The following is a 71,531-nucleotide window of genomic DNA, read 5'->3' as shown; positions in this document are numbered from 1 at the left end:
CTCAACCTGAAGGTGGAAGCAGTGGAAAAACGAATGAGTCACCATCTCAACCTGAAGCTGGAAGGAGTGAAAAAACTGATTTATTATCATCTCAACCTGAAGGTGGGAAAGGTGGAAAAACTGATGGATCCCCATATCAACCTGAAGGTGGAAGCAGTGGAAAAACGGATGAACTACCATCTCAATCTGAAGGTGGAAGTAGTGGAAAAACGAATGAATCACCATCTCAACCTGAAGCTGGAAGGAGTGAAAAAACTGATTTATTATCATCTCAACCTGAAGGTGGGAAAGGTGCAAAAACTGATGGATCACCATCTCAACCTGGAGGTGGAAGCAGTGGAAAAACTGATTTATTATCATCTCAACCGGAAGGTCGAAAAAGTGCAAAAATGGATGTATCACCATCTCAAGCTGAAGGTGAAAGCAGGGGAAAAACTGATTTATTATCATCTAAACCTGAAGGTGGAAAAAGTGCAAAAACTGATGGATCACCATCTCAACCTGAAGATGGAAGCAGTGGAAAAACGGATAGATCACCATCTCAACCTGAAGGTGAAGGCAGGGGAAAAACTGATTTATTATCATCTAAACCTGAAGGTGGACCAAGTGCAAGAACTGATGGATCAGCATCTCAACCTGAAGATGGAAGCAGTGGAAAAACGGATGGATCACCATCTCAACCTGAAGGTGAAGGCAGGGGAAAAACTGATTTATTATCATCTAAACCTGAAGGTGGAAAAAGTGCAAAAACTGATGGATCAGCATCTCAACCTGAAGATGGAAGCAGTGGAAAAACGGATGGATCACCATCTCAACCTGAAGGTGAAGGCAGGGGAAAAACTGATTTATTATCATCTAAACCTGAAGGAGGACAAAGTGCAAGAACTGATGGATCAGCATCTCAACCTGAAGATGGAAGCAGTGGAAAAACGGATGGATCACCATCTCAACCTAAAGGTGGAAGCAGTGGAAAAACGGATGGATCACCATTCCAACCTGAAGGTGGAAGTAGTGGAAAAACGGATGGATCACCATCTCAACCTGAAGGTGGAAGCAATGAAAAAACGGGTGGATTGCCATCTCAACCTGGAGATGGAACCAATGTAAGGGAGCTATTATAAATATGTGCTTGTTTTGGAATTTTCTAGATATCTTGCTAGACATTTTTGATAAGACATTGTACTATTGGTTGAACATTTTTAAGAGTCTGTCTGTGTTTTTGGATTGTTACACTTGAAAGTGGCAGTTGAAGTGTACATGTACAATTTTTGTCATATGGTTTTGTTTGTAATATATCTTTTATTCAAATGCAGGATGACATTGAGGATATCCTGGATGTTTCTCCTTTCCAGAGCTATAGAAAGGACAGGTATTGTTACCCTCGTATTTACTCCAGAAAGTGGCTCGGCGCTTGTTTGGGGACGGCGCTACATGTTTTAAAAACTCATTAAGAAGTTTTTTTCTCGATAAAACAGAAACTCTTAGTCTTATCTAAAAAGGTGTCAACAACGAGCAAAACTCCGTTTAAAAACAATATTACACTTACGTCCATCGAGGGCGGCAATTAGTCGAGGACGGAACTTTTGTGGGTAAAGATGATAGTTGGCTGAGCCGAGAGAAATGAGAAGAAGGAAGAGAGGGATGGAGATGAAAATGTTTAGATAATATTGGCTGCAGCTCCATTATGACAAGTGCCCTTTTACTTGGGACACTTTCGGTTCGAGCAAAACTTCCGGATCTTTCGAAATCTGGACAAATAGAACGAAATTTCTAGTGAAAGTTTCCAGAAAGTCGAAAGTTGTTGAACCTCCGATATACGAACCATTCAGTAATTTAACCGAAAATTCTGAGAGGAAAATCTAAGGGAACAGAATTTTCGAAAATTGGGGTATACTTTGCGGGGTTTTCCTCTTTTCTGGAAATTCTAGAAACATTGTTCCATTTCCGGAATTCAAAGCGGACTTTTTGGCAGAATAGAAAGTGACTTCCGTGATCCTTTAAGCAAGTGAGACCAGGTCATTGCCTTCATCTTTCTTGATGAAGGACCCGAGAACTAGCAGTACAATCTCGATCATTCCTTCCCCTTCCCCTTCCCCTTCCTCAACAACCAGCATTTTTCAACCATAAGTTTAAGCCTTTCTAAGAAATAGGAAAATCGGTCAAAATCCTATTGCTTGATAAACTGTACCAAACACGCCGCGCTGTCAAAGAAGTAAGAGTTGGAAGGGAAGTACAGCTTAATAAAGCATTCTAATTCTAAAAATGAAAATGCTGTCGATAACGTGTGCATGAGTGGTCATCACACACTTAGTCATAACAGCGCTCTAAAGTTGTTGTAATTATAGTATAACAAACATCAACAGTACCACATGAAGGCACAGGCTACTCGATACGGTACTTGTACCGGTATCTCTTGTTTTAATGCCATATACGAAGGTTTCATCTACAAACTTTAATTTTAGAACCATCTTACCTGTATACAGTAAATGCTATCATTTAGAAGTACTACTAAATATTTTCCATGTTAAAGGTCACAGACCAGGATTAAATCCGGCATAATAAACACGCATGCTATATTGATCGATAACCTTCATTTGAACGATACCAAACCAAGAACTCAACTGCAGAGTCAAAATGTAGTGTTACCGTTTACATCGCAATAAACAGTGCCACGTGAAAGTATTCTCAATGCATTTCAGTGGAATGGTCAGGAAGTAGAATTTCAACAACATACGGTTTAAGTTAGTACCACCTTCTGCATGTACAGCATAACGTCCATAACTATTGACCTTGCCACATGAACTTCTAATAACTTGGTACACTGTTGGATTTCATCATCCTGAACCTTTTGATAATGTAATGAGTTTGTTGTTTCACTGATAATTTTTTTCTTTTAGTCGCGTCCAGAGTCCAGAGTCCAGACGCGTCCAGAGACTTAGCAGCCATTTTCCTGACTTCCATTGTTATGGTGTTCGCTGCTTATGTGGTGTACCACAACAGACAAAAGGTACCTAACGCAGTGTCATTACTCTTCTTCCTCATTTTGATATATAAAGCTATTAACGCTAGTTACAAATTAAAGCTATCTAATGTACGATCAGGAGCCATAATCGGGGGCGGAGACCGTAAGTCTTGGGATCCGCGCGCACCTATGATATGGGACAATTTTTCTATTTTTAGAAAAAATTGCGCCATCCTGACGTCATATATCCGCGCGGATCCACGTACATGTCGGGGGCTCTCGCGTGGATGTTGTCACGTTGCGTGATCAAATGTTGAGAGTTTAGAGACCTTGAGAGATTCTCTTGCGTATTTTTTCACCGACATGGCAGGGAATAAGGCAGGGAATACGAACCAGGGCGCTTATATTTCTTTTTATGCTCTGAGCTAACGGAAAGGTGGGTTTTTCAGGGTCGAAAACAAGACTTCCATCTCGCGCTAGGAATGAATAATAAGATCTGCTCGCGCTAGTTACGTTGTAAGCTTACGCGTATGTTTTTGCGTTTGTTCTGACTTAAGAATATAGCAAGGAAACTCTCTACTCTGGTATCGAGTTAATTTGTGAGTTTCTCCTCTCTGTTTTGATGGTTTCTTATTGTTTCTGCTTGTTTGGTGAGTTTGCAAAAGTTTTTGAAAGGAAAGTCTGACACGTACAATTAGCTCATTTGCATAGTGCAGCTCGTGCACTTTCAAGTCCGAGTCGGTGTTTTCAATTGTCAACAAATCTTGACAAAGATTTCTTTCGTTATCTTTTGTGCTGAGATGCTGCAACAAATTTCACGAACGCAAAAAAGGCTACTAACAGCATGTGTGTTTCTTCAACATAACCATAGTGAAGTTTACACTGCGAAAATGAAAATAGACAAGGAGTTTTGATAACTCGATCAACAAAATCGAAATCGTTATTCGAAGTTGATTAAAGAAAGCGTCATCGTAACTTTGCTGATTATTTCTGCTTTATTCACATATTTTCAGCTTAGCTTTTAATATGTTCTCAACCATTTACCAATCTTAAACAATAACTCTGTAGAGTTATTGTTTGAGTTCGATGTAGGCTTTCACACGAAAGTGCGGGGGGAGTGCAATTTGTCATGTTAACTGACTGTACAAAACACGCATCGGCGGGCGCTCTCATTCATCGACAACAGAGAATTTACTGGATTTTTACAGGAATAAAACTGAGCAGTATCTACGGACGTAAAGTTATTGGGCCTTGATGAAACATCAAGCGTTGCTTACAATTCAGACGAAACTCAAACTGACCAAACTAGCAATTATTTTGTTTTACTTTTCAGTCGCGATAGACTGGCAAATTCCTCGCAAGCGTGTGGCAAGAGGAGCTAAGAAACTATGAAGTCCTGAAGCTCTGTTATATCTAAATATATCCGGCTAGTTTTTTGCTGTGTAATGGAAAAGCTGTTAATCTTCAACATATGTGAAATTGAAAGTGAAGTAATGTACAGCTCATGTGAAAGAAGCATCGGTCGGAACACAACTTGGTCAGCGATACATATAAGCTTAAAGCGGGACATACCTAAATTCGACACTGTCTTACTTCACTCAGACTGGAGCAGCTTACGACGAAAATACTTAGGCAAAGTTCCAACAGACGTAAACGCGTTGAGTTGTGGGCCAAAAACATGAAAAATTTCGGGAATTTCGGACGCCATTTCCCCCGCGCGACATCCGAATTATTGGCCCATATCATGGGGACAGCCCCAATACTAGAAATGGCGCGAGCTTACGGTCTCCGTCCCCGATTATGGCTCCTGGTACGGTCTTATTCTTATCCTTTTAGAGCCTTCATTAGTTAAGGGACTTTCTCTTCCCTTGTTTGTTGCTTTGGACGTTTTCTCTTGTCAAGAGCTAGCCGCTTTTCTTGGCACCAAATTACGATGCTGAAAGCAGCTAAACTGAGATTTTGATTCTACGCAATCTGGAATAAAATAACCACTTACGTACTCGTTCTTCTGGCTCTTCAAGAGGAGAAGTCCGTGACGAGCCAAGGAGATTTCCGCGTAGTTGGCGCATGGCTGGGAATAAAAGGTGTCTAGTTTTCCTCACAGTTATATCTTGGTTCTTCCCGTAGATCATTGCAATAGTTATAGAAGGCAGAAGTGATGGCGATGGCAAAAGACGCGGCTACAGGGAACTGGACACGAACGTGGAAGAAGCCATGCCGTTACTTAAAAGTTCAAACTGAACATGTTTCCTAGAATAAAGTGTTTCTCATTTGCGAAGCTGTTTTGGAAAAAAAATGATGCTAGCTTGTACATGTATATAGGTGATCGTGCCTTAGGGTAAGGCCAACATGATGCCGCTCAGGAGGCTGGTGTCGGGAGGGTAGAATATAGCAATACTCCAGTAATGCACGCCCTGCAGTTTGTTTGTTTGTTTGCTTTTTTTTTTTTTTAACCTGGTAATGAAAGTTACTAAAAGTTACTAAGTTGTATTTTGGAAGTGTTTGAAATAAATGAGAAAAACTGTCTACGTTTCTCTGAAAGCTTGGATATTACATTCTTCCCACAACAAAAATGAACTTAGTGCTGACAAAATTTTGCCACATGCTATGACTACCAAAGTTGACAAAAGGGACAAATATGATGCCCAGCGAATATGTTGGTTGCCTTCCACAAATTGTTTTCTCGCTTGTTCTGCCGTGACCGTGCACTGAACACGGTAGAAAGAGGAAGGCGTGTCTGAGCAGCAGCTAACCAATATAAACGGCACTGTTGCGTAATTCAATCTTGTGGCGTGAAGTTTGCCTGGCTTCATAATTATTTTCCCTCGAAAGGATGAAGGGCAAGAGAAGTAATTAACCGTAGGAATTTTATTCGTAAAGAGATCCTTGTCAAGCTATTCAGAGATCACCACCGGTTTCGGAGGTTTCAGGAGGGCGGGGGGGGGGGGGAGGGTTCTCGAAATAGACAACTCGAAATAGCCAATCCTGAGAGACGAGTTTTCTCGCTGAAGAACTGGGTTCCATCTGCTACATTAGCGAGAGACAAGGCCCATTAACTCTCACACCCTTCACATTTTTCCCTCGTATGATTCCGTCGTGTGAAGCTCTCAAAGAACATGGCCTTAACCCTTACACTTTTGCCGAATAAGATTTACTGGATCAAGGAAGGAATCCTGGTATCATAGACTATTGATTGACTTAAGGTGCCTTTCACTTGAGTGTCAGGAGTCTCTTTTCAATGTTACGCTACGCGATTGGCTCAAAACTCGCCCAACTGTGTTATCCAATCAGAAGAAAAACCAGAATCAATCGTGACCGGCTTGCACACGTTTTCCCGCGCTTTGCGTCAGCTACGCATACTTACTTTGAATTTGGATTGTTTCAATGGATTGTCTGAGGTGCGTCCTCTGTGAAAATTTGTCAGAGTTCTTACTTTCTAACTGAAAACTGAAAACCGTTCTATATGTCCACTTCATGTTCCACTCTCCTGGCCTTGTAAAATACAGATGCGACTCATTACTATTTATGAGGTCATAAGTAATGCTAATAGGACTGAGTGAAGTCCAATAGACCTACGCATTCCAATTCAGCGCGTTCGAACAATAGCACCAGAGCGAGGTTGGGGTGGAAATTTTTATACATTTACTGTATTTTTGTCCACCCTGACCTCGACTCGGCGCCAATGTTTGCTGGAATACGAGAAAGATCTATTCGGTCGGTTATCATAAGAGTGATAACAAAATCGGGCAATGGTTTCCTTTCCGTTAAAACCGGGTCTCTCTAAAACGAGCACCGGATGGCGGATGACGGATTGCGGATAGAAAAATGAGGATGACAAAATGCGGATGGAAAAATGAGGATGACAAAATCCGTACGAGGGGAAATTAACGTAACTACAAAGTTCTCTTGGCGTTAGTCTATTTTAAATATTCTAGGTAGGTTGTTTCCTGTGATGGCTAGCGGTGAAAATGTTTGTGAGATTAATTAATGCTGTTTTCGCTGCGCTCAAAAGTCTAAAATGCCAACGAGAAGAATAATTTGACCGAATTTATACCAGAGACGTTTTTATCCGAAGAGACGACTTATCCATCTGAGACGACTTACCTGACGAATTAGTTATTATTATTATTTTTTTTTCATTTGCCACACAAACAAAAACAGAATTAGAGTACAATGATCAATAAATAACAAAAATTAATATACAAGATTACAATGAAGATACAAAACTACAATTTATATATTAAAGGATAGAAAACAAAATGGCGAGGGAACCTAATAAAAACCACGGGGCTTGTAAGCTTAGATTCCCTCTCAAGAAACACCAGATGACTAATTTAGATAAAGTAATTAATGACAAGCCTCATTTAATGACAGAGTTGATAGTTATTGATAATATGTGCTTTTAGTTTTTTCCTTAAAAGATGCCAGTGATGAATAGTCAGAAATTTCAGGTGAAAGCGAATTAAAAAAATTTAGGACCTCGATAGAATACGGAGAATTGCCGGATATTTGCTCTACATAATGGTAGACGAAAGGAGTTTCCATGCCTTGTATTGTAACATATATTTGGTTGTTTATTGTGAATATGTCCTCAAATTTTCTAGGGAGAATAGCTTTCTTAAACGAAAACATAAACTGACCTAGTTATAATTGGCCGTTCTCACACTAGAGCCGGATAATCCGTCTAGACGGATTATCCGTCTATTTATATCCGTCCGATTATCCGTGTACATAGACGGATAATCGGACGGATAAAAATAGACGAATTATCCGTCTAAAATGAGCACCGTTCCGTTTTCACACTAAGACGAATTATCCGTAATGGACGGATAACCCGTCGTAGACGGATTATCCGTCTCTAGTGTGAAAACGGTCATTATCAGTCTGTGACGAATTATCCGTCTTTAGAAGAATTATCCGTCTAAGAGAAATTATCCGTCTGAGTTGAATCATCCGTCTGAAACGTCCATGCTCTTCCTTGAAGACGTTTTGTGCAGAGCCTTGTGCAAACGCTCCATGTGCCCTGCAAATTTTTCAACCAGGGTACAGTGGGGCGCCATCCGTTACCGTAGTGTTGTTCCATTTAATATGACCTGTTTTCTGCAGAGGAAATTTTCATCAGATGGGAGTAGACAGAGAAAGTCGCTCGATATAGTGAAAGAAAAACGGCGTCTGATGATAAAAGTACAGAATTAGTCTGTCATTATTCCATCATGGGTTTTCCGTTTTTTTTTTTGTTTTTTTTTTTTGGATCCGGCCGCGGAAAAATGTTTTTAGCTGTTTAGTGATGGAATAAAAAAAATATTGGACTTCTCCCGGCCCAAATAAGATGGCCTGGTTTATTTACAACTAGTACTGTCAGAAAGCATCGAAAGTAAATTTCCCCTCATGAGGATTTCATCATCCGCATATAGTTATTCGCATTTTTCCATCCGCATTTTTCTATTTAGCTTGCAGCAAGAAATTTCAGTGAATTCTGTTTTAATCTCGTTTTGATCAGATCTGTAGCTGCTTTAATTAAATAGTTATAGTTAAGGACGTTTTTTTGGCAAGGATTCAAAATAGTGGAAGCCTTAGTTTAAGACGAGCCAATCAAATCATGTGTCTCCAGAGCCACCTTTTTGCTCGTGCCAAGGCACTGGGGCTTGCGGGCCAAGAGGGACGAGAATGATGATCTGAGAAGGATCTGGGAGCAAGAATGATGTCACATGTCTGCCTCGTGGGTCACACGATATGTGTGACCGATTTTCGATTTCCGGGTTGTGTGGATAATGCAAAATACGATCCAGAATTTACCTCGATTATTCCCTTTCTCAAGCAAAACTTGTACAGTTATTCAGTCAGATCTTTGAGGAGCAATCCCATTTGGACTTCGTCGGAGATGAACCCGCAAATAAGCTTGGCAATGGTCCTTATTTTGTGTCTAAGCAACGCGGCTGGGAAAAGGAACGTTACGTTAGGTATGTTGACGTTAGGGGACTTAAAATGTGAGTAGAAGTACTAGATCCATTCCGAGTAAGAATTTTCCATTCTAGTTTACAGTCTTCAAATTATTATATCCTACTGAGCTACTTTCTCTACCAAAGCGAGGGCTCTGGAAACAGTGAGGGCTCTGGAAACGTCACTGGTTTGAAATTCGAAACTGATCGTGCTCGTAGTACCATCTAAAGGTCCCTCCTAAGATCTGATGTCTGTACATTTCGGGTTTTGTTGTTATGTGTGCATTTTAACGAGTACATGCAATGTGATGTGTGGCTTTAAAACACTTAACCAAGTGCGTTGCTACGCTTTTACTGGTAAAAGCATGCAAATGTATCCTTGTTGATTCAGATATTTTATACCGAGACAAGTGAATTTATGACCGTTCATATGCAATGCACGTGTCACGCAACCTGCCCTGATGAGTACTGCTCCTTGAACTTTTTAATGCACCTTATATGCGTCATATAATTTAAAACTAGTAGTAATCAGAGATTATGAGAGTGCGTTCGACGCTCTCACTTTAATACATAGTTTTATATCGTAAATAAATGATTTCACTAGCTGACTTTCAACCTTTGTCTATTGCTAAAATCAACATTTTTCAGCAGCAACCGAGGTTTTACAGTCAGATATGCTTAGTGTCAAAGTCCATGCTAGTGAAGAGGTGACGATTTGTTGATACGTTGTGTACGCTGCCAGTTTCTGTAGTCTCTCAAGTTTCATAGAATATTTAAATTACGTACATTATTCTAAGCTAGCATTTGCAGTAGCGTGCTCGTTTCGCGACTAATTCGAGTATTTCCCCTGATAAATAAAGTAGTCTTATGGATCTTGCCTTCAGAGTACTTTTCCACCGATTCCAAACAATAAAATTTCGACCGGATAAAGACTGAGCTATCTGTCGCGACTGGAACTAATCAACAAATGTAATCAAAATGTAGCTGTTCCCACGGTTATCATCCCAAAGCCAAGTCGTGTCAATAAACAAGGACAATTCCCTCAGATTGCGATAAATGCTGCCGTCGAAGCGTTTAAGTTCGCCAGAATCTAACGCTGAGAGCACATAATAGCGAGGCGTACGGCGACTGAATGGAAAGAAGTCAAAAAACAGATCCATTGGAAAGACGAACTCACATGGCCTGCTCACATACTCATATGTTCGCCACATGTCTTATCACAAGGCTTAGCATTAAACGGTACCAGTTTACTGGCCGTGACATGCCCCTGCAAAAATCAAGCGGGGTGGCCGTTTTGGTGTCCTTACAGGAATGTGGTTTTTTTCGGCCTAGAACCGTGCACAGGGGAGACGAACGCTGAAAAGCCACAGGTCAAAATTAGGTTTGCGTTCCACTTCGTCGAACGCAACTATTAAACTTTTTAGAACACTAGACTCACTGCCACAATTTTAGCGCTACACAAGTTTAGTCGTTCACGTTGATTTATTTTTTTAACGCCCTGTCGCTTGACGGAATTCATCCTCGGTCGTTCATTTATTGTCGCTTGACGGAATTCATCCTCGGTTGTTTATAACAACCGAGGATGAATTCCGTCAAGCGACAGGGCGTTAAAAAAATAAATCAACGTGAACGACTAAACTTGTGTAGCGCTAAAATTGTGGCAGTGAATCTAGTGTCCTAAAAAGTTCAAAAGTTTCAAATTATATGACGCCTATAAGGTGCATTCAAACTCCTTCGCAGCGAAACAACTACAAAGTAGAACGTTTATCCGTCAAATCCTCAAAGCATGCAAACCAAAAGGCGTTCTACGTCCTCATTCGGCGAGACATACAGTAATTAAAAATATTTTGACAACATTCGTATATTTGTCATACTCAATGTCAGCTTCATAACGGTACATATGTATTCAATATTTATATCCCTGCTTAGCCTTATATTCGTTCTTAATTAAAGAAACGAAGCAAATCATCAGCGTTTTATCAGTAAATCGCAATTTTTTCATTGTATAAAATTGACGTAGTCAAGCAACCCTTGGACACAAATTCAAACGGCTTCGAAAAGCTGCCTGCACAAATTGTGACTTTATTGAAGTTTTATGTAAATGATATTTGTGGAAGATTATATTCCTACCACGCCGGAATAGTTAAGATCTCACACTGATGGCATTGGACAAAATTCTACCCAATAACAAGCATAGTTTTAACCCGTTTCCCCAGTGGAATGAGGAATGAAAAGGAAACATTATCTTTGCTTGAAAAAAAACTTACCTCACTTGACGAACAAATGGTGTAAGAACGGACGACAATGCCAGGTTGTCAAAATCAAAATAACTTTGGAACGTTCAAAGTTCTTTTGCCAATTGAGAATCGTCAATTAGTATACCCCAGAGTATAAGAAATCGTATGAACACTAGGAGTGCACTTTGCGATTTCTAGCTACGAAGTTTCGGGAGTTCTTAAAATTGCACGAGCCTTTAGACGTGTGAAAATTTTGCTACATCCATCTCAGCGCTACTCTGGAGCACAAAAACTGACACTTCTCACGGATGTTACTAAAACTGTTAACGGGGAACGGGGAACCGGGAACGGGAGTCTGGGAACAAGTGAAAGAATTCAACATGGCGGTCAAAGGAAAAGAAAAGGGAAGAGAAATGTGAGGAAGTGTTACGATTGTAAACGCAGGTTTCTACCGGCTGTGTCCCAGAGTCCAATATGGTACTGGGTTAAACAAAGCATAAAATAGCGCCTGGACAGGAAATCGAATCGGTATTATCACATCCTTTCCCAATAGGTGTTATATCCCGTGCGACTTACACGAAGTCGTGGTTATATGATATATATTTAGTGTGACTCACATGAAGTGTGTGATAATAAAAACCATGTGCTTTTGGAGTGTTACATTGGCGACGAGGAGAAAAATAAGAGAGAATTATGACGGAACAAACAGCAGCAACAAGTGGAGCAGCACAAGCGATTCAAGTCGTCACAGAGACTAGAAACCTTCGAACACAGCCATTTATCATCCCCGACGAAGCGAACAGCGTCGGCAAAGCATGGGAAGAATGGCTGGAGGGAATTGAGCGAGAATTCCGATACTTCAGAATTACGAAGGCCGTCGATAAGAAGGATGCTATAATAATTTACGGCGGAAAAGAGATAGCTCGATTAGAAAAGAGCCTACCGGATCCAGAGGTGGAAGATGTGTACCTGAAGTTGCGTACTAAGCTGAATGATCACTTCACTCCAAAGAAGAATAAGCATCATGCGAGGTATTTATTTTTGAAAATGAGGCCACACATGGGTGAAACCACAAGTGCATACGCGGCAACGCTGCGAGAGAAAGCGAAGGAATGTGAGTTTGGAGCTACATTCGACGAGAGAATTTTGGAGCACATAATTCAAACCATTGATAACAAGAAGATGATTGAGAAAGCCATTAGCAAGACGTGGGATCTGACACGATTTCTGACCGAAGCAAGCCAGACGGAGGATATTGCGAGGCAAATGAAAGATATGGGAAGTGAGAATGTTTCCCGTGAGAATGTTTCTCGTGTGCATTCCGATTTGCAATACCCCAAACAACAAAGCAATGGATCCAACGAAACACAGCGGCCTGGGAAAAAGCACAAATGTCAATATTGTGGATTGTTTGGAGTCCATGAGAAAGGGAAAGATTGCCCTGCCTATGGTAAGAAATGCCATAAATGCCACAAATTGAACCATTTCTCCTCTGTATGCAAATCTGAGATTACTCGTAGCCACAAGTTCAGAAGACAGAAGCAAAGTAAAAGGAAAAGCAGTGGGAGAATTAAGAAGACAACTGAAGATGCCGAATCCACGAGCTCGGATGATGATTTTTTCGGCCAGGCAGTGCAACACTTAAAGCAGGCCAAGAAGATAAGAGTGATTAGCAAAAATGGTGATGATTATCGAACTGTTATGGTGAGATTAAATGACGTGGATGTCTTGATGGAAGCTGACAGTGGGGCGGATGTTAATATTATGGACGAACACCAGTTTAAGGCATTCAGCCACAGAACACATGACAAGCCAATCCTTGCAAACAGTAATGTCAAGTTGCGTACTCTCCAGCACAAACTAGAGGTCAAAGGAGAATTTCAAACGGTGATTCGTAATGAGACGTGTGGGAAACCGACCAAATTTGTTGTAGTGTCAGGAAGGATCCAATCACCTCCACTGATTAGCAAGGAAACACTAATAACATTAGGAATGTTGAAGATTCAACCAGATGGCAGCTTCGCTGAGCCCAATGATCTGGCCATATCTGTGGAGAGACATAATGCTAACACTGTTAAACAGGCAGAAGGTGAACAGGATATGAAAGATTTAATCACTAAGTATAGCCACTTATTTCAAGGTATTGGCAAGATAGAGGACAAGAAGAATGGTGGCGAGATCCTAAGCCGATTCCATATGAAACCCGGAGCAGTGCCGGTAGCACAGAAACCTAGGCAGGTACCATACTATCTTCAAGAGCCGCTGAAAAAGTGGTTGGACTTAGGCATTCAAGAAGATATCTTCGAGAAAGTACCTGACGATGAACCAGTTACCTGGTGCTCCCCTTTGGTGGTGCAACCAAAAGCGAGGTTTGCAGGTTTGCGATTGGACCAGCTGGAGCCACACATGATCAGAGCGAGTGTTGACCTACGAGTTCCGAACCAGTACATGGAAAGGAGCCGGATCTCACAAGCACCAATAGTGGAAGATTTCATTCACAAGTTCCATGATTGCACTATCTGGACAAAATTGGATCTCCGACAGGGGTACCACCAGCTAGTCTACACCCAGAATCGAGATCAGTCGCTACCTTCAGCACCCCCTGGGGTAATTTCAGACCTAAAAGGCTTGTATTTGGTGCAAAGGCATCACAAGATCTATTTGATGAGGCAATGTACAGAATTTTTGGCGACATTCCCCAATGTCTTAACCAGAGGGATGACATCTTGATTGGAGCGAGCAATTGGAAGGAACACGATGAAACACTGGAGTCAGTATTTCAGAAAGCTGAAGATTATGGAATCACCTTCAACGAGCCTAAGTGTGAATTTGGCCAGAAACAAATCACCTTCTATGGTTACCAATTTGGCCAGGGTGATTTAAGACCTACACCGGAGAAGGTACGGGCCATCCATGAGTGCAAACCCCCTCAATCGAAGGCAGAGGTAAGAAGTTTCCTTGGTATGACTGGTTATCTATCCAAATTTATACCTCGGTATGCTTCGCTCACGAAACCACTGAGAGAGCTTACTCACAAGGAGGCTAAGTTTCACTGGGGAAGAGAGGAAGATGATGCATTTGAAGAATTGAAAGCCAACATCTCCAGCAAGGATACAATGGCATTCTTCAACCCCAAGCTACCAATCATGGTGAGAGTCGAAGCTAGTTACATTGAAGGTTTATCAGCTGGCCTTTTTCAGCAATCTGCCAGGGGCTGGCAACCAGTGCATTTCATAAGTCGTACTCTGACTGATGTGGAAAAGAGGTATAGCCAGACAGAGAAGGATGCTTTATGTGTTAAATGGGCCAAGGATCGATTTTCTATCTACCTTCTTGGTGCACCCAGGTTTACGATTATTACTGCACACAAACCACTCCTGCCATTGTTTAATAAGCCAACGGCGAAGCTTCCCCCCCGGATCGAGAAATGGGTGATGGACATGCAGGATGTGGACTTTGAAATGAAATACGAGCCTGGTAAAGATGAGGCTGACCCTCTAGATTTCTTGTCAAGGCACCCATTACCAGTTGTTGGAAACAATGACACTGAGAAGATTTTGAAGGCAAGCATTGAAACGGAGCATGCAGTGGTGCTAGACAGAGTTAGAGAAGAAACACATCGTGATAGAGCTTTGCAAAAACTGAGCCAAACTATCAGGAAAGGTAATTGGGAGACCAGCAAGAAGGATGCTGACCTGGCACCATTCTACCCGATTAAGGACGAAATTTACGAAGCACAAGGTCTGATATTCAGAATGGAAATAATTGTTTTACCAATGGTGTTACAGCAGAAAGTCATCAGATCAGCCCACAAGCTGGGACATCTGGGAACCACCAAGACGAAACAGATGCTTAGGGCTAAGTATTGGTTCCCCGGCATGAATGCGATGATTGACCAAATAATAGGTCATTGTTTTGACTGTCAAGTTACTACCAAAGATCGCAGACAAGAACCTATCAAACCATCGGTGATCCCGAAGGAACCTTGGGAAGAGATTTCAATCGATTTCGGAGGACCTTACCCAGACGGTCATTACAACTTGGTAGCAATTGATCAAAGAACCCGATACCCGGAAGTAGAGGTGGTGTCCTCAACAGCAGTGAAGCCGACTAAAGAGAAGTTGAAGAAAATGTTTGCTCATCACGGTGTACCCAAACGAGTGCAGTCTGACAATGGTCCGCCATTTAATTCGAAAGAGTTTGCAACCTTTGCAAAAGAAGAGGGTTTTGATCATCATCGTGTGACACCAGAACACCCCCGAGCCAACGGCCAGGTGGAACGGTTTATGCAAGTGTTAAACAAGACGGAACAAATCGCCCATCTCCAGGGAAAAACTGGACTTGACAGGAATATGGCTGTCTGTGATATGTTGATGGCATATAGGGACACACCTCACCCTGCCACTGGGGTTACTCCATACCAAGCTATGTCGAATAGGCCTATTAGGACCAAACTTGATCACACAGTACCAAGAGAAAGAAGTGAGCAGGATGAGCTGATCGATGAGAAAGACCGAGTATATAAAGAGAAGATGAGACGCGATGGCGTGAATATCAAAGAACACAACTTTTGTGTGGGAGACTATGTCCTACTTAGACAAAAGAAGGTGAATAAATGGTCGACCGCCTATGAGCCTATCTTCTACACAGTTATCAGAATTAGTGGTTCGACGATCATGGCAAGGCGAGTTACAGATGGTCGTGAGATAACCCGAGATTCAAGCCAGTTTAAATTGGCTAATGCTATCATGCATGAGGAAGGTGCCAAAGGAGAAGATAGTGAGGATTGGAGAGAAACACTACTTATGAATTCTGGCAATCCAAGCACAGTCCAGTCCAGCAGTCCAGTCCAAGTCATCCCTGAACAAAGTGATTCTGCTGAAGAGACTGTTGCAAAGGGATCACTAGGGCATGCCAACCAACAGTTGGAAGAGCTTCCTACAGTTCAGACAGAAGAAGGTTCTACTTCCAGCTCTCCTACTCCCAGAGTACAGTCATCTAGGCCTAGACGAGAGCGACGTCGACCTGCTTATTTGACTGATTACGTCACGTGACATGTTTACATTAATTTTGATCGGACACCAGAAGCATTTAGAATATGCAATTGAGTTGAACTGCAGTATTAATTAGATAAACTTTGATATTTTGTTCTGAGCATACTAACCTACTAACCCACTAGTTTTAAACATTAATTAGTCACATTAAGTCTCAAGACTTTGGTTCTGATTGATTCAAAGACTCTGGAACATTGAATTGGATTTTGCCATCCTGCGTTATTATTTTATTGTATGTGGACTGTGTAGACAACTGCAAAAAGGGGGAGATGTTATATCCCGTGCGACTTACACGAAGTCGTGGTTATATGATATATATTTAGTGTGACTCACATGAAGTGTGTGATAATAAAAACCATGTGCTTTTGGAGTGTTACAATAGGTAAAGGTAAAGGTAAAGTCTGCATGCGAGCCAAGTGGCCCATCAGGCCGGAGCTTATCCCGGTTTCTGTAGCATGAAGCGTCTAGGAGTATTTCTACCCCCTCTCCTCCCCCCGGATGGAATGCTAGTCCATCGCAGGGTTACCCCCAGCATTAGGTTCGCCGGTACCCATTTATACACCTGGGTGGAGAGAGGCACTGTGAGAGTAAAGTGTCTTGCTCAAGAACACAACACAATGTCCCCGGGCTCGAACCCGGACCGCTCGATCCGGAGACGAGCGCATTAACCATGAGACCACCGCGCCCCCCACACTCTTTCCCAATAGGTTAGTACAAAATGCAGACTGCAAGACTGCAGACCGGGTACAAAATGCAGACTAGGTAAAAAATGTAGACTGCAGACTGGGCACAAAATGCAGACAGAGAATAAAGACTGTTTTTCATCTGATGCGTGACAACATGTCATCTGAAAACATACTGAATGTCACGCAGTCGCTTTTCCGCGGTCATCTTTCATCAACATTAGAATTATTGTGGAATATTCCTTGCTTGTTTCTTCATATATTTTGTCTTTGACAAAGTGGCCAGGCCATAGGTTATTTATCTGCTGCTCACCTGATTTGCCAGCTGACTTGCCGATATCCGAAAGGCTGCCACGCTGCCGAATGCGAAGACAGCGGACGACTCGCGTTCAAAGACAGTCATGTTTTATGTCACTTGTCCTCGAAATCGTATTGATATGACAGCTCGCATACAAAGTGAGAAGATATGAGTAGACTATGAAGGCTTGAAATTCTATTTAAGAATGACTGTGGCCTGACCGACTGGGGACGTGGCTTGTGATAATACCGATTTGATTTTTCCCCCAGGCCCCATTTCATGCTTTGTTTATTACAGTGCCAATCGGACTCTACTATAACAAGAACGTCCTGGGCACATGATCAGGGAGCACAGCCGGTAGAAACTCATGTTTACAACTGTAACACTTCCTCACACTTGCCAAAATTGTTCCCTTTTGATAAGTTAATAAAGATGGTGAATTTTAAGCTCGGTAATGAAATGTGAAGGTGAATTAATCAACATGACACGAGCGTGGGACAAAGAAAAATTCTGAGTCCCCGACAGGAATCGAACCCATGACCTCCCGAACACCGGGCGGGCGCTCTATCCACTGAGCTATGAGAACCCATTTAACTAAAAAAAAAATTCACCATCTTTATTAACTTATCACTACTCACGATGACTTCGATAGTGTTGATCCTAGCAGTATGCAGGACACCTGTCATATATGAACTCAGTTAAATGGCCTTGCTCTCCATGAGTTCTTGTAGCTCAGTGGATGGAGCGCCCGCCTGGTGTTCGGGAGGTCGTGGATTCGATTCCTGTCGGGGACTCAGAATTTTTCTTTGTCCCACACTCATGTCATGTTGATTAATTCACTTTCACATTGTTCCCTTTTCCTTTCCTTTGTCCGTCATGATGAATTCTCAGGCGGATTACCGCTGTACACTCGTTCCCAAACTCCGGTTCCCGGTTCCCCGTTCCCCGTTCGCCGTTACCAGTTTTACTAACATCCCACTTCTCACCGACCTTCAAAGTTGATTGCCCTTTCATTCGTCCATTCTTACCATAAACGTTCGACCAAGTTTGTAGCTCCTGTAATATTTTAGTTTTCAGCATTTTCTTTACGTTCTTCGAGATCATTTTGGTCTGACAAAGCAAGACTTTAGTCCGAAAGTCATTTTCATTTTCCATGGCAAGTTCCATATTACACTCTCTAAGCTGAGGCTGTAAAATGCCTGTAGTCAAAGTCCCGCTTTTCGCTCTGGGTGCCAGCTGTTCGAAGGCTGGATAGTGCTATCCAACAGATAAATTGCTATCCAGAGGATAAGTGCAATGGTGGATCCAGACCTTGAGCTAAGGTGGGGGCCCCGGTTTGTTTTTGCTTGCCCTACCGGCTTTTCCTCCTTCTGTGATTTTTTTTTCTTTTTTTACCCAAAATCACAGGGGAGCCGGACCCCTGGGCCTCTCCCCTAGATCCGCCACTGAAGTTTTAACAAAAGTAACCACGCTATCCACTAGATAGTGATTTATCCGGAGGATAGTGTTATCCATCTTTCCAACTACTGGGGCCAGAGCTTTAAGGATGGCTTGATGCAAGAGACTCTAGAGACTATGATCAGGGGCGTAGCTACCGGGGGTCCTGGGGTGCCCGTGACTCCCCCTCTTTTGTAAGCCTTTCTTAAGCAAACTACCTACAACAGGTGGCGATAACGACATGCCAATCTGGTGAGTATCCTTACTTTGACACAGTGTGACCCCCCTTTGAAAAATCCTGGCTACGCCCCACATGATCATATAGTCTCTTGCTTGATGCTAATGCTTTTATTACTGCTTTTGTTTCTATCCTATCAAGCAAGTAGGCTCCAAGTATTGCTATCAGTTTAAAACGACACTAAAATAGCCTCAGTTTTCAGTTACATCCATATGTGCCATGCTTAATTTTATTACTATTATTATTCACAGGTAGTATAAAAGCCGACATCAGACAATTAGTAGAACAGGCGCAGGATAAAAAAGCTACTCTTGATGACTTAATGTAAGTGTGAACATTTAATAATAGAAGATGTTGCTTAAATACTCACGGGTTCAATGATTTATCGCTCGAAACAACATCTTACAGTTACTACTAAAAGTCAGTTTAATCTAAACTAAACAAAAGGAAATAACTGATTGAAAAATTTGGCAAAAAAAATAGTTCAGAAACCACGTGAATGATCTATCACAAAAACCCAGAATTTTGACATAGAGAATTTTAAATAATACAGAACATCCAGTGAAAATGATTTACGGCGTATTACGAAAATCGTCTATGTCAAAATTTTATTAGGACAGTGTTGACAGAAGGGATTTAATGTCAATTCGTAGTGGGCAAATGATGAAAAAAATCTAACGACTGGATTTTTTTAAAATAAACAACACCATTTTTTAAGCCTTGTTTTTAACCAGCCCCGTTGCCATGGCAACAGCACACACCTTAGCCAAAATTCGAAAATAAACCCTTCTGAGGTTAACCTTGACTCTTGCAAAAAAAACGGGCGCCAAAGCATAACTAGTTTAAAAGTAATTGTGAATTAGGCATAGGCACTTAAAAACTGTGTTCGGCCACCTTAAATACGGCATAATAAACACGCATGCCTTATTGATCGATAACCTTCATTTGAACGATAACAAACTAAGATCTCAGCTGCAGGGTCAAATGTAGTGTTACCGTTTACATCGCAATAAACAGTGCTACGTGACAGTATTCTCAATGCATTGAAATGGTCAGGAAGTAGAATTTTAACAACAGACGGTTTAAGTTAGTACCACCCTCTGCCTGTACAGCATAACGTCCATAACTATTAACCTTGCCACATGAACTTCTGATAACTTGGTACACTGTTGGATTTCATCATCCTGAACCTTTAGGTAATGTAATGAGTTTGTTGTTTCACTGATAATTTGTTTTTAGTGCCGCCTATCCGTACGAACACACTTCCAGCCACTTAGCAGTCTTCTTCCTGACTTCTGTTGTAATGGTGTTCGCTGCTTATGTGGTTTACCACAACAGACAAAAGGTACCTAACGCAGTGTCATTACTCTTTTTCCTCATTTTCATATATAAACCTATTAACAATAGTTACAAATTAAAGCTGTCTAATGTACGGTCTTATTCTTATCGTTTTTAGAGCCTTTATTAGCTTAGGGACTTTCCGTTCCCCTTGTTTGTTCCTTTGGACGTTTTCTCTTGTCAAGAGTTGCTTTTTTTGGGACCAAATTATGATGCTGAACGCAGCTAAACTGAGATTTCGATTCTACGCAATCTGGAATAAAATAACCACTTACCTACTCGTTCCTCTGGCTCGTCAAGAGGAGAAGTCCATGACGAGCCAAGAAGATTTCCGCATAAGAGGCTGGGAATAAAAGGTGTGTAGTTTTCCTCACAGTTATATCTTGGTTCTTCCCGTAGCTCATTGTAATCGTTATAGAAGGCAGAAGTGATGGCAATGGCAGAAGACGTAGCTACAGGGAACTGGAGACGAACGTGGAAGAAGCCATGCCGTCACCTAAAAGTTCAAACTCAACATACGTTTATTAGAATTGCAATTAATATAATAAGAAAGAAATGTTTCCTAGGATAAAGTGTTTCTCATTTGCGAAGCTGTTTTGAAAAAAAAAATGCTAGCTTGTACATGTATACAGCTGATCGTACCTTGAAAGTATTGGTGACCCAGGTGTCCTTGGGTAAGACACTTTCAAGCCTCTTTGAACAATGATGACTAAATCCACGCATGGTGGCCATGGGACATTGTTGACACAACCTCCTGAAAATGCTGCAATCAGTGTAATCTGCCATGCGCTACAGCCTCTATCATGCCGCTCAGCAGGGTGGTGTCGGGAGGGTAGAATATAGCAATATTCCAGTAATACACGCCCTGCAGTTTGTTTGTTTGTTTGCTTTTTTTTTTTACCTGGTAATGAAAGTTACTAAAAGTTACCAAGCTGTATTTTGGAAGTGCTTGAAATAAATGAGAAAACCTGTCTACGTTTCTCTGAAAGCTTGGATATTACATTCTTCGCGCAACAAAAATGAACTTAGTGCTGACAAAATTTTGCCACATGCTATAAATACCAAAGTTGAAAAAAAGGAGAAATATGAAGCCCAGCGAATATCTTGGTCGCCTTCCACAAATTGTTTTCTCGATTGTTCTGCCGTGACCGTGCACTGAACACGGTAGACAGAGGAAGGCGTGTCTGAGCAGCAGCTAACCAATATAAACGGCACTGTAGCGTACTTCAATCTTGTGGCGTGAAGTTTGCCTGGCTTCATAATTATTTTCCCTCGAAAGGATGAAGGGCAAGAGAAGTAATTCCCCGTAGGAATCTCATTCGTAAAGAGATCCTTGTCAAGGTATTCAAAGATCACCACCGGTTTCGGAGGCTTCCGGGGGAGGAGGAGGTCTCGAAATAGCCAATCCTGAGAGACGAGTTTTCTCGCCCGCTAAAGAACTGGATTCCATCTGTTACATTAGCAAGAGACAAGGCCCGTTAATTCTCACAGCGTGCGCTCGTGCATGCGCATATTGAAAACATGACCGATTTGCCTTGAAGCTCTCAAAGAACATGGCCTTAACCTTTTCACTTTTGCCGAATAAGATTTACTGGATCAAGGAAGGAATCCTGGTATCATAGACTATTGATTGACTTAAGGTGTTTTTCACTTGAGTTTCCGGAGTTTCTTTGCAATGCTACGCTACGCGATTGGCTCAAAACTCACGCAACTATGTCATCCAATCAGAAGAAAAACCAGAATCAATCGTGACCCACTTGCATACGTTTTCCCGCGCTTTGCGTCAGCTACGCATACTTACTTTGAATTTGGATCGTTTCAATGGATTGTCTGAGGTGCGTCCTCTGTGAAAATTTGCCAGAGTTCTTACTTTCTAACTGAAAACTAACTGAAAACCGTTCTATATGTCCACTTCATGTTCCACTCTCCTGGCCTTGTAAAATACAAATGCGACTCATTACTATTGATGAGGTCATAAGTAATGCTAATAGGACTGAGTGAAGTCCAATAGACCTTTCCCGCATTCCAGTTCAGCGCGTTCGAACAATAGCACCAGAGCGAGGTTGGGGTGGAAATTTTGATACATTTACTGTATTTTTGTCCACCCTGACCTCGACTCGGCGCCAATGTTTGCTGGAATACGGGAAAGGTCTATTCGGTCGGTTATCATAAGAGTGATAACAAAATCGGGCAATGGTTTCCTTTCCGTTAAAACCGGGTCTCTCTAAAACGAGGACCGGATGGCGGATGACGGATTGCGGATGGAAAAATGAGGATGACAAAATCCGTACAAGTGGAAATTAACGTAACTACAAAGTTCTCTTGGCGGTAGTCTATTTTAAATATTCTAGGTAGGTTGTTTCCTTTGATGGCTAGCGGTGAAAATGTTTGTGAGATTAATTAATGCTCTTTTCGCTGCGCTAAAAAGTCTATAATGCCAACGAGAAGAATAATTTGACCGAATTTATACCAGAGACGTTTTTATCCGAAGAGACGACTTATCCATCTTAGACGATTTACCTGACGAATTAGTTCTTCTTATTTTTTTTTTTTCATTTGCCACACAAACAAAAACAGAATTAGAGTACAATAATTTATAATAATAAAGTGTATTATCGTTTGTCTCACGATGTAGTCACTTGAGATGTAGATCGCGACGTTTCGACTGCTTACTGCTAGTCTTCTTCAGGCGATAAGGTCGACTGATTGCACGGTATCATTTATATCACAAAGGTCGGCTGTGATTGGTACATTTCGGTCCTCCTATTGTTCCATTATTCCGGCGAGTAGCTGTTCCCTCAGTGGTCCGCTGTTGTACCGTTCTCCTGTTGTTGTGTTTCTTGATCGTGGGTATCCATGCTTCAGGAATTTCAATTCCACTATCCCTGTTGATGTTGTTAGGGTGAAGTCTTATGTGAATAGCTTCCTTGACCCTACGTGTGTACCAGTGAGGATCTCGATCAATAAACTTGACCTCATTCCAGATAGGATAGTGGCCGGTCTCGTGGGTGTGTTCAGAAACGGCGGAGGTCTGGGTTCGGGCGAGTCGTATATCCCTGTCGTGTTCTTTGATCCTCTCCTGCATAGATCTCCCTGTTTCCCCGATGTAGACTTTGCCGCACTCACAGGGAATCCTGTAGACAACACCACCTTGTTTAGCCGGGTTGACGGTGTCCTTTGGTCGCACTAAGTGTGACCGAAGTGTCGTGTCGGACTTAAAGACGGTGCGAATGCCTTGTTGTTCTAGGCAGCGGCGGAGAGACTCCGAAACTCCTTGGACATAAGGTAAAACGGCGGTGGATTTAAATTCCGCGACAGGCTCTCTTCTTGGGGTTGTTCGTGCCTTTGTGATCTTCTGTACAAAAGAGGAGGGATATCCGTTAGAAACAAGTACAGATGACAGATGTTTCTTCTCTCCAGCGATTACTGATGGTTTGGTGACGAGACGTTTAGCCCGGTCGTACAGACACTTCACAATACCGCGCTTTACTGAACGAGGGTGGTGTGAATCATACGCTAGGTACTGATCAGTATGTGTTGGTTTCCTGTAGACACTGGTGGTAAGGCGGCCATCAGGTTCTCTGTAAACTGACGTGTCGAGAAAGGCAATCTTGTTGTTGTTCTCGATCTCCATGGTGAAACGGATTGATGGTTGTTGACTGTTCAGGTGTTGCAGGAAGACGTCAACTCTATCCCGATCCAACAGCACAGAGCATAACATCTGCTCTTTCTGCGGATGACGCTGCAGAGGTACTCGACAAGGTTAAATCCACTACCCAGCGAGTCTTTAATACCACCAAAGACCGTCAACAGCGCAAGTTTGAGAAACTTTTGCGAGAGAAACAGTCTTCTGTTTCTCCTACAACTTTTGTTGACAAAACAAAGTGGGTTATCAACTTGTCATCCAGAATCCTTAACGAAGCTGAGGTGTCCCTACTGAAGAAAGGTCTAAATTTCGCCGTGACTCCTACGAGCGTTCCAGCCACCGAGATCATCGCCAAAATTGAGTCAGCAGTCAGGCCACTAGATGCGGAGCGAGCAGACACAGTCAACACCATCATTGCATCTACCACGATGAATAACAACAACCTTTTCCTCGACAATAATTTATAAATAACAAAAATTAATATACAAGATTACAATGAAGATACAAACTACAATTTATATATTAAAGGATAGAAAACAAAATGGCGAGGGAACCTAATAAAAACCACGGGGCTTGTAAGCTTAGATTCCCTCTCAAGAAACACCAGATGACTAATTTAGATAAAGTAATTAATGACAAGCCTCATTTAATGACAGAGTTGATAGTTATTGATAATATGTGCTTTTAGTTTTTTCCTTAAAAGATGCCAGTGATGAATAGTCAGAAATTTCAGGTGAAAGCGAATTAAAAAAATTTAGGACCTCGATAGAATATGGAGAATTGCCGGATATTTGCTCTACATAATGGTAGACGAAAGGAGTTTCCATGCCTTGTATTGTAACCATATATTTGGTTGTTTATTGTGAAAATGTCCTCAAATTTTCTAGGGAGAATAGCTTTCTTAAACGAAAACATAAACTGACCTAGTTATAATTGGCCGTTTTCACACTAGAGTCGGATAATCCGTCTATTTATATCCGTCCGATTATCCGTCTATATAGACGGATAATCGGACGGATAAAAATAGACGGATTATCCGTCTAAAATGAGCACCGTTCCGTTTTCACACTAAGACGAATTATCCGTCTCTAGTGTGAAAACGGTCATTATCAGTCTGTGACGAATTATCCGTCTTTAGAAGAATTATCCGTCTTTAGAAGAATTATCCGTCTAAGAGAAATTATCCGTCTGAGTTGAATCATCCGTCTGAAACGTCCATGCTCTTCCTTGAAGACGTTTTGTGCAGAGCCTTGTGCAAACGCTCCATGTGCCCTGCAAATTTTTCAACCAGGGTACAGTGGGGCGCCATCCGTTACCGTAGTGTTGTTCCATTTAATATGACGTGTTTTCTGCAGAGGAAATTTTCATCAGATAGGAGTAGACAGAGAAAGTCGCTCGATATAGTGAAAGAAGAACGGCGTCTGATGATAAAAGTACAGAACTAGTCTGTCATTATTCCATCATGGCTTTTCCGTTTTTTTTTTTTTTTGGATCCGGCCGCGGAAAAATGTTTTTAGCTGTTTAGTGATGGAATAAAAAAAATATTGGACCTCTCCCGGCCCAAATAAGATGGCCTGGTTTATTTACAACTAGTACTGTCAGAAAGCATCGAAAGTAAATTTCCCCTCATGAGGATTTCATCATCCGCATACAGTTATTCGCATTTTTCCATCCGCATTTTTCTATTTAGCTTGCAGCAAGAAATTTCAGTGAATTCTGTTTTAATCCCGTTTTGATCCGATCTGTAGCTGCTTTAGTCGAATAGTTATATTTAAGGATGTTTTTTTGGCAAGGATTCAAAATAGTGGAAGCCTTAGTTTAAGACGAGCCAATCAAATCATGTGTCTCCAGAGCCACCTTTTTGCTCGTGCCAAGGCACTGGGGCTTGCGGGCCAAGAGGGACGAGAATGATGATCTGAGAAGGATCTGGGAGCAAGAATGATGTCACATGTCTGCCTCGTGGGTCACACGATATGTGTGACCGATTTTCGATTTCCGGGTTGTGTGGATAATGCAAAATACGATCCTGAATTTACCTCGATTATTCCCTTTCTCAAGCAAAACTTGTACAGTTATTCAGTCAGATCTTTGAGGAGCAATCCCATTTGGACTTCGTCGGAGATGAACCCGCAAATAAGCTTGGCAATGGTCCTTATTTTGTGTCTAAGCAACGCGGCTGGGAAAAGGAACGTTACGTTAGGTATGTTGACGTTAGGGGACTTAAAATGTGAGTAGAAGTACTAGATCCATTCCGAGTAAGAATTTTCCATTCTAGTTTACAGTCTTCAAATTATTATATCCTACTGAGCTACTTTCTCTACCAAAGCGAGGGCTCTGGAAACAGTGAGGGCTCTGGAAACGTCACTGGTTTGAAATTCGAAACTGATCGTGCTCGTAGTACCATCTAAAGGTCCCTCCTAAGATCTGATGTCTGTACATTTCGGGTTTTGTTGTTATGTGTGCATTTTAACGAGTACATGCAATGTGATCTGTGGCTTTAAAACACTTAACAAAGTGCGTTGCTACGCTTTTACTGGTAAAAACATGCAAACGTTTCCTTGTTGATTCAGATATTTTATACCGAGACAAGTCAATTTATGACCGTTCATATGCAATGCACGTGTCACGCAACCTGCCCTGATGAGTATTGCTCTTTGAACTTTTGAATGCACCTTATATAGGCGTCATATAATTTAAAACTATTAAACTTTTTAGAACACTAGACTCACTGCCACAATTTTAGCGCTACACAAGATTAGTAGCTCACGTTCATTTATTTTTTCAACGCCCTGTCGCTTGACGTAATTCATCCTCGGTCGTTCATTTATTGTCGCTTGACGGAATTCATCCTCGGTTGTTTATAACAACCGAGGATGAATTACGTCAAGCGACACGGCGTTAAAAAATGAATGAACGACCGAGGATGAATTCCGTCAAGCGACATGGCACTAAAAAAATTAATGAACGTGAACGACTAAACTGCTGTAGCGCTAAAATTGTGGTAGTGAATCTAGTGCCCTGAAAAGTTCAATAGTTTCAAATTATATGACGCCTATAAGGTGCATTTAAACTCCTTCACAGCGAAACGACTACAAGGTAGAACGTTTATCCGTCAAATCCTCAAAGCATGCAAACGAAATGGCGTTCTACGTCCTCATTCGGCGAGACATACAGTAATTAAAAATATTTTGACAACATTCGTATATTTGTCATACTCAACATTGACAACCAATATTTTGTTACAAAATGTCAGCTTCATAACGGTATACATGTATTCAATATTTATATCCCTGCTGAGCCTTATATTCGTTCTTAATTAAAGAAACGAAGCAAATCATTGGCATTTTGTCAGTAAATTGCAAATTTTTCATTGTATAAAATTGACGTAGTCAAGCAACCCTTTGGACACAAATTCAAACGGCTTCGAAAAGCTGCCTGCACAAATTGTGACTTTATTGAAGTTTTATGTAAATGATGTTTGTGGAAGATTATATTCCTACCGCGCCGGAATAGTTTAGATCTCACACTGATGGGGCTGGACAAAATTCTACCCGATAACAAGCATAGTTTTAGCCCGTTTCCCCAGTGGAATGAGGAATGAAAAGGAAACATTATCTTTGCTTGAAAAAAGATTACCTCACTCGACGAACAAATGGTGTAAGAATGGACGACAATGCCAGTTGTTTGTCAAAATGAAAATAACTTTGGAACATTCAAAGTTCTTTTGGCAATTGAGAATCATCAATTAGTATACCCCAGAGTATAAGAAACAGGGGCGTAGCGTGAGATTTTGAAGGTGTACGCACAGCGTGCAAATACTAGGGGGGTCTGGGGGCATGCTCCCCCAGAAAATTTTGAAATTTAGGGTCTCAGAAATGCCATTTCCAACTATTTCCACGGAAATTCTTTATAAATAAATGCGACGGAAAATGCCGTAGTTGGTTGTTTATTTTACCTATCTTTAGAGTTTTCAGTAACCTACAACAAAAAATGGGGTAAGAAAATGGTAAAAACAGGGCAAGACGTGCACTCTTTAGATGGGCGAACTCTGTTATAACATCATCAATGTCAACGTCCTTGTGCTTGGAAATGTGCAAAATTGCTAAAGAGCTCAATCTCCCATCTGCCATGGTACTTAGTAAGGGCGTTTTCGATCTCTTCATACTGCTGAAACTATGCTCAGCAGTGCAAACAATCTCATTCCCAGAGTCTCTGTTCCCCTTGACCAGCAGTCGGAAAACAAGAGCTCTGGGAGCAATCATTTTGAAATAACCGACTTCTGCCCATCCGGTTTCACTGCGCAGTCTGCATCTATGGCGCACACCTGAAATGGTTGCTTCTAGAGCTCTCGTTTCCAACCGCTGGTCAAGGGGCACGGAGACTGGGAACGAGATTGCAGTGTAAGTTGATACAGGTACGTCAACAATGTTGTCACAGCAACATAAACTCCGGAATAGAATTGAGGGTTGTCATGATCAAGAGTCTCAACCAAAGTCTTTGGCTTCACATTACCATCCATTCCACTCCACTTTTGCCTCTATCTTTTGACCTCGGATTTGAATTCGCCCTTAGAGATGTCCATGTCACTGCCGAAGTAGCAGTAGATATCATTAACGGTTCTTTCTGTTAGCTCAGTGAGCTTCACTGGAAAATAGAATTAAAGCTAAAAGGGTGTTGGCTTCCTAAAACAACTAGAGAGTGAACAAGTCTAGGAAGCCAAATAACATTTCTTGTCGTTTATGGATTAATTAAAAGGTACTGGGAAAACAAACACACAGGCCAGCATAATTCGAAATTTAAAAATCTGTCCTATTTTATCTTAACTTTGACAAATGCTATAAGGGAATAAAACTTTTTTTCCAGATTTCAACTGTACGCACGGGTGTACGTGCATATATGGACGCTACACCCCTGAAAAATCGGATGAACACTACGAGTGCACTTTGCAATATCTAGCTACGAAGTTTTGGGAGTTCTTAAAATTGCACAAGCCTTTAGACAGGTGAAAATTTTGCTGCAGCCATCTCAGGACCTCTGGAGCTTTGCACACAAACTGACACTTCTCACTGACCTTCAAAGTTGATTCCCTTTCATTCGTCCATTCTTACCATAAACGTTCAACCAAGTTTGTGTAGCTCCTGTAATATTTAACTTTAAGCATTTTCTTTACGTTCTTTGAGATCATTTTGGTCTGACAAAGCAAGACTTTTAGTCCGAAAGTCATTTCCATTTTCCATGGCAAGTTCCATATTACACTCTCTAAGCTGAGGCTGTAAAATGCCTGTAGTCAAAGTCCCTCTTTTCGCTCTGGGTGCCAGCTGTTTGAAGGCTGGATAGTGCTATCCAACAGATAAATTGCTATCCAGAGGATAAGTGCAATGGTGGATCCAGACCTTGAGCTAAGGTGGGGGGCCCGGTTTGTTTTTGCTTGCCCTATCGGCTTTTCCTCCTTCTGTGATTTTTTTTTTCTTTTTTTACCCAAAATCACAGGGGGGCCGGACCCCTGAGCCTCTCCCCTAGATCCGCCACTGAAGTTTTAACAAAACAAATCATGCTATCCACTAGATAGTGATTTATCCGGAGGATAATGTTATCCATCTTTCCAACTACTGGGGCTAGAGCGTTAAGGATGGCTTGATGCAAGAGATTCTAGAGACTATGATCAGGGGCGTAGCTACGGGGGGTCCTGGTGTGCCCGTGACCCCGCCTTTTGTAAGCCTTTCTTAAGCAAATTACCGACAACAGGTGGCGATAACAACATGCCAATCTGGTGAGTATCCTCACCATGACACAGTGTGACCCCCCTTTGAAAAATCCTGGCTACGCCCCACATGATCATGAAAAGGAGAGTTCACTGATTACAAATAAATCAGATCACTTTTATTATTATTGAAACCACTAATATGCATTCATTAAACCCAACCTATTTTTAATTTTTATTTTCATTACTCACACATTGTACATATTTGGTCTCTTTATTTTTTATTTTTTTTATTTTTATTAGATGTAAATGTTGTAAATTAGTAATGCAGGTCCACATCAGCCAACGGCTGCCAGATCTTTTTAACCTGCGAGACCAAATAAAGTATGTATGTATGTATGTATGGTCTCTTGCTTGATGCTGATGCTTTTATTTCTGCTTTGTTTCTATCCTAGTAAGCAAGTGGGCTACAAGTATTGCTATTAGTTTTAAACGAAACTAAAATAGCCCCAGTTTTCACTTAAATCCGTATGTGCCATGCTTAATTTTATTACTATTATTATTCACAGATGGTATAAAATCCGACATCCAAAAATTACTACAAAAGGCACCGGATGGAAAAGCTATTCTTGATAAATTAATGTAAGTGTGAACATTTAATAATCGAAGATGTTGCTAAAAGACTCACAGGTTCAATGATTTAATGCTTGAAACAACATCTTACAGTTACTGCTAAAAGTCAGTTTAATCTAAACTAAACAAAAGGAAATAACTGAGTGAAAATAGTGACCAAATGTATTTAATAGTAGATTTGCACGTTGGCATCATTTGACCACAACTACCAGAACTCCTTTCGTTTTTTCTTTATTATTTAAATTTTGAATTCCCAGTGGGGTTTAAATAACAGTTGCCCTAATTAACATAAGAAACAGAAAGAGTGAAGGATTCCGGTAGTTGTAATCAAATGACACGATCATGCAAATCGCCTATTCTGTAGCAAGGATCTCGTCAGCTTCCAGTCTTTTTCAAGTTCTGATGGTTCCCAACTTCCATTACATTACATTTGCCTCAAATGTAATGTAATCTCAAATTTCTTTTGCCTCCATTCTGTTCGTTACATCTTTGTCAGTCTCTGAGCAAGACCTGATTATGAATCAAAGTGCTCTATGAGCAAATCCGTGATTTTCCTATTGAATGATGGTTGACATGAGCTACCTTTACGTAATATGACAGATTTTGAGTCCTCCAGTCTACTCCGATTCTGATTCAGACAAGAGTATCTGAATAGGGTTTAACCGATAGCCAACAATTGGTGAACATTTTAATTCTCAGTTGAGAAATGACGCTTTCTTTAACTGAGAGCAGAGATCTGATTACTGATGGCTGAGAAATGGGTTGAAATTTTAAGCGATAGCTGGCAGAATCCAGACGTGTAGTCCACAAACCTACAACTACGTTATGACACTTACTGACCAACGTGAAAGACAGGGACAGACCTAACAACAGACAGGGAGCAGTTTACAAAATTAAATGCTCCGACTGCCTGGCTTCCTATATTCGTGAGACTGACAGAAACCTTAACAGGAGAATGACTGAACACAAACGAGCCACGAGAAATGGAGATGCCAACAGTTACATTGCTGTACATCATCAACTGACAAACCACAACATTGACTGGGATTCTGCTCAGTGCTTAACCTACAGTACAAACTATTTTCAATGACTGACCCTGGAAAGCTGGTATACTAACCTAGAACAAACGTCACTTAACAGATGTCAGCAACTACTGGTGCCTTACAAACGACTTATCCATGACGGAAAGGAAACCGACAAACAGACTTCTAATAGACCGACTTAATTTGACTAACAATAGACAGATCGAAACCCACCAATGACTGATGGCAAACTTTACATGAGTCTTTCAGCCAATACCATCATGGCTAAACTGACCAATCACGTTCAATGGACCAGACTTATAACATCATCAACTGACAAACACTATTCACTTGACTCTGAAGACGACTTCCGCTCAGGTTGTGGAAACGTCAGTCACCAACAACAGTTCTTTTCAGAACTACCCCCACACGGATGATCACAGTATACAAAATACCATCACACAATGATACAATTATTCATTCCAAACTCTTGACCTTTTATCTGGAGGTCGCTGTCAAGAATTATCCACCACTGTAACGTATTGAATTTTCACTTTTTTTTATTCATTAATAGGTCGGGTTTGAAAACGATGAATATCTCTTCAGCAGCAACTGAATCATCTTCTGACGGACCTTCAACAACAACACAACCAGATACCACGCAAACAACGACCGACAAAACTTCAAGCAAACCTTCAACAACAACGCAGCCAGTTACCACACAAACAACGGCCAAGAAAACTTCAAGCAAACCTTCATCAACAACGCAGGCAGTTACCACACAAACAAAGACCAAGAAAACTTCAAGCAAACCTTCAACAACAATGCAGCCAGTTACCACACAAACAAAGACCAAGAAAACTTCAAGCAAACCTTCATCAACAACACAGCCAGTTACCACACAAACAACAACCAAGAAAACTTCAAGCAAACCTTCAACAACAACACAACCAGTTACCACGCAAACAACAACCAAGAAAACTTCAAGCAAACCTTCATCAACAACGCAACCAGTTACCACACAAAAAACGACCAAGAAAACCTCAAGGAAACCCTCATCAACAACGCAGCCAGTTACCACACAAACAACGACCAAGAAAACTTCAAGCAAACCTTCAACAGCAACACAACCAGTTACCACACAAACAACGACCAAGAAAACTTCAAGCAAACCTTCAACAGCAACACAACCAGTTACCACACAAACAACGACCAAGAAAACTTCAAGCAAACCTTCATCAACAACGCAACCAGTTACCACACAAACAACGATCAAGAAAACTTCAAGCAAACCTTCATCAACAACGCAACCAGTTACCACACAAACAACAAACGAGAAAACTTCAAGCAAACCTTCATCAACAATGCAGCAAGTTACCACGAAGTTACCAGAAGGTGCACAAGAAAATGTTGTAATTTATATATGCAACTCAGGCCAGGTTGTTTAAAGCGCGATGAGGCTAATGAAGGGTTAGCGGGTTTTTGATTTTAATTTTTGAGCTTTTCGGTGAAGGTTTTGGTTTCTATTCTCCATCCTCCAGTGGATCACCTTTTAATCCTGAATTAGTGCCAATCGCTTTTGAACAAACCGGCTCCGCAGTACACATAGTATTAGTGCCTGTCTTTGGGTCCTTCTGTAGCTTCCTGAAATTAAAGGGCAGGCTGCAAAAAGCAGTCTCTATTTTTCTCTCTGTGATCCCATGGCCATTCGATCATCTCACGTTTACCACAAGTTTTTGGACCAACCAACGTGTACTACAGTCTTTCTGTTTTACAGCCGTAGCTGTTAGGTGAGAAAAGTTGCAATGTACCTGCATGGGTGCAGGTACAGAAACTAACAATTCTCTAGAGAATGGGATCATGCAATCTGAAGCTGGCTACTTGTGAGGTATTCTTCTTACCCATAACTGGAATGGGGTTCGCGAGTTCGCAATTAAGACAAATCGACAAACCATTGCATTTTTTGCAATACTAAGAGAAGGGATTTTAATGGTTCTCTTGGAGACTGATTCCAAAGTCGAGCTTAACAATTCTAAGAGTTGCTATGTTTTTGTTTTGTTTTGTTTTGTTTTTTTCCACATTCTTCGATGTGCAGATGAAAAGAAAGATAATAAGCCTGAAAGGTAAGACATTTCACCGAGAACAATATTAGATGCCTATTTACAGACTTATAATAATAATAATAATAATAATAATAACAATAATAATAATAACAATAATAACAATAATATAAAACAACAATAACAATAATATAAATTGCAAAAAGACTTTTTTAAAAAGAAACACTTTGAGTCTATTTTTAAAGACAGACACAGACAAACTATTTCTTATTTCAAATGGTAGAGCATCCCCTAGTGTTGGTGCTACCACAGAGAAGGATCTTGGGCCACATGTAAAGTAAGTAAAGTACAGTAACTAAGTAAAAGCTTTATTAATGTGTCATTGTATTCAGTTTTCACAACTAATTGGGGACAAAAAAAAAATCAAATTATTTACAAATAAGGAATAATATTAAAAATGTATATACAATTAAAATAAGTAGCATGTATAAATTGTACAATAAACAATGGGTATATAAGAGGTAGTCTCTAAGAATTGCAAAGGTTACAGCAACTATTGTTGTTGTTTAAGAGTGACGTTAGATCTTTTCAAGTTATAGTAAGATGGAGTTAAAAGAAGATGCTTGAATGACGAGCGTAGCTGACGTGATGTAAGCATATCACGCATGCACGACGGTGCAAATTGTTGAGTACCTTGTAAGTTATAAGTTATGACAATGTCTCGGTGGAGAATATTTTGTATTCGTGTAAACTTGACTGTTGGGTCAAGTTATTAAGATTGATGACTCGTTAATACAGTCAAGTCTCGATGCCATGTCTTTAGAAAAGCCCACTCCAGAATCCCACGCTGCTCTTCTCAAACTCAATGATGATTTATCAAGTTTCAACTAAAGAAACCATGATTGTGACGGTGTTTGGATATCTGATGTTAATAAGCATTTATTTTATGATTTTAGACAGTGTGTGACCATAGTTAATAGAGGGAAATGGTTAAGAAGACCGGTAAGCACGAAAGAGGCTAACGAACAGACTAAGATTTTTGTTGGAAAGTCCTTGACCCTGCATATCTTTTGTTTTATGCTCATTGACTGTGCATGAATTGCATAATCACAGTGCTTCTATTGGTTAGCTGTATGAGCACAATTTACCACCTTTTGTATTTTGCCTGATTTCCCTCTATTAACTATGGTTTGACCACGTTTCCAAACACCTTCTCAGTGTTTGGAATGTGGTGAAATGCAGTATTTCGTGTTTGATATATGACATCTAAAACGCATGCAGAAATGTTGTTAAAATGGGTTTATTTTTTTACCTTTTCAGCGATAAGCTGTTGCACCATGCAGGCAATTTTCCTGTCTTTTTTATGCTGATGCTTGTGGTTGTGGTGGCTGGTTACTTTGCCTATCACAACAGAACCAAGGTTGGCTAGTGATTTTCATTCATTGTTTTTAAAGGTTTATGAAGCCACATGTTGATCTGTTCCAGTCATGCAGCTGAATCACCACTTAGGCTACTAGTCATGATGAACCTAACTGATCAAGCCTGTCAGGACACCTGTCACTGCGCATGGCCTAGTTTTATATTTTCATTTTTGCTTGTGAGGACTTCGCCTCTCAAATACTTACAAGCCTGTTAGCCTACCTGTGAAAAACAATTAGTGGAAACAAAAGTTTATAGCAATGAACTTTTAGAGGAAGTGATTATTTAACACTGAGTAATTAAGTTAACTTGTTCATTGACATTAAACCACTCATCTTGATAACATTAATTTTGCTTATCAGATCCATCGATTCATAAAGGAAGGCTTTGGCAAGGCAAAGCAAACAGGGTCAGCTTACGTCAAAGTCAAACTGGAAGATGATATCGAACTACCGCGTGAAGCTAACAGGCAATACGTCTATTAAAACACGACTGGATGTGATAATAGGTAGAAAAGAAGAAAAGTAGCTGAGAAACAGCAAATACGCTATACTTTTCTTCGAAAACAAAGTCATGTTAGTTTCACCTCATGCATAGTCACTGTGTTTAGTGATCAAGTATTTCATGATGTCGCATTAGCAGCTCTTCACGCCAACGAAACTACAGGCTTAGGAGTACTCTGAGAATGTCATAGACACGCTTGAAGGGAACAATGAGATTCGTACCTTTTTAAGGATTTCAACTGCGTTGTTGATACCACTCACATGTACTAGATAGTAAACTATAAGATCTCACATTTGCAGTCATTGTGGCCTAAGTAGGTTTTCTTTCGCAAAGAGATGTACAGTCTAACCCCTATTAAGTGGCCACCAATTAAACAGCCACCCCTATTAGGTGGCCTGTAATCAAAGTCCCAATGATGGCTTTTCTATTGCTTTTACCAGTTGCATTAAGCGGCCAACCCCTTTAAGCGGGCACTACCCATTGCCGTCCCCGAGGGTGGCCGTTTAAAAGGGGTTAGACTGTAATTATTGAGAAATGCAATTGTATTTTTAACTTCGAAATTTTGTATCGTTTTATCTTGCTGTAGGATAAGTAAGTAAGTAACTTTATTTAATGAGGGTAAAAACACTTTACAGTCATTGACTGATAAACTCGTGGTCCTCCCTTAAACAATTAAAATATAAATCACAATGATTTTAAAAATATTTAACTATGAATAATAATAAGTATAAAACTGGTAAAATTACCAACATCAATAAAATGGACTAGAATCTTGTTGGTGCATGCGATACAAAGAGTTAGAGGACACTAAGAAATTGTGAAATGTTCAATATTTGCATACCCCTTCTTTATAAGCTTGACGAATTTCTCTTTAAAAACATTAATGCTATCAAAGGATCTTATGTTAGGAGGTAGGGAATTCCATAGTGAAGTTGATGTAGAAAGAAAAGTTTTTCCTCCTTCTGTCGCTCTGTTGCTCTTAGGGCATCGTAGCGTGATGTGACTATAACGCGAGGATCTTACCAATATGTCATTCACATGTATCAACTTACTAGATATGTATTCTGGGCATTGACCATGTAGACATTTAAAGATAAGGCATAGCTTATTAACATTGATTTCTTCATAGAAGGGCAACCAGTCCAACTTGTTAAATAAGTCAACAGTTCGTTCATCCCTTGCTGTTTTAACATCCAATATTACCCTGGCCGCTCTCTTTTGCAGTCGAAAGACTCGTCTGATATTTGAATTGAACATTGTTATCTGAGAGATGCATGTAGATAATTTAAATTATTCTTAAATAAACGTAAGTGTAAACTATCATGACTAATATGTTCGACGAGGAAGGAAGCATGCATTTGAGCCACGCCTTCAAGCTGAAAGATTTCAAATGTAACGAATCATAAACCCTTCATGTTTGTGTTAGAGATTCCACCCTCCCCTCCCCCGCCGTCTGAGAAGGGTTAACATGACTTGCTTTCAAGCAAACCTGGGTATATTCATCCTCAGTGACCCACGGGCAGATAGTCGTGTAAGTAAACACTCACATGGGCGAAAGCATTGCAAACGAAACATTTTACATGGTTGCCATAGGCAACCTTTTTGAAAATTCCCTTATCACATAAATACAAACTGTCAGATATAGTAGCGGCTTCTAGCCTCCCCTTACACCCATCCCTTCCTCCCAATCATTGAGACTGATTTTCCTTCTTCCGAAAAACATTGTTGAGATGTTTGTTCCAGCCTTCAACGGTGTCTTAAAATTATTTTGTCTTGTATTTCTTCAAAATTTAAATTTTCCCAGATTGAAAGTGAAAACTTTTTAAACATCTCTTTTTTCCCCTGGCCATTTCTAGGTTTGATTTCCACCTCTCTCTCATTTCAGGTCTACGTTCTTCCCCGAGAGAGACTTCAGGGAGGAGTGCGGGCTCCTTTCCCAAACAGCCGCTGGTAATTGAGCCTGGACCATTTCCTGACCCGTGACAGCCCTGATTTTCTGTGGTTGGGTCAAATTGCACCTGGTGCTAGTGCTAGAATCCTTGCAGTTAGCGAAGGCATCCTGGATAGGCCCTATGTCGTGGACTTGAAGATTGTTTGTTTGCTTGTTTTATTTTTTGCCATTTATAAATGTATCTACAAAATATCAATACATAAGGCAAGGAAGCCCAGGGAGGCCAACAAGGCTTATGTAAAGGACTACCTTAAAGATACCTAAGACTTAACAAAAGAATAAAAATGCTGTCATCGCCATACAAAATGATCATAGTTTTGGATAAAAAGTAGTTACACAAACTCAAACTCGCAAATACACAAAAGCGAAGAAATACATCATTAAAAAAGGAAAATATACTTATACCAACAAAGATGACTTAAGGTTAGGGGTAACACGGCAATACTAGAGGCGTTTTGAATTTCAGGGCCGAGAGATTAGACCGTTTTTGTGTATTAAAATCCAGCTTGGCAATGAGGCTTAGAGGACACAAACAACGGGAATTGAATGACCATGTTTATTCATTTCTTTTGTTTGTGTCCTCTAGGCCTCACTATCAAGCTGAATTTTAATAGTGAAAAAACGGCGTGGGAATATATTTCCTTACAATTGTCCTACAGTAGCGCAAGCTTGAGACAATTTGACCATCACCAAGGTTTGATTACATAATCACGTTCGAAGAGTTGATTACAACTGGAGAACAAAACAAGTTGTGCATGTACGGTATGTCAGGATCATCAACCATCTTCTCATCCTTCAACCATCTTCTCATCCTTCATTTTTCGTTTTGAGCTCATCCTCAGATGGGAATTGAAAATCTCGGCCTCCTTTCCATCTCTTCAAGGAAACTCTTTAACTGCATCTCTGCGATTCATTCTCGGTGAATGACATTCACAAAGTTAACAATTTGTATTCTTTTCTCAGGTCGCTTGCTTGAAAGTTAAACCGAGTTGTCCATCAGAAATGAAGGAAAAAGATTTCTACCTATTTAAAGGGAGTGGTCAAGACTACTACACATGCTTAGGACCCACCAGAAGTTATAGAGATGACTGCCTCTTCCTATAACCCCCCACCCTTAGCTTGAGACCCACTGTCTCCATGACTACCCCCTCCCCCCACCCCTAACAATAGTGGTATCCTATCAACAATCTGCTCTCTTTTGTACAACATCTTGAAAAATTTGTCCAAACTAATTCCTGAGTGGCCCATCATTGCGTCAACTAGACCAGTCAAACAATCAATCAGAATTCTCTTTTTATCAACGTGGAGATTTACAATTTTCATGTCTGATTTCAAGATAGTTGTTGGTACTGTTTTGGAACAATATTTGATAAACCACTTTTTTTTATTATTATTTGACTAGATTCTGCTGACATAAAAATTAATGTTCTACTATCTCTTATTTTCTAATATCTATTTGTATTTAACTTACAGATCAATTAACTGTACTATTTCTCTTGCTCTTGTTGTTTAACCACCTGGTTACTTTTTTAAGGTCTCATATGTACGAAAGCTAAAAAGGCCGTTTGGGGCAACATTGGAAAGCCAAATAGGGCACCATTTGTTGAATAAAGTCTGAGCTCTTTGATAACATCATAAGCAAATCACAAAAAAGCCTGGAAACTTTAAGACACAGAATATATTGATAGTTACCCGGTTACTAAGACAAATATGGCTAATACGGTATGTTTCATATTTCGTTAGAGGTATATTACCTTTTTAAAAAAAAAAAAAAAAAAATCAGATTTACAGTTGTTTGTTTTGGAGAGTAGCAACTTGCAGTGTTTTTATACGTAGTTTCATTCAGATTTTTACCTAGCTTCTTTAAAACATGGCAAGATAACTAAAGTTTTACAGGCATTTTCAAGTCCTGGTATCAGTTTTTCAAAATCAGTTTCACTACCCAGAGAATTTGTTACTGCTAGATGGAAGAAATGATTCAAAATAAAACACAATGAGAAACAAAGGTATTACTGATTGTACCTGCCACAAAGACTTAACCAAGAACCTATACATAACACAAGAACAGAGTACAATATAGAAACTTAAAGAATATATATTTTTTGGCAGTCTTTGATTCAAAGTGCTCCTAGTAATCATTGCAGAATGGTTGGTGCCGTGTTTTTCTTTGCTTTCTTCAGACATCAGTCTTCTTTTATGGCAGGCTTGTTCATTTGCCAGATGCTGTAGTTTAGTGCTGTAGCAAGAGTGACCCACCCAAGATAGGGCAACATGAGTCCTGCTGCTGCTCTGTTAATTGGAAAGAATGTGTACACACATCCAGCAATGTTTAACCACAACAAGCAAATTTCACCAAAGGCCTGTGCATGAAAGAAAACCAGAACTGCTATCAGAATCTTACAATGACAAGAGAAATTTAATTTGGGATTCCTCAAGGCATCAAAATAAGTTATTATAATAATCCTAAAATCATTTTTTTATGTTGCCTGTCCAGCCCTGCCATAGGCACCTAACAATATCCCCTTGTTCAAAGGACCTAAAAGGGGTTTTGTAGGTCACTTTCTGTTTTTCCAAGTGACTCTGACTTATGGAACCATCACTTGCTTGTTTCTAATTTCCCCTTGAATCCCCGCAAGTAGAGAAATTCTCATGTAAACTATAATAATTATTTCCTTTACTTTCAGATTTCATCGCCCCCCACCTCAGTGACACTTGCAAGAGAAAACCAATCGAAGACAGCATTTTCACAGTGTCCGCATGCTAAACACTCTTGTTAATATGACGTGCCTTTATTCTTTAGTCAATAAGTAACAAAATGTACAAACAAATGTCAAGCATTCACAGTTTGAGTGTCTTCACTGTCAAATGCATACAGCATACATGCACTGATATTAGTTGCAACAAAATACATTGTCATGATTAAGGAAATCTCGATCTCTTCTTACCAGTCCCAACTTATGAGAACCAAAGAAAATAGGAGTCCAAAGCCAGTTCAAAGCCAGGTTTGTCCCGTACAATGCTAGGGCAGTTTTTGCATCACCATCAAACCCTCCACCATCTCGCCACACAAGGTATGATGCATAGCCCATTCCTGAGTACAGGCATGTCCACATTGGACCAAAAAGCCAGTTTGGTGGCCTCCAGGAGGGTTTCTTCAAGTCTGAAATGAGACATTAAATATTAGGTCTGTCTTCAACTCAAGTGTCATGTCAATAATAATGCTAACATTCTACACTATTCACTAATTACCTTTGTCAAACCAGTCTTTGATGTTAGATCTGGTGACAAATCCTCCAAGAAAGCCACCAACATTGGGCAGTAGGACTGACCCACCAATGATGACCCAGGTTTGTGGCATGGTTACATGTACACTTGTATCTGCTACACAAACAGACAATATTGTTATATAAAGCTGGAATTTTTCCTCAACAGCATACATTTGCATTGGCTACCTCAAGGTCACAAAGAAACTGTTTCCTTCTGAGAGTCTCAAAAGCGATAAATATCCACCAACATGTATTTTTCCACCAAGTGGAGTTAACTGTTGATTCACTCACTTATTAATCAAAATGAATTAGCACAATCGATACTCAACTTCCACGTGCAACAGCCCAGGGCTAGTGGATTTTGCTGTCACACGAGTCTAGATTCTATCTTTCACTTAATTTTTAATTAATTTTTAATTAATTAATCGAGCTGAGAAAAAAAATCTCTCTAGGCTGGTAACAATGACCATGGACTAATATATTCTAGGTCAAAAAAAGTCAGTTTTCCAGCTCATGCAAAAGTGGCTTTCTTTGCACTCTGCTAATCCTGACCAGTTAAATCTACATGTACCGCAATACAATCACAGTACTTTTGTATGTTACTCAGCAGTGAGCTGGGAAACTGAAATATTTTTAACCTGAGGTGTTTTCAGTTTCGCTGAATTAATAAAAACAGGGGTAATTGAAATTTTACTTTGAAGAGGCCATTTGGTACAACATACTATACAGCTAGACCACAGAATCAAAATTATGATCATGCTGGTGAAGCTTACAAGAAAAAAAAAACAGACTACTGTATGGTCCAAGAGACCTTTTTACCGATATGGCGGACATTTTGAATTCTATTGTTTCAAATAGCTATTATGGGATGCTCAGGGGGCAAATTAGTATGTGTTTGCCCCCAAAGCACCCCATCATAGCTATTTGAAACAGTATGATTTAAAATGGCCACTGTTTCTGTAAAAAGGTCTATTCAAACACTGTTGCCATTCCCCTGGGCACACCCCTGGATATTTGCCCATAGTTATTAACTTAGCCCACAAGTGCCACAGAACCCTAACAAAGAAAGAAAAAGCACAGTTTGCTGGGAAGGGCAGAGTTTGTCCTGAGAACATCCCTGGGAGGTGGTTCCTGTAGGAATTCCTTAACCAAGTCCACCAACATGATAGCACAACAGAAGTAACTAATGCCTGGGAATCTTGTGTACTATTGGGTATCCTGTGCGTGTTGACCTTTCCATAAACAGTAGGTGGGATTTGCAGGAACACGAAATTCAAAAGGTTTCATGTTTATGGATGAAACAATTAACGTCGAAATATGATGAAGCAAGAAACATATATTCCGAGCTGCAAATTCTTAAACATCAAAACATTAAACATCCCATATCGGTCACCGGACTGCAGCGAGGTCTCGCCCGTGTATTGCATAAGTACGGACATATTTCTCGATTTCTGTGAAAGATGAGCTAGTTTGATGGGTGCAAAAATCTCGCGATGGATTCAAATATACTTCAAATTTTCCACTGAACAAGAAACTAAAAAAATGAAATACCGTTTTGGTAAGGAAAAGACATAAAACTTACCAAGATATCCTGTTATTCCAAATATTCGGCACATCGACCGGAACACTGCGTGGATCTGGAAGCGAATCTTAACCTAGTCTCTCTCGGCCATCATCCTTTCCAGAAAAAACAAAACGCCCTTCACATTCTGCAAAATGGACGAGCGTTTTGAAGAAAGTTCTTGAAGTGAAATGATTCGATCGCCATATGTCCTTGTCACCTTCTCTGGTGATACGAATTGTTCCTGACGAAGGGGAAGCTGTAGATTGGACTGTTCGTCAGAATATTGTTTTTCGGGATGTGCTGGTATGTATGTGCGCTGGTGATGATGTTAATGTGAGCGTGCTGTAATTTGCTAAATCAATGAACTTTAAACTAATAAGCTTAATTTTGTAGGCTTCATGTAATCCTTGTTTTAAAGATATATTGGCGTAAAAGAAGGACGCGGAATAAAGTTGAATTAGTACTTCCTATCGTTATTATGTAGGGTCAGTTCTGTATATAGATAATTTAATAGCATTTCAAGTTAAACACCGGTTATCTGGACCGGAAAAATCTTCAATAGACTTTTTTAAAATTCTTTTTTCCATTAGCGGTAAAATTTTTTTCATGCAATGTAAAATGTCAGTATCAGTTGACTGTTACCCGTTTTATTCTCGAGGTAAAAGTTTACCGTATTCTTACGTAATTACAAATGTACACAATGTTTTTGAGTGATATTGTTAAATGAAATGGCAGTGATTTCCTTGTTCACAGTCAGCACAAAACTCTTGAACATAAACCAGCAACCTGAAAAATATATAAGCTTCATTTGTAAGCAGCTTAAGAACGTTCCCCACTTTCACTAACATTGCAAGTGATGAACTTTAAATCGTGTGAGTACATGTATGTTTTACATCACTGCCAATCGTACACTGTATGTACATTGTGATGACAGCCAATGGGTCGTGATAAAAGAAAGGAACAAAATGGATCAAAGACCACCAATGCCAACCCTTTGAAAATTGGTGAATCATAATATGTACTTCATATTTTATATGAAATATTACATGTATGTAGTTATGAGGACATCTTTCATACATATATTATGTACGTAAGTGCTGTTTGGTGTTAATGAGACTATGCCTGGCTGTTTATTTTACAGGAGGCAATTTCCCAGGTGATGCCTCATACTACAGCCACTGCATTTGAGTGTGAGTATTGAGGAACAATCTGCTTGCTTCTGGGTTTATGCATCAACTGTGTGTGAAACTGTCAGTTAATTGTCATTTGTTTTCCCTCAATGGCCAGGACACAGTGCAATTACATTTGCACAAGTGCTGTTTCCAGGCAAAGGTTTTTATTCACAATAGTAATCATGATTAATTTAAAGGCAACAAAAAACAATTAATATTATTATTACTGTTGTTGTTGTTGTTGTTGTTGTTGTTGTTATTATTATTATTATTATCGTCCTCACGTAATGTTTGCTTAGAGTCCTTAGGGCCGAGACCAGACCATGGTCCTGGGGCACTAAGAGATGGCCAGTTTTTAGCTTGATAGCACCCTCCTCAAAATGTGTGCTGTACCTAGCAAGGTTATCTTTTGTAGTTCACTGATGCTTATTTGGCTGGGAATTCTTCAAGATAAATTTCTAGTCCCTTTTTGATAGCTCCAAGTGCTCCAATGATAACTGGTATCGTTTCCGTTCTCATGCCCCACATTCGGCTTGTTTCGATTTCCAAGTCCTTATATTTGGATAGTTTTTCAGTGACTTTCACGGATGTGTTTCCGTCTGATGGTACTGCCATGTCAATCAATTTACAGGTTTTTGTTTTGTGGTCTTTAATCGCTAAATCGGGTCTGTTGGCTGTTATTTTCCTGTCTGTGTATATTGGCATGTCCCATAATATCATGACATCCTCGTTTTCTGTAACTGTTTCCGGCTCATGGTCATACCACTATTCTGATGTCTTTATATTATAGTTGCGACAGACTTTTCAATGTATATACGTGGCTGCTTTATTGTGCCGGTGGGTATATTCTGTTTTCGCAAGTTCAAGACACCCAGACACGATATGGTTGATTGTTTCGTTGTATTTGTTACACATCATGCATAGGGGGCTAGTACCGTCTTTGATAATGCTGGCGTGGTATGATCTGGTAGCTAGGCTTTGGTCTTGGGCTGCAATTATGAATCCTTCCGTTTCTGCCTGCAGTCCACTGCTTTTGAGCCACTGGTTGGTTTTGTGGAGGTCAACATCTGCTTCCTTTATTCTCTTTGGGTATCTTCCATGGAGGGCTTTGTCCTCCCACTGCTTTGTTAATTTTTCTTAGGTCTTATTTCGTGCCATTTGTTTGGTTCTCTTTGCATATTTGGTGGTTGTTTCTTCTGCTTGTTGTTGTTATTATTATTATTATTATTATTATCATTAATATTACTGTTATTGTTATTATTATTATTATTATTATTATTATTGATACAACATGAACTACAATAGGGCAATTAAAGAAGATACAAAAGAAATATACTTGTAATTGCTGCAATGTAGTTATATAGCATGTATAGGAGTTAATAGAGGGTGTGTTCTTATGGGATGATTTGTATCAAGATCTTTCATTCAAGATCACTTGGATCATGGTATATCAAAGGAATCGATGGATCCTTGCCCAGAGTAGATTCATTGGTTCCTTCTGATGCACCATGATCCAAATGATCTTGGATCATTGATCCTGATCCATGCTTCTATTTTCTTGATGATTTCTTCTCTGCCACCTTTCTATAGATGAAGATGAGGAAGGAGATAGAATCACTGTTAGAGGTGACGAGGAATTGCAGGCTATGATTAATGGGGTAAGGCACTCGTATGTTCAGTACTGAAGAGAGTCTAGTACTGTAAGTTATATTTAAAAGTAAATGTAAGTTTTATGTTTGTATGTAGGAACTTTAAGAATAAAGAGATCTACATTTTGTTATTGTTTTTGTTAATCAGGTCGACAAGAATGTATTAATATAAGATAAACACAATATTATTATTATCCTAGATCCAAGGGTATTTTCTGTGCTTATCTCCATTATACATTTTATACTAAGCTCTTGTGGAGCATGCATACATGTATATTATTTTATAAGGTTTTCAATTTAATTTATAATTATGATATGGGATTGATATACATGGACATGTGCAATTTATTAAAGAGGAGTTCACTTCAGTAACAAAAGTAAACTTGCATTTGCTGGTTTTGCATTACAGTACTACACTTCATTGAAAACCACTTTGGACCATAACTTATTATTTAATTTGTACTTTATTATATATATGTATTCATAGGATTATTTCTGTTATACATGTAGAACTTAATAGTTGAATGATATTTTTTCTTCAATTCTCTCTCTGGTAAAAGCACCTGTGGATGAATGCAGAAAGACTTAGAAGAGGAGTTTCACAAGAGCCATTAATTGTTTATCCAAAAGGTAGCGAAATGTAAATGCTTTATTTCTAAACCTGCTCTTTCAGACCTCATCCACTTACATGTAGTTTGTGTGTCTATTACTTTATTTTGATTTTGAGAGTGTACAATGTATCTGCAAGTTTTTACAGTGCATTCTCTATTTTCCACAGCTTGTAGAACTTCAAGAAGAAGGAATTTTTGTGGGCTCACTGTAAGTCCTTTTAAAACTGCTACTAACATCTTGTATTTGTTGTATTTATCACATTTTACCTGCAAATTAATTTATACCTCAAGTGACTAAGCAGTGCTAAATGTTCGTGTAGTGGTTTATCGCTTTTAAATAAGTTTGCTTCTAGTAATCTGTAGTATCATTAATCCTCAGCACATAATCTTGGCCGATGTGATGTTCATTAAAATAATTTTTCTAACAATTGATATGTAATACACACAGCTGATTTTAAGGTATAGTTTTAATGAATAGCAAGACACTAAATTATTTTGTAATTTAGCTTGCAAAATATGTGCACAAAATACAGTGTATCATGTCAATGTGATTTGATATTTACAACAAAATGATGACATATCAATGAAACCAACAAGATAATTTACTATGTAACCTTAAATATTTATTTACGTATATTTCCTCACCCAGAAAATAGGATAAGGGAAAGGGGAACCTGCTCATTGGAGTGGGGAGAAAGCAAGTTGAAATTTTTCCTCAGAGGAGGGGTGCTTAGTCAAGGTGGGAAACTTCATATTAGTGGGGTGGGGCACTTAGTCTATGACTTACTGTTGGATGCATATGTTTTATTAAACCAGGTTAACACAAAGGCAACTCCAGTAAACAATGCTGTTCCAACAAGGTGAATACATGTACTGGGACATACTTACTCTTTCATGTTTCCAATCTTCTTCTAAAGTATCAGACTAACGAGAAAATTATGTTGCCATTTCATGGAGGACCTTCAGCCATCACACACTATTGGCTGATAGTGTATGATAGCTTAGCCAATCAGATTGCAGAATTTGCAGTCTAAGTATACTAATAGGATTCTACTATTAAATAATGATATTGATAATTATGCTGTCAATCCTAGATTAATATTATTTAACCTCATTGAAAAGCTATCAATATTTATACAGATTTCTAATTTTGTAGCTTACAAAAGTCAGAGCATGGAGATATAAGGGTCATTTTAGGCAATGGCCAGGTAAGAGCTAATAGAATGTTAGCACAGAAATAATGGTCTAAAAATTTCTATTAAAAACAAGGCAAGCTGGTTTACACATATACATAGTTTTGTAAAGTGGATAGCTAGTAAGAACTCCTGAAGGCTTTTTATGTACTCACAGATACTAAATTTAATATGGGATGGTGTATAGCCTTAAAGAATAAATCATTTATTAATTATTCCTTATTAGTATATACCACACAAGTGAATAGTACTTTTCACGCATGCTGATTAGCTAGCTCGGAGGTGATTAGCCAAGTACTATTAAACTCCAAGCAGCCAAGGAGAAACAAAATGGATTAAACTGGTCTTTTTCTTTGAATATCGTGTCAGATCCAAAAAAAAAAAATAATAATTTAGTGAAAATCATCGAACTTTTGAAGTCGTTCGTTTCATTTCACTTCGTTTTCCTTCAATTGCTCACCTGACTTACCGTATCATGTGACTTTGTGAGCACAAGTGTGCATCGAACGGCGCGTGAATTTTTTTGTCTGACCTTTTGTCGCTATATTGTCACAAATAAAGTCACTCTTTGGTTCACTAGTTATTAAGCTTGTGTGGTACATACGAAAACAATTATTCACCTCAGTGTCGCGGCTTGGTAAATATCCACCACTATTCACCTCCACTTCAATGAATAATTGTTAATTATTAACAAATTAGTTCATAGGTAAGACAACAAGTAATATTGCGTATACTTCAGTCCTTTACATTATCTTATTACATGAACATTTAAGTTTAGGACTGTTAATATTCTGCATTTGTGCACTGTAGGTTTCCCACACAGACATTCAGCATTTAGACATTTTAGGACATGGAAATGGAGGAACAGTTTACAGGTTTGTTACTAAGAGTACTTTCTTTATTTAGGTATAATTAAGCAATCTTTAACTGCAATGATGTATTTGCAATCATTATTGTATAATTATGTACATGTATATATCATTAATTATAAGCTATATTGCAATCTACAATGCCACAAATGAAGATTGACAAAATAAAACCTGGAAGTGTTAAGTCCATGAAACTGTCTTCTGTTATAAATAATAAAAATAGATGTTAGGCCTTGTACTAGGTTTTATTTTCTGATCGGTTATTACCTTGTCAAAATGCTCCACAAGATGTTTGAGGTGGAATCTGTAGCTGAACGTTACATCTTGGACCTGAGTGGCATCTTTTCCATTTCCTCAGTAGTGATGATATTGATGATGTCATTTTCTGCTTTTTCACTGTTATTCATATACAGTAGTCAGTTTTTCCATAGATTTATTAAAATGAAAATTATGTGGTGGCTTGAAGATATGAATTATACTTTCTTGTGTTAAAATGATATTTTACTCCCTTGTTGTACTGTAATATAGTTATTACTAGGATTGTAAGATATTGATCTTCATATCTCCTCCACAAGTGCTTTACACTCAGGTCATTTATGTAAATTGATATATTGAACTGATCAGGACCTCGCAGACTTTAAACTTGATTAATATGAGGCACATGTACATGTATACTTGAAGAATTTGTCAGTTTATGTTTATTTATTTATTTATTATTTTTACTTCACCCAGGGCCTTGCATACAAGGACAAACCGAATTATTGCAGTTAAGGTGAGCTTTTCTGTCAGTTATACCATTCCATACTTAATTGGTTTGACTCTAGAATCTCAGCCACATGTGTCAATTTATTTTATCTTATTCTATATATTTTTTTATTACAATTTAATGACAAAAAATTCATAAAAAAAGCAGAAATGCCTGCCATAAGGACAGTCTGTAAAAGAGTCAGACAGATCAAGTACCTACATTATAAATAATTATATGAAAAGATATTAGATTTGCTATAGATTTGCAATATGAATTTTTTTGTGTGGGTGGTTCAATTCACTGATTCACAATCAATATAATCTTAGAAAGCAAAGTATGACTGCAGTGTAGTTCACTAACTGAAAAATGGTACATTTTCTCTAATATTCAAACGTTGGATGTTGTTGCTTCATGTATTTTTAGGTGATTCCTTTAGATGTAACTCCAGATGTACAAAAACAGATTATATCTGAATTGGAGATACTGTTTCAGGTAAAAATTGCAAATGAGTGTTTTTTTTATTCTTAAATAGACTGCAGTTTAAAGTTATGCATACATGTCAGTACAGTTCACAATGCCTATGCTGTTAGTGCTGTTATTAAATTATAAATAGGATATTACCATATGAGGAAGTAGCAGATCCCATTAAAATAGTGCTCAATACACATATAGTGTAGAGCTGAGTATATGAGTAATAACGAAGAGGCAAGATTTGCTGTTACTCCGAGTTTCGTGCTTACGCACTCATCAGACAGTATTTAATGATAAGCATTCCTATCAACTAGATATATATACACGGTATTAAACAATAGGCTAATTGCTGGACTAGTTGCATTACAATAAGTGATAGTTATACTGGAAAACAATAGGTGTGAAGACAGAAATTACGGGGACGAGTATAAACTGCGTGGGTGCAGTACAATATAAAGAAAGTGTCAAGCGTTCTTCAAGTAGAATTTGTTCTCGTGCCGGCATTTAGAAATAAGTTCTGATCTTTTGTTTAGTAGATTGTCGTTGCTATGTTTGATAATCATTAGTTTTTCTGTGAGGCAGAGGTCGCATCGTTTGGAAATGTTGTTGTAGGGTCTTGCACGGCTAATAATTGACCATTTGATGTTGAAGTCTTGTTTTTTGTCGTGTAGTTGCCAGATGTATTTAGAAAGCTCGGTGCTGTTGATGTGTTTTCTGTGCTTAAATGTGGATTTGTGCTGCGAGAATCTCTGTTTGAATGTTCCTTCTGTCAGTCCAATGTAGTTCTTGGTTGTGTTGTTAGTTGTAACTTGCCTGACTTCCAGTGTAATCTACAACGCACAAGTTACAACTAACAACACAACCAAGAACTACATTGGACTGACAGAAGGAACATTCAAACAGAGATTCTCGCAGCACAAATCCACATTTAAGCACAGAAAACACATCAACAGCACCGAGCTTTCTAAATACATCTGGCAACTACACGACAAAAAACAAGACTTCAACATCAAATGGTCAATTATTAGCCGTGCAAGACCCTACAACAACATTTCCAAACGATGCGACCTCTGCCTCACAGAAAAACTAATGATTATCAAACATAGCAACGACAATCTACTAAACAAAAGATCAGAACTTATTTCTAAATGCCGGCACGAGAACAAATTCTACTTGAAGAACGCTTGACACTTTCTTTATATTGTACTGCACCCACGCAGTTTATACTCGTCCCCGTAATTTCTGTCTTCACACCTATTGTTTTCCAGTATAACTATCACTTATTGTAATGCAACTAGTCCAGCAATTAGCCTATTGTTTAATACCGTGTATATATATCTAGTTGATAGGAATGCTTATCATTAAATACTGTCTGATGAGTGCGTAAGCACGAAACTCGGAGTAACAGCAAATCTTGCCTCTTCGTTATTACTCATATAAATAGGATATTATAAATTTATCTTATTTAGCAATCTAATAATTTACATTCTGTAATTTCCTGGTGCATTTCAGTGTTCCTCGACCTTTATTATTGAATTTTATGGAGCATTTTTTGTGGAAAATAGGTAAAGTTTGCCTCTTACAAACAACATTACTGTTATTCTAGATGGCCAGTTGTGTAAGGTTTTTTTAAAATGTTTCAGTAGATTGTAGTTTTTTCCTTCTCTTTTGTTTGTTTTTTGTTTGTTTGTTTTGTTTGTTTGTTTGTTTTTATTTGTTTTTGCTGTCGCTTAGCAGTTGAACTGTTTTCTGATGACTTGAGCAAGACTTGTACAAGGCTTGTACAACACATTATTAACACACAGTGTCTACCAAAATTAATGGGCACTTCAAGTTTCATGTTCAGAGAAAAATAAATATTAAGTTGATTTTCATGTAGTACAGTGTACTGTTGACACTGTCTATGGAAGCAAGTACCAAACTTAGCAGACTGCCATTCTGTCTGTTTGTTCAAAACTGTACTGACTGAGGACTGACAGAGGTTAATTAAATTTATAAATGATTCTTATTAACAACAAATTGCATGTTTTCTTTTCAATCTTTACTTAGAATATCAATTTGTACAGAATATATGGATGGTAAGAATTCAATTACTTCATAGACAGTGCAGTTATCAATAGTTATTTCATTATTAAGTTATTATTGTCTATCGTCACTGTTTGTTTTTCTTTCATGGTCTGACTAAGTGACTAATGATCATAGGCAGCTATGATACATGTAGCTGTAGTATGTTTAAACGGTTTCAGCTCTGTAGTAACTTGAAGTAAAATAATATTGACACTAACTGGCTCTTCGTATCACGCGTTGATTTTAACTTTGATATTAAAATAATATGTATTTAATCCTGACTAGTAGTTAATTGTCTCTTTGAGCTAAGTGGATCATCATTCTGCCCAGCCTTGTACTATCAAGTTGAAAGTTCGTTAGTGTCTTTTTAAAAGATTATATGTGTACTGTTTATGTACTGTTTATTCCACTGAATGTGAATGTCAGTCCATTACAGGCTATTCACTACTCCCATTAATTCAATACGTTGCACTTAGCAATTTTCTACTAACCTAGGTTCACTGGTTACATATTTACTAGGAATGAAAAAGAGAATTTCTGATGTGACCATTTTATCTCTGCTTAGGAGGTTCCCTAGACATGTTTGGCTGCATACCAGAACCAGTTTTAGGCAGAATTGCAGTTTCAGTAAGTGTTCAACATTAGCAGACCGTTCCTTATTGATATATTATTGCAAATTTCAGAAGTTTAATTGTCTAATGTTTCCATTGATGTGCAGCAAAGACATGAAGGAATTGTTGGATGAAGGGCAAAGTCAATCGTCATTAAACTGTTGTCAGTACTCTTTCTTCCTTTGTTCCTTCTGCTACATTCCAAATAACCACTAGCAAGCTTGGCAATAGAGAATGTTTACATTTTGTTTATTGATCAGTGCAGGGGTGTCGCATCTTTGAGAAACTTACGTACATGTATGCACTTCATTCATTCCCTCTAAAGGTGTCAGCCACATATGAAACAGACAAAGGAAAGGCATTTAAACTTAACAAATGGCACCCTGTCTGTTCCTTTGAATAATTACTCTAGAACTGTAGTCGTGGTGAACAATGTTTCTGTCTTTACAGGTAGTCAAAGGACTTCTTTATTTGTGGGAATTAAAAATAATGCATAGAGGTGAGCAAGGCCTTACACTCTTTGAATTTGTATTAGTAAAAAACTCATTCCTGAATTACGAATTTATTCAAAGTTTAAAAACTACCGTATTTTTTATTTGATAAATTGACATTTCAATAACTAAGAATTTTAATAGACGGTAGAACCTCGATTTAACGAACCTCTATATTACGAAGTTCTCGATATAACGAACGATTTTCTCGACCTCATTAGTAGTAAAATATATGGAAAACAACCTCGATACAACGAAACCTCGTTATAGCGAACACATTTTGCCAGTCCCTTGGCCCTTCGTTATATCGAGGTTTCACTGTAACTGAAAATGTTTGAAGTATTGCATCGCAGTTCTGCAAAGGACGAGGCTATGTAAGCCATGAACTATCTTATAAACTTGCACGGGACAGAGGTCAAACAGTCATCCATAGAATGAGACTTAAGGATTCATGGCTGACATGATCTTCACGATCCAATAGTTGCATAATTCATTTGTTCATTTATTGCACAAAGCTTTATCAGTTTTCCTAAGCTCATTCTTCTAATTTCCTTCATGTTCTCTCTTCACACCATTACTGTAGATGTGAAACCTTCCAACATTCTAGTGAGCACAAGAGGCCAAGTGAAATTATGCGACTTTGGTGTTAGTAGACAGGTATCTAATATATAACTGTGTCATTAATACTTTCAGAGAAGAATTCGACGAATTGATTTGGAATATACGGTCATGTATCATTACTTGTAATTTTATTTTCTTAGATTGTTCTTTTCTTCTCATTCAGCTGGTCAATTCAATTGCTACTACTTACGTTGGAACTCACGCATATATGGCGGTAAGATTCTAACACTTACTATTTTCTATATAGTTTTACGCTTAAATGTCTAATTTGCTTGGAGTTCGTCAACTGTCGTCAAAATGAAACAGAAATACTTGTTGGGTAGTAGGGACAACTGTGCTGGCTTTTAAGCTCTAGAATTATCAGCATCTTAACTTATTTCACGTCAAGTTAGAAGAATGCAATCATTACCGAGAGGAAGTTGTCTTTACGCAATTATTTCGATCAAATTCTCTAACTTGTACCGTAAGAAATATTGTAATGGAAACTTGCTGGTTGAGATGGTCACAAAGTATAGGTCACTGTGATCAATTTTAAGGAAACAGTCGAAGGTTGATATGTTGAAAATGTATTGGTCACTAACAAGTCCGGCTGATGAGGAAGTCTTGGGGCTGCTCTTTCAAGTTAGATACCTAACATAGATGATGAACTTCATGGTAACTTTTTATTGTTTTCACCAAAATGATGGCCTAATATAACCCGGGTTGGAGAGAGCTTTGTCAGTAAGATTTGTCAACTCATCAACTTTTTACTGTTGTTCTCTCTTGTTTCGTTTTCTTCCAGCCTGAGCGCATACTAGGAGATGAATACAGCATTCGATCAGAGCTGTGGAGTCTGGGAGTCTCTCTTTTAGAGGTGACAGAAAAAAAAAATTTTCACACTTATAATGGCGACATTGCGAATAAGAAAGGACCTGAAAACAAAATGATCAAAACTTGACCAAAACTCTAACACTGCAAGCAATCTATTAACACCAGTAGTTAAGCAAGTGGTAACAAGTCTGTTATCGGTTCTATAGTGGACAAGTCTCTTTCATGGACTTGATATTAACTAATAAAGTTATTTTACTGTAAGCACCTTAACAGAATGGTATATATTTTGGGAGCATTACTTTCAATACATGTACAGTGGAACCCCACTTTACGGTCACCTCGTTAATACGGTCAGCTTGTTATTACGGCCAGTCTTTTTTGTCCCGGTGAAATGCCCTTACAGTTTCTTATAATAAAACCCCGTTTATGCGGCCAACGGCCACATTTTGAAATCCCAACCTGTATAATCCTCTCCCATTATATCCCGTTTATACGGCCACTCAAACCAGTTATATTCATCTTTCCATTGTCAATATTGCGTGCACTGATTGAAGTTTCAACTTTTTAAAAATTTATACCAGTCCTGCATTTTGAATGGTTATTAAAGAACAGTTGTGCAGAAGTCAGGAGAATTGCAAGGATGTTAATTATTTTGGCGTGGAAATGTCTTCTGAACTGTAAAAAAAATAGTACTTGAAGTCTGTTTCTTTGATACGTAAAGTGTTGAATTTTTCTAGTCTTGTATCATCATTATAAGCGCTACCGTTTTGATGATCTAATTTTTTTTTATATACCACAGATGGCTCTGGGGAGATTTCCTTACCCAACGGTGAGATGTTTTCACTATGTTTCTTAGTTATACGAATGTCCATTTAGGGTTTAATTAACCTGATGACGCCCTTAATTGATCCCAAAAAACAGTTGGTGAGACGATTGGTTTTTAGTCTGCTCTCTTGGCGTGTCAATCTCATCCAATTGGAGAGATTCAAGAATTTTCCGTTGTCATTCCCGTCCTATCCTTCTTAGTCAAATAAACCCTCCATTATATACTCGGTGCGTCTAGAGCGACCTCAGGGAGGGTCCCGTCCGATAGGCGAGCACAAATGTGCCACTTGTGATATTATTGTCCTTTCGTCGCCGTCAGAAATCATTGGTAAGTTAAAAGGGGTGGATAGCTTTGTTAATAATGTACTGAAATACCCATGTTATTTTACAGGAAAGTCATGGAGGTGCTGAAACGTTTCTGGTAATTAAATTCTTAACAACATTGTTAGTAGAATCAGTTAGTTTTTAAGGATGGTCTTATAGGTTGCCATAAGCTGTTTCATTTTTGCAATGGTTCATTATGGCTGTTGGCATCGTTAAGACATTTCATTTTCCCTGTATGTTCTGGAAACAACTAGATTTTTTGCTCATTTCGTCGTCCGTATGTAAAGGAGCTATCCCTCATACGTAGTTTTTTGTTTTGTTTTACGTCTGCCCTACTTAAACAGTCTTCTGAACCTATGGTCTGTCGCACTACAATCTTTCTTCAGCTTCGGTTTAACTTAATTGTTTGGTGTTTGAATACCTTAGAACACTATAATTTTGAATTTGAAAGCAACTGTACGTCAAGCAGAAAAGGTCGTCGTGGCGACGTAGATCCTGTGCCGAACATAAAGATTAACCATGAAAATTTTGCTTTCCTTTGTTAGCCCATAGCGCTACTTCAGTGCATCGTACATGAGGTAAGCAAATCGTAGTAACTTGATCTTTTAAGATTCACGTACTACTAATTAATAAAGACCTTTGCCACGATATTTTAAGATTTTAATGTAGAACAGGTAATGAAAATCCAATGACACCTCAGAAAAGATCACCTTGAACGTTGTGAAATGACCAAGTTTAAAAGTCGTGTCGTTATAAAGAGCCAAGAAGTAGCTATGAGAATTTTACAGGTTTGTATGGGAGACGTGTACTGTTTGTCCTAGCCCTAAACAAGGCAGGGTTTGATTGTTCGCTTGTCTATTTTTTTCAAGAATCCGCCATGTTTACCCGAGGATAAATTCTCACCAGCGTTTGCGAATTTCGTATCTCAATGGTAAGGTTGTTGTTCCACATTATTACATAAACCTGCTAAAAGTTTACTTTTAATTATGTACCTAAGAATATTAGCGAGATTTCAAGGAGTTAAAACCCTGTCTGGCTGCGAGGAAACACACTGCACCTATCAGTGAATCTGCGGTGAGGGGGAGATTTGACATCAAATAGCGAATCTTTTGGCCATTTCTCTACTCCAGTTCTATACTTTACGCTTGTTAAAAAGAAGACTAAAACTGAGAACTCCATATTTAACAGAGGTGGCCAGTGATACGTGTTTATTTCCTGCCTTGCTGGGCGTTTCTTATTTACCGGCTGTGGATTATTCAATCTCAGTTCTTTTCTGTTTTATTATTATTTCTGTTGTTTTTTAAAGGAAGGTTTATTACGTTGATCTTTGACGAAAGGTTATTAGTAATAGCGTTTAAAGAGAATTAAAGAGAATTCTGTGAGCTTAGCTTTCAGTGAACTGTTGACGGACCGAAGGACGGACGGACTGACTGATCGAATTTTATATTATCTTGATAGTATGCAGAAAAACCCTTTAGTAAGACTGACTCCAGAAGCAGTTTTGGTAAGTGACAGTTTTTGACAATCTCACAATTACAGATGCAAGCTCCTGTGTTGTTCGTTCATCTACACTGCATTCTCCTACTCAGCGTATAATTTTTCTTTTTCCACCGTATAGACTCATCCTTTCATCGCGACAAATGATGATGGTAATATTGACATGATATCCATGTGGGTGTGTCGTCAACTGGAGCAGAGACAATCACGTGCACACAGCTTGGACTCGCCTAATTCAGAATCACCATGACTGTATTCATACTCAGAACCACAAAAGAGCGTTTTCACTGACGTGGTCAGCAGCCAGGTCGGCTAGAAGACTACGAGTAGTCCCTCTTTTGCTTAGTCCGTCGTGCGTGACACGAAAGAAAACCACGAGAAAAAAAATGGCCGCGCGAAATCCTGGGGGCCAGAAGTACGTGCGTCTCGCCCCCAGGATTTCACGCGGCCATTTTTTCCTCGCGGTTTATTTGCGGTCTCGCTCGGCGGACAAAGCGAAAGAGGGACTACTCGTAGCCTAGTTGGGTAGCAGCTCTCGTAAGGTCTCGCGTGAATGGCTTGATACCCTTTGAGAGGACAATAGAACAAACAACAGAAACAATGCCCATACTAGGCTCAAAACAATAGCCGCTAACAAGTAAGGAATTACAAGCTTTCGAGAACTGCTACACTTTTGCAGCAGCCATGCAAGAGTTCACCTCCCACAGGATTAGTTTGGGACACCAACATGGCCGCCGTTTGGGTTTCAATATTTTGGGACACCAATATGGTTGCTGTTACGTCATGTGAAAACACTCAATTGGGTGTTACTTGTGAATCTTTTTCTTCTAACCAAACAAGAATAAAGGACTGTAACTTCATTAACTGGCAACCAAAGAGAAGCTGATGCTTGTCGCAAATGTGTCAAAATATGACTATAGAAAAAAACAGCTGAGGAGGATTTTTTTCGAGTCCCCTCCCGATTTTTTATTTATATTCTGAAGTCAAATTTAGCCAACATGAACACGTACAGAATTATGTTTGTTGAATTAACTTAACCATTAGCAGGATGGAGTGAGTATTCATGGATCTACTGACCCAGCTCTCGCCAAAATCTGCCCGACTCTGTAAATAGTTTGTAATTAATAGTAGGCAATTATCAGTAAGAAATGTAGTATAATATAATTAATTAACTAATTAATTAGTTAAGTATCAAGTATAGGTAGTGCGAAACAGACGTGACGCTTTCAAATGCACAGAAGTGACTGTTAGAATACAAATGGCGATCACAAAAAGTGTGTTTCATTGTGTCTTTTTACCTTTTATGCCGTGTGCCAATTTTGATCTGCGTGTGTTCCTCGTCAGCTATCTCTCAGGCACTCGAGTAAATATTAATTGTTAAATGCAAGATGGCGAATCGTGAAAAGACTTTTCGTTCCGTAGGCCAAAAAAATGTGGCTCAATTGCTTTCCCCAACGTAATAGTAAACCAGTAACCAAAAGTCGCTTATCAAAACAACGCCGAAAAGTTGCGCAATTTTGTTCGCTGATGTTGAACCAAGAGACGATGATCTCTTGTTTGAACTAAGCACTATTAAGCAGATTTGTCCATTTCGATTTACACATGCAAACAGACATTGAGGGCCTAAGAGGTTAGAAGAAAAACCAAGAATGGGTTAATGTATAATTATGTTAGTTGTTGCTTCCTTGTCTTTTTGTCAACTCATTCAGAACTGTACCAAACTTGTGGTTGACCTTTTTCCCTAGCTCTTCTATTTCTTTAAGGCCTTCTATAGCTTCATTTATCTTCTTTCCAAGGGCGGCTTTTTTAGTTCCGTCCTCTGGAACTTTATTCTGAAGAAACGAACCACTCATCTGCAAGCATTCTTTATTCCAGTCGTTAAAGAAATCCTCGAATCTCCTGAAGTTTGCCCTCAAGCTGTCCAGCATATCATCCCGCGCACGTCTGAACCTTGCACCTGCATAGTCCAGCTTGTGATAGACGTCTGTGTTGTCGTATTCCTTTTTTGATGCTTTCTCCGTGGAATTTTTGGATGGCATGATATATGTCGACACTGGCGATGGAACCCAGTCGGCATTGTCTCGGGACCGCATCTAATAATGTAGCAAAAGGTTCTTTAATATGGGAATGAAAAAGTATCTTACAGGAGAGTCTGTATAGCAGTCCCGGAATCTCAGTCACCGGTTAAATGTTCGGTAAATTTCACTACTATTAGGACGTATCAGTAAATATTTCAGATTTTATATCAGTTATCAGTTAAAACGCGCGTCAATGCTGAGGTGACAGTTTAAATCTTGACCAGTGCTAAACAAGTTTCTGCCGTATCTGTGGTTCTCAGTCGTTCTTCCATATCCTGAGGAAAGCCGTTTGCTGGCGCGTTGAGTTTGCAACCTCGATATCAGGCTTTCTCTTTCCGTTGACTCCCTTGTCAACGACAATGGAGGCAAAGAAGAGAGACAGTCTGGAATCGAGGTCGCTGAGTTTGGTGGAAAATATGTCATCATGATGTCATACGAAGTGTGATAATTTGGGCTGGGAAAAAAAAGATGTTACTAACTTTGGCCGACACAGCAACTCCTTCGTGCCCCATGCTAACAAATGGAAACAACAGTGAGTCCTCCTGGAAAATCCTTATTGAAACTCTGGCTTGTGTAATGGGTTTCCCATTCAAAGTAAACGAGATGGGAACTTCTCCGTTTTCTGCCATTTCAAATAAGACGGTACAGCCAATCAAATCGCCTCGTTCAGCCATGGCATCTGAAATAAATCACACAGAGTGTGGGTTAAAGTAAACTGGAATCACGAATTTGCTCTTCGTCGAAACATAAAATTTCTACCAAGTTTGTTGTTTAATCACAGATGTTAAGTTTTATCATAAAACGAGAAGTCGTAACTTTTAATATATTTGAGCAAAATGTCTACTAGACCTTCAATTTCTATAATGGAGTCTGCTCTGTCAGCGTCAAGAATGTCGCCTTTGATGTGATATCCAACACAATCGTTTTGCCACCCTCGGCCTCGAATGAAATGAAATTTGTAATCCTTTCTTGCCACTCCAACCTCCAGACTTCTACGTTCCCCCGCTTCCAGAATAAGCACCTAAGGACACGGGCAATGGCACTGAATAGGACGCTAAATGCACTGTACATCAAGAAGCTTCAGGAAGCTTACAACCGCACGGTGAAATTTGAAGTGCAGTTTGCTATAAAAATTATGTAGAAGCTTAAGGAATCCATTGTGTTGAGATGTAAGATAGAAACATAATTTCTCACTCTTACCCGCTGCCACTTTACTTAACTGATATCAGGAGGTGTTTACATTAAACGTCTACGCCATTGCAAGTGTAATTGTTTACAGCCGTTAGAAAAATTCAAAAAAGTCTACTTTCACAAATAAAATTTTTCTTCACAGAGCCGAGATCCCTTTAAGGTCATTCCCCAGTATTGCATTGCGCATCCCTACTGCGCATAATTTCACGCGGGATTAGCGCGCGCGCATTAAAAAATTGGCGGATTTTTCTTTACGCGGATTTTTCTCGCAAACGAGTATGGTGACCTATCATTTTTTTCTGCTGTTTTGCATTGAGTAATAAATTTCTCTGTGTAAAATGAGTATGGACCAATTCTCAGTGTAGAAGAAAAAACAATCGTCGGAAACGTGAATTTAGCAAGCAATCGTGACTACAATCATGGTTCTATTATAAGGATTTATTGGGTATAAACAAGGTGCTGTTGTTGCCAAACAAACATGGGGACCCCTCATTTTTATTTCAAAATTTAAGTTCCTGTAATATAAACAATCAATAGGCAAAGTTTCACAAAAATCTCAGTGCAGGGTCTATTTCAGTGGAATGACCTTAAGAACAAAAGAAGGAAATGTAGCCAAAAACAGTAGTAAACGAACGCCGATGGCTTGTTATGTTATCGATTCAGTCCATACCTCAAATCGCGGGAGTTCTGGAGAGAATGGGACGAGATATCTGGCCCCATGATTACTTTGTGAAGATGTAGGATGATCCTTACATATCTGGCAAAACTCTGCTCCCTCGTACATAAGAAGACACTCTTCAATCCTTATGCCTTCGCTTTCCCACGCCTAAAAAGCAAACGCTTGTTTTAGCAGCAACCGTGGTACTTACACGAGGAAATAAGAATTATACAGGAAAAAATAAGAAAAAGTTCTTAATTCCCAACATTTCGTCAAGTCAACCCGAATTAATCTTCTATACACGATTACGAAACTTGTCCCAACAACAGTATTTCTGGAAGCACTCGTTATTATTTTGGCAACTACAAATACTTGCGGATCTTCCGAAAATAATTGTACTTGATCACCTTTGGACCGGTTGGTAAAGCGCACTGGCCACGCCCATGTGCAATAAAGGTGTTATAAGCAACCTGATTGGTGAGTGGACGTATCCGTTTCGTTTCCTGAAGCAGGTGATCCATTTTCCCCTTATCTGTTTCAAATCAAAGAAAAAATAGAGCCACGATTTATCATGACTAAAAATTTGATAAAAGTAACAGCGTAATTGGACATCATTCAAAGAACATTGTGATAAGCTAGACTATTGACTATGAAATAATGCTTTGCCACTCAATCGTGAAGAGTCGAATACCATTCATCCAGTAGATAACGCGTTTTGTCGGTGCATACACCACTCCTTATGTAATACTAACCTGTGAGAGGAAATGTGTACCCATAACTTACGAAGTAGTTAACTTGGAGACTTTTAACAGCCAAATCCAAAGATTCTTTCTGTAAGTTAAACAATTAGCAAGTTCAGAGTGTATCATGGTTGCCACAGACATTACTTTTTAAAATTCCCCGACTTTTCCCGGATGAATGAAATATTTCCCAGACCAAATAAATACAAAATGTCAGATACAGTTGCGGCTTCTACCTTCCCCTTTCAGCCGTCCTTTCCACCCATTCATTAGACTGATGAGTTTTCAAAAAATTTTCCTTCTTCTTTGTGGAAAAACATTGTTCAGATCGTTGAGATCAAAGTGACCCCAATTGTTTCTTCCAGCCTTTAATGGTATTGAATCGGCCGTGTAAAATTATTTAATTTTTCCTGACCTTTCTTCGTATAAACAATTTTCCCTGACATAAAATAAAATTCTCTGACTTTTTCCTGACCTTGAAAACCGTTTTTCCCCGGAACATTTCCTATGATAGAGCAACCCGCGTATGCGGGAGTACAAAAAACCCCAAACCAGTGTGAGGAACACGATCGAAATCAATTAAAATCCTTACGTTCAGTTGTAGCATCTTTTCATCCAGGCGTGATCTTTGAGTTCGCCCCACAAGGTTGCGCTTGAAAAGAAAAGAAAAATTTGCGTTAATATATGGAACTTATATATTTGATTTTCGTGGGAACGTGGTATAAAAAGCAATTATCGCCCAGCTCTACTCTTGCTATAGCACAAAAAATGTGTAAATTCACTGCACATCTCTCAATAGAACGGTTTTTTATTGAGTGTCGTAAAACCAAAGTAATCACTCTGGCCAACCATAAAGCAAACAGACAAAAGTAAAGACATGTAGCTGACGTAAAGGACGGGAAAATGTATACGAGCGAGTACCGATTGGTTTTGGCTTTACCTCTGAATTAAGCCAATCATCAATTACTTTTCGACACTCAAATGAAAGGCGCTCGCTTTGTGCATGTAATATTAGCCTGCCTAGTAGCCGTTAAACGGGAGAGGGGGAGGCAAAGCCTGCAACGCAGCCTAATGTAATCTGGGAGACTGTTTTATAGGTTGTCTGTAGATTCAGGACTTGTGGAGAGAAAACTTTGAATAATAAATACCTACTTCATATTTTGGTATGTTGTATATATTTTCTCGATGGCGCGGTGACATTTGAAGTGACCAGCTTCAGTGAGGGACAGGCAAATCCCGCAAGACCCCTCGAATATACAGCGATACTACACACTTTCGGATGGTTAGATTGTCTTACGCCTTATAATGATGGGCTGAACTTAAGTATGTAATTTGCAAACGGACTGTATTTTTCAACTGGTCCAAAATACGTATCGAAGTAGTCTTCCAACTTCCGTTAAATCTTACGTTTTCAAGGGATTTTCAAAAGGACTCTTTTGTGAATTCCGTCCTCACCGTTCTAAATGAAATCACCTCTCGTTTTGACATGGTTGTAAATCTGGCCCCTCTAGATTAGCAAGTGGTGTATCTGCGGGCCAGCCTGCGATCTTGCTCAATGAACCATTTTAATAAAGTTTGTTTTTATAGTTTGTAGTTGTGTTCCTTAACCAACCTTACTCAGTTCATTTCAGTCCAATTCCTTACTTACATTTCCATTCTTACGATCAAGACAGCAGCACAAGCATCGCCACAGCGAACGCAGGCGCAACAGTAGGCTTGAGATGAGATTAAAAGGAACAGGGATGGGATCATAGGTGCTGTACGTCTGTATTCTAATGGCTTTCTTGAATGACCACTCTTTCAATGAATTTTCCTTCAAAGCAGACAAATTGTGTAGAATGATAAGGCTTGTTACTTGCTGTTGTCGTCAACAATGACATAAATTGACAAGTTACTATTAACAAAACACGAAGATTCTGAGCACGGTTGCAAACTAACAATTCTCTGAGCAACACCCTATTTTTTTCAAAAAATAAATGTACTGTGGGCATTAATGTATACTGATTTGATTTGCTTTGCTCAGGTTACTGTTGTGGTTTTTGATGTTTTTGTCGATCCTGTTGATATCATTTGCTAAAGATATTCTTGTCTTGAACAAACAAACATGATCCAGCAAACTAAGAAAATAAACAACCAATGAAACAAAGAGAATGACGCCTTTGTCTGACTGAGACACTGGCAAAAGCTTCATGTTGAGGAGGAGCGAAGGGAAAAAAGCAAAGTATCTTACTTCCACTCGTGTATAAGTGTTGGACAACAGTGCTATCATCATGTTAATAAGAAGAATGACTCCCATGATAAGGAAAGCGCCATATAATGCATAACCCACAGTCACTGATGGCTTGTCAATCGACTCCAGTGGATCCAACTCAACAATTCCAAGCAAAGACCAAATGAGGTGTCTGGCTATCGTCCACCAACTATTTCAAAGTTAAAAACAAATTTCTACTATCTTTAAAAAAAAAAGACGTTTAATAGAATGGCTGACATTCTCGCGAGTATCTTTGTCGTGGAAAAAGGTATTCTTTATCGGGGTATTTAAGCTCGTGTCAGATTGTTCATGCAGGCGCCTGATCATGAACGCGCGAATAAAACATATTGTCTTCCCGTTGTTACTATAACATTTTCCCGCGTATGCCTGGGTTCGTTAATTTTATCACTTGCTGGATTACTAGGACTGGTGCCACAAAAAAGTCTCATACAGAAAACACGACACTTGAAACTCGCTAAATCCAGCCTTGCAACAAGGACATAACGCAGCCTTACTAGATGATTCTATCACGACAGTACTAGTTGGCTAATCAACTTCAGGACTATAGTATTATTAAAATACTAACTTAAATCGACTTAAACGTTTGGTGTATTCAAATGCCCTAGCTGCAAACCTATCTCATGCACAGCCACTCTTTGCTTCGTCATGCAACGTTTCATTACTTGTCGTTGAAATTTTATATCTACGCAACTTCCGTGGACTGTGCAGTAGCACAGGGCTTAGTAAACAATGGTGAATGTTGGTTAACCATACCAAGAAATTCCAACTGTACTGCAGGCACTGAAATGAAATATAAAGCCTCCATTAGCGATAGGGAACAAATTTTAAAACTTCTATATCTGCCTCGCTTTATTTTGTGACTCGATTGCAATTTTGAAGAAAACACATCCCAGAGTACTTCGTGAACTTAACACAGACAACTCAAAGAAATCTCACTTCTCAAATAGGTGATTACTTTCTCCAGAGTTTAAAAACATGGGAGTACAATGATTTTACTTAAACTTAAAGTTGTTACGATGGTAAAGGAGATCAAAACAACCAGCATTTCCTCGCGAGGAAACTATGTTTTACGGGGGTACTGAAAACAGTAAAGTCGTGGCGAAAACGGCAGAGTTTGTTAATTATCACTTACGGGTTTTTGTCATTGTCTTTTTTGACAAGGTAAGATTTTTCCGCAACATACACTTTAGTTATAGCGATTGAAAATGCTAATATAGCTGCTATAAACTGCCAGAATATCGTAGCAACGTCCTCCAGGATGTGGAACAATGCAATTTGAATGGAACCCACTCCTCTCGTCGTCTCCATCACATGGCCAAAGGTTCGGAAAGTGAGGAATATGGTGTTTAGGCCGTAAAGATAGCCCGTGATGACGAGGGTTCTGTTGTTTACCACTGAGTCAGACACAGCCCAAGTGATCATTCTCAATACAAAAATGACAAGGTATATGATGAGTGTGGTGAGGTCCAGTACGTTCCATCGATCACTGAAAGAAAGAATGTTACAAACTGACTGAATCAAATTACAAAGAGATCATTGCAGCAGGGTCTGCCACAAAATTACCCCACATTTTCATATTCTCCACAAGTATAGTCTTGTATAAGTATAGGTAATCATACGGTTTTTCTCGTTCAATTTGGAATTAATTGGCACGAGTGAGTTTTTCAAAAAGTTGAAATTGCACGAGCCGCTTCGGCTTAATAATATTAACATGAAAAAATTCGAGCGGAGTAAGTGCCGGAAGATCTTTCTTGAAGCCATTTTTTTTTTTTTTTTTCATTCGAGAAAACTTTTTTCAAAGTTTCCGCACAAAATTTTCGATTTCGTTATTATTTTACGTGATATCATTGGTTTAGAAAATCTCCTTTTGTCTTTCAGCCAATCATAATCCAGAATTACGATGTGTAATTTGCACTGGTGTTACACCTTTTTGCACTAGTGTTACACTTTTTGCACTGGTGTTATACTTGAACTGCACTACTCTCAGCCAATCAGAATCGAGTAATTTTTTCATGCATATTATTGGTTATGTAACAGTTTATATAATTTCTTGTCACTTCCTGCCCCTTAGAGTAATGCCATCACCACTGTTCTTCAACTTGTTGGAAACACAAGACAACGATAACTTGAGAGTTTTTTGCGTTGTTATTTCGATGGCCCATACATGATTCGGTAACAAACTTATAGTGACAAAGTGGCTCGTGGTCCAAAGAAAACCTTATGCTTTTTTTCCTCTCCGAACGCTAACGAGAATCTTGTAGCAGGTATAATACAACGGTCGTGGGACGCCATTTGTTGGTAATGAGATGAAAGTGTACGACGTCACTTACTTTCATCTCATTATCAACAAATGACGTCCTACGATCGTTGTACTATACCTACTATGTACAAGATTCTCGTTGTCGTTGTGAGAGGAAAAGAGTATTTAGATTTTCTTTGCGCCCACCAATAATCTTATTTGTAATGCGGTCAGTGTAAAACGCAGACTGAGGAATGCAGACTGCAGACCGGGGGTAAAATGCAGACTGAGGGTAAAATGAAGACTACAGACTTTTTAAGAGTTGCTATTTCCATTATTGAGAGCTAACGGCAAATAGGCCAACCGGAGTGTCATTCGTCTTATTTAGGTGTATGCTTAAAAAGTCTGTAGCCTCCAATTTGCTTTTTATCCCCGATCGCCTGTCTGCAGTCCGTAGTCTTCGTCTTACACAAACCGATTTGTTATGTATTTTACCTGAGATATTTACCAAATTTCTTCGAAAACGAGGATGTTTGTTTTGTTGGAACACTGCTTTTAGGAGGCTCAGATATTACTTCCACACTACCATCAGGAGCGTCTAGTTCCTTGTCTCGCTGAATTTCTGTTTTCTTTCGTTGCTGAAGAATTTTAATTCCACTTAACTGCTTACTTTCCATTTCTATTCGACCCATGTAAAAGACCCAAATGGCCCACTCCAGTCTGGTGAACGAAATGCTTGACGGCGCAAGACAGATGGCGAAATGGAGTCCAAGGTGGACCAGGAGGCTTAGCGTATCACGAACAAAGACAAAATAAGGAGTCGTAAAGTACTTGAGATAACTCCCTGCAATAAAATGACAATATATTCAGATATGATTGGTCAATAGTTTTTTTACGATTAACTTACAATATAATTCAACGTGGATACAAGGCAACTTGGGCAGAAAGTGCAAAATTGCTCAAAATTGCCTCCCATGCATGTTGGATTATATGATTATATATTAAGAAAAGGGAATCGTGAAAAGGGATACTAGTTACATACATACATACATACATACATACATACATACATACATACATACATACATACATACATACATACATACATACATACATACATACATACATACATACATACATACATATACTTTATTTAACCTCGAATTTACAGAGTAGCTTGTTAGCTAATATCTTCGAGAGAAATAAATATTAGAAAGAAAAAGTAAATAGATAAAATAAAATGAAATACAATTACAATTCTATATCCTGTATACTCTATATATATTTACACTGTGGAAAGGCCTCATATTTAAGGATCTTTTGCTTGAATTGACGAAAATCAGATGTCCTGTAAGTGTCCGGGAGGGAGTTCCATATTTACTAGCTAAGTATGAAAAAGAGTGCAGACCATAAGTAGTTGTTTTTGCTGTGGGAAGGTCTAGAATATAATTACCACGCAGATTATAGGATGAGGTACGTACAGTTAACATATCCCTTAAACTGGATAATAAGTAAAAAACAGACTCTTATATAATATAATCATGAAATTCTGTAGGCGTCTAATAAATAGCGTTTTTAAGTTAACTTTGCTGAGTAAAATGGCATATGGACAACTGTAGTCTTGTAGTAAAAACCTAAAAATATGCTTGTTAAGATTATCTAATTTGTCGGTGTTGCGCGAACCACAGAAGTGCCAAACAGAAGAACAGTAGTAAAAGTGTGACAAAATAAAGGCTTTATAGAGCTTGAATAATGTCTCCTTGTTAATAAGTTTTCCAAATCTAAGTATTACATTAAATTGATTGTTTATTTTCTTACAGATAACTGATACGTGTTTATCAAAAGAGAGCTTATTATCTATTGTCATCCCAAATATATCTATTGCATCATTTACCGGGAAGCAAAATTTGTGCTCAGTTTTCCCCAGAATTAAAGCTTGATGCTTTGTCTCATTAACAATCGTGCCATTGTTTTTGTACCACTGATTTGCGACATTAACTTCTTAACAAATACACTCTTCCAGTGCGAGTGGGTCCAGGTTGAACGAGTAAATCTGATGGTCGTCTGCGTACGCGTTTAGTTTAGCATATTCCACATGGTAAAACAAGTCATTAATAAATATATTAAATATATTTATAATATATAGTATGAATATATTTATATTAAATATATTGATACTACTCCAATGAAATAAACTATAATTAGTGCAAATTTTTTTTCCTGATAAATTTACTTACCGTACATGCCGCTTTTGTTGATGTAACCGTCTTGTTTTGTAAAAAGAAACAAAAAGGAAAAGAAGAATTACTAAGTATAAACAAATGAAAATAAGCACAATTATCACATGCTCCACAAGGCTAAATTCTGCAGATAACATTATCACGTGCTGAAATGAGCTGATACGCAAGGATATCTTGTTTTGTAAAAAGAAACAAAAAGGAAAAGAAGAATTACTAAGTATAAACAAATCAAAATAAGCACAATTATCACATGTTCCACAAGGCTAAATTCTGCAGATAACATTATCACGTGCTGAAATGAGCTGATACGCAAGGATATCCCAGCCAGGTTGTTCAAAGCACGATAACCCAGGATCAATATGAATTTCTGTCTTCATTTTTGTAACTAACTTTTAAGTGAGGATTTCTTGAAATATTATTTGCTCTTCACTTTTGAAATGAATAATCTCACAATGTACAAAACAATAGAAGTGAAAACACTTTTATATGAGAGAAATGAATATCCTAGAATATAACTTTTAAGGCTAGATTACTTTAACTTAGATAAGTGTTGATTGGCTTCGACTAGGCGTTATTCAATCAATGTTGGAATTACTGGTTTACCACAAAATAAGAAATGAATAAACTCACTTACTTTTTTTATCCCTCATCTTTTTCCTTACAAACTGATAACCGCCAAATACAATGAACAGTAATGGAAAAAGCACAGAATCAAACAGACACCAGATGTTCAAGAACGCCCATGTCCACCGCTCCCCACTTAACCAAGAACATTTCTTCATTCCTCCTAATTCACCATGCCATTTTTCAGTCATCAGGTTGTTTATAACTGGGTGAGCGAAAAACTGAAAGAAAACAAAAACAAAGCGACTACAATATGGGGCCCAGTTCTCCGCCACAAAAAACGTAAACTTGTATTTCTTACCTTGGAATAGCCGCAAGGACTTAAAATTTCACGCATAACTAGCTTCAGGATTCAGTTTATACATGTAAAGCTATCGACTGCTCAACGCTGTTTTCTCCCGAGTAATACTGAACGAAAATGGAGGCTTCGTTCGTGGGCCCAGTTATCGGCCAGCGGGCCGAGTTCTCGGCCACAAAAGAGTGCACGGGATTCCTCAGAACAAACAACGCTTTATTACCATTTTTTGTTGTTAAGGTTTGTGTTTTGATATTTCGATCACAAATTATCCTTAAGGAGCTTTGTTTCATGTTAGAAAAGGAGTTTTTTTGCACACCTAGTTTTTCTCTTAAGTGCAGTCAAGCGAGGCTAAAAAAGAGTTGGGTATCTAAAACGGGGTTAAGTCAGAGCTTATAGTTTTCAGCATGCCACCCCATCACAGCTTTATTTTTACAACTGACTTAACACGAATACTCCATACAAAACTATGAGCGTTTTTAGTGTTGAAGGCGAGCAGGGTGGCCGAGAATAGGCAAATACGCAAAAGCACTTAGGAAATATTGAGGAGTGAATTTAGGTCAAAGAATTAAACAGGCCAGGAAAAGTTTATATTTAACAGATAGCTTTATCACTTTACATCCGTTATGCCAAGAATTGGCTCATTTGGGCTTTCTAGACGGACAAAATATAGACTTGAATAAAACCATGTAATTCGAGTAGCCGTAAACAAACACGTTTTTGGGGAAACCAAATTCACCCACCTTCGCGTCACCTCGACCTGCTAACAGAAAAACTCGGCAGGACGAAACGAAACTCGGCAGAACGGAAGACAAGGAATCAAGCTACCTTAGGAAACAATTGCTTTTTATTCAGATTCATTTGTGGCGCGAAAAATAAACGCTGAACAAAAAGTGGCCGAGAACTGGGCCCGGCCGACAACTGGGCCCCACACCGTATTGTACCAGTGTCTGACCGTATTTGGCTTAGCATTTTCGGTGGTAGGCGAACGTTTCATTGCAAAAAATGGCTAAAAACTGCAGGTTCGGTAAGCTCTGCGGGAAAAATACAAGAAATGATGACAGACTATGGTCACTGTCATCCCAGGAACTACAAAAAGCCACAGAATGTCACAATTAACTCAACTACGTAGAGTTTGATACAAAACGTAATTGAAATATGGCTTGTAAACGTCATCAAAAGCGCCTGAATTGTGAAGAACGGAAAATTTGGCAAAAATTTGTTACCTTGCAATTATGTCTTGTCCTTTTATACTTCAGTGAACTTGGTCGATTTTGAGTTACACAATTCTGTTTGTAGTCTTGATGGTGACAGCTGCGCTTAACTTGACTAACAAAACAAGTATAATTTTCTGCAACGCTATCACTTCGGATTTTTCCGTAAACTTTCCTCGTTTGTCACAATTTTCTAGAATATGGCCGCCCTTAGAGAAGATTGTGCGAAGAATATTTCGGAAGTAAACTCCGTCTCTCTCGCCTCGACATATTTGTGCTTCATTCAACTGAAAACGTGAACACCGCGCCACAAATTTTCCCGCCCTTTTAAGCCATTATATCATTTAGATTACACTGAAATGTCCACATTATCTACGCAACTCGTTAGCTGCTAAATATCCTCGATCTCTCTTTGCATTTAAGCCAACAGTAGAATCCTCAAGTTCATGCACAAGCAATAAATGCTATTTTAGCGTTGTGATATATTCAGTGGAGGGAAAAAGAGACAGTAATTGATAAAATGGGAAAAATAAGTTGTTTTGAGAGTTTCTAATGAATGCTCAATGTTAAAAACCAGATCTGATGACAAGGAAGAACTGCGACTAAGAACATTTTTTAAAAGATCAGGACAATTATATTAAACAATTGGACTGAATTAATGGCAGGCACTTACTTTCATTTGCTTGAACTCTATCGCAGCATCCATGACGTCATCAATCGATGCCTTCAAGAAAACATCACGAATCCGTCCCCCTGTTTTCAGAGGATCAAAAAGGCAAGAAATGAACTCATCTAAAGAGCCAGACAGCTTAGTAAACTCTTCTTCGTCCGGCCCTTTCTTGTTTGCTAAACGGCAAAGTTCAAAATTCATCTGCAAAGAGATTCAATGGGCTTTAATACCAAAAGAAATGTTAGCATCGAACATACGGCTTGTGTTGTTTTTGTTGTTTTTTGGCTTGGTTTGCCCTTTAGAAAAAAGGGCGAATTTTATACAGTTTAGATAAAAACGTATAATTGTATTAACAAATTCTCATTACAGGAAAACATATTATTTGCAAAATCTTACCGTTGAGTTTATTCTTAAAATGTTCTTAACGTTTCGCAAATTTCAGCCTCGATATTCTTATTAAAGGTGTTTCTATATAAAAAGAGGGTGTAATGATGGTTAACTATGACAGACTTGAAAAGCCTACTTTGTCTCCTAACTCTGGCGAGAGGGCTTACGCTCGAACTTCAGTTTTTCGAATTCACACTGGTTAATTTAGTGCTTTTCAAATTCACCATGAACGTAGACCAATCATAATGTAACTGTTTACCTCCATTGCCATTAACAAAGCGTTTGTACTGCACTTCGTCAACGCTCTTGGTGTAAGTTGCGCACTGATCTTGTCAAAATTGCCTTCCTTTATCGTTTTCCTTAGGGAATCTTCAAAAGCTAGTCAGGAATAAAAACAAACAGAAACTAAACAAGGACTTCAGTTTTATGATGAGTAATCAGGTGGGCTCCGGGGTTACATCTAGTCGACTTTCGGTACCTTTCAGACGTCTTGTATAGTGTACTAACAGTGCTAATTTTCATTATACTGAGTTATTTGACCAATTCGTCCCATTTCATAGTTGATACGAATTATCATCGTTGTTGAGTTAGCTTGAGTAGTTGTTGCTCCTTGTGTCGCAGTTGTTGTATTACTACTAACCCTTTCTTTCATTCAGTTCTTCCTCAGATATTGTCTGTAACTCTATCCAGGCTGTATATTCCTCCATTACCTTTGATATCACTTAGATCTTGATTTTAACCTGCAAAATTTTACATCACATCAATTCATCTCTGCATGTTTTATTATGGATACCCGAATTTTATTGAAATTTTAAAAAACACTGGTTGACCGAATAAGATGACAGTCGTAGATTTAATCCGTTCTAATCTGTTCTATCAGTCAAGACATAGTGGCTACAATATTATAAGGACTTGTATGTACCCTGTTTATTCAACGTAAGAAGATGGAAGCCATTAATCCTGGTCAGCTGGGCATGAGGTCAAGCATTAGAGACGTGCATCAAATTTACAG

At 38.9% G+C, this 71,531-nt stretch overlaps 4 protein-coding genes across 8 annotated transcripts in view; 3 read left to right on the top strand and 1 right to left on the bottom strand.

Annotated features, from left to right (window-relative positions):
• The window catches only part of LOC145478766 (uncharacterized), a 21,754-nt gene extending 1,085 nt beyond the window's left edge, over nt 1-20,669 (top strand). Inside the window, exons 1-6 of the mRNA XM_081456904.1 lie at nt 1-66; nt 112-687; nt 733-1,103; nt 1,314-1,369; nt 20,088-20,193; nt 20,586-20,669. The exon at nt 1-66 is cut by the window's left edge and continues 1,085 nt beyond it. Of these exons, the coding sequence (XP_081313030.1) occupies nt 1-66; nt 112-687; nt 733-1,103; nt 1,314-1,369; nt 20,088-20,125 (1,107 nt within the window). The 3' untranslated portion in view covers nt 20,126-20,193; nt 20,586-20,669. The remainder of the gene's footprint in view (nt 67-111; nt 688-732; nt 1,104-1,313; nt 1,370-20,087; nt 20,194-20,585) is intronic.
• A 5,170-nt stretch (nt 20,670-25,839) lies between these two features.
• LOC145478767 (uncharacterized) lies at nt 25,840-37,729 on the top strand. 2 transcript variants are annotated; one of them, XM_081456906.1, is made up of 8 exons: nt 25,840-26,032; nt 30,103-30,175; nt 31,763-32,583; nt 33,284-33,311; nt 33,532-33,585; nt 34,569-34,668; nt 35,030-35,175; nt 37,057-37,729. In XM_081456906.1, the coding sequence occupies exons 1-7, from the start codon at nt 25,954-25,956 to the stop codon at nt 35,150-35,152; spliced, it is 1,278 nt and encodes a 425-aa protein (XP_081313032.1). In that variant the 5' UTR covers nt 25,840-25,953; the 3' UTR covers nt 35,153-35,175; nt 37,057-37,729. The 2 variants fall into 2 exon arrangements, with proteins under 2 accessions (XP_081313032.1, XP_081313031.1); XM_081456905.1 differs by having other exon boundaries at nt 35,030-37,729.
• A 1,158-nt stretch (nt 37,730-38,887) lies between these two features.
• LOC145478764 (translocator protein-like) lies at nt 38,888-42,053 on the bottom strand. 4 transcript variants are annotated; one of them, XR_014048326.1, is made up of 4 exons: nt 40,372-40,567; nt 40,068-40,282; nt 39,017-39,482; nt 38,888-38,983 (listed from the first exon to the last, which is right to left on the bottom strand). XR_014048326.1 is itself a non-coding variant. In XM_081456888.1 (4 exons), the coding sequence occupies exons 1-4, from the start codon at nt 42,002-42,004 to the stop codon at nt 39,306-39,308; spliced, it is 558 nt and encodes a 185-aa protein (XP_081313014.1). In that variant the 5' UTR covers nt 42,005-42,053; the 3' UTR covers nt 38,888-39,305. The 4 variants fall into 4 exon arrangements, 3 of the variants coding, with proteins under 3 accessions (XP_081313014.1, XP_081313015.1, XP_081313013.1); XM_081456888.1 differs by adding an exon at nt 41,971-42,053 and having other exon boundaries at nt 38,888-39,482; nt 40,372-40,503; XM_081456889.1 differs by adding an exon at nt 41,971-42,004 and having other exon boundaries at nt 38,888-39,482; nt 40,372-40,500.
• Nucleotides 42,054-42,148: 95 nt separating this feature from the next.
• LOC145478763 (dual specificity mitogen-activated protein kinase kinase 5-like) lies at nt 42,149-57,202 on the top strand. The gene is made up of 23 exons (XM_081456886.1): nt 42,149-42,255; nt 43,094-43,142; nt 44,715-44,782; nt 45,334-45,403; nt 45,552-45,592; nt 46,201-46,244; nt 46,541-46,592; nt 47,388-47,452; nt 48,179-48,218; nt 48,618-48,686; nt 50,178-50,230; nt 50,715-50,743; nt 51,298-51,359; nt 51,794-51,842; nt 52,418-52,491; nt 52,619-52,669; nt 53,237-53,308; nt 54,065-54,094; nt 54,482-54,511; nt 54,960-54,992; nt 55,284-55,345; nt 55,873-55,918; nt 56,033-57,202. Exons 1-23 carry the CDS (start codon nt 42,157-42,159, stop codon nt 56,159-56,161), a joined length of 1,317 nt encoding a protein of 438 aa, XP_081313012.1. The 5' UTR covers nt 42,149-42,156; the 3' UTR covers nt 56,162-57,202.
• The last annotated feature ends 14,329 nt before the right edge of the window (nt 57,203-71,531 follow it).

This window comes from Orbicella franksi, chromosome 2 (assembly GCF_964199315.1).
Source record: "Orbicella franksi chromosome 2, jaOrbFran1.1, whole genome shotgun sequence".
Classification (NCBI taxonomy): Eukaryota; Metazoa; Cnidaria; class Anthozoa; order Scleractinia; family Merulinidae; genus Orbicella; species Orbicella franksi.
The sequence above is the reverse complement of the archived record's forward strand: the minus strand, read 5'-3'. Positions and strand labels throughout refer to the sequence as shown.

What these genes read in the sequence shown, in the direction of transcription:
- LOC145478763 (XM_081456886.1), top strand. Translation starts at nt 42,157, where the DNA reads ATGTCCTTGTCACCTTCTCTGGTGATACGAATTGTTCCTGACGAAGGG. An exon ending in TCATTTTAGGCAATGGCCAG is followed by an intron (nt 46,593 to 47,387) that starts GTAAGAGCTAAT and finishes TGTGCACTGTAG; the next exon opens with GTTTCCCACACAGACATTCA. An exon ending in TGACTCCAGAAGCAGTTTTG is followed by an intron (nt 55,919 to 56,032) that starts GTAAGTGACAGT and finishes TCCACCGTATAG; the next exon opens with ACTCATCCTTTCATCGCGAC.
- LOC145478764 (XM_081456887.1), bottom strand. Translation starts at nt 40,567, where the DNA reads ATGCAAATGTATGCTGTTGAGGAAAAATTCCAGCTTTATATAACAATA. An exon ending in CAAAGACTGGTTTGACAAAG is followed by an intron (nt 40,283 to 40,371) that starts GTAATTAGTGAA and finishes GTCTCATTTCAG; the next exon opens with ACTTGAAGAAACCCTCCTGG. An exon ending in GTTCTCATAAGTTGGGACTG is followed by an intron (nt 39,483 to 40,067) that starts GTAAGAAGAGAT and finishes TTTCATGCACAG; the next exon opens with GCCTTTGGTGAAATTTGCTT.
- LOC145478767 (XM_081456906.1), top strand. Translation starts at nt 25,954, where the DNA reads ATGAACCCGCAAATAAGCTTGGCAATGGTCCTTATTTTGTGTCTAAGC. An exon ending in GAAAAGGAACGTTACGTTAG is followed by an intron (nt 26,033 to 30,102) that starts GTATGTTGACGT and finishes TATTATTCACAG; the next exon opens with ATGGTATAAAATCCGACATC. An exon ending in TACCACGAAGTTACCAGAAG is followed by an intron (nt 32,584 to 33,283) that starts GTGCACAAGAAA and finishes TTCGATGTGCAG; the next exon opens with ATGAAAAGAAAGATAATAAG.